At 45.0% G+C, this 60177-nt stretch overlaps 5 protein-coding genes across 6 annotated transcripts in view; all 5 read right to left on the bottom strand.

Annotated features, from left to right (window-relative positions):
- Positions 1 to 10870, bottom strand: part of pld1b (phospholipase D1b) — a 32385-nt gene extending 21515 nt beyond the window's left edge. Inside the window, 8 exon segments of the mRNA XM_079754701.1 lie at positions 198 to 284; positions 286 to 344; positions 571 to 636; positions 765 to 876; positions 1425 to 1567; positions 3115 to 3278; positions 4427 to 4597; positions 10633 to 10870. Of these exon segments, the coding sequence (XP_079610827.1) occupies positions 198 to 284; positions 286 to 344; positions 571 to 636; positions 765 to 876; positions 1425 to 1567; positions 3115 to 3278; positions 4427 to 4565 (770 nt within the window). The 5' untranslated portion in view covers positions 4566 to 4597; positions 10633 to 10870.
- A 13705-nt stretch (positions 10871 to 24575) lies between these two features.
- On the bottom strand, positions 24576 to 34830 carry LOC307089056 (uncharacterized protein). 2 transcript variants are annotated; one of them, XM_079755149.1, is made up of 10 exons: positions 34728 to 34830; positions 33522 to 33671; positions 33280 to 33351; positions 30950 to 31000; positions 30374 to 30516; positions 30003 to 30103; positions 29761 to 29918; positions 28678 to 28989; positions 27297 to 27579; positions 24576 to 24963 (listed from the first exon to the last, which is right to left on the bottom strand). In XM_079755149.1, the coding sequence occupies exons 1-10, from the start codon at positions 34816 to 34818 to the stop codon at positions 24960 to 24962; spliced, it is 1365 nt and encodes a 454-aa protein (XP_079611275.1). In that variant the 5' UTR covers positions 34819 to 34830; the 3' UTR covers positions 24576 to 24959. The 2 variants fall into 2 exon arrangements, with proteins under 2 accessions (XP_079611275.1, XP_079611274.1); XM_079755148.1 differs by lacking the exon at positions 24576 to 24963 and having other exon boundaries at positions 26150 to 27579.
- A 2051-nt stretch (positions 34831 to 36881) lies between these two features.
- Positions 36882 to 42184, bottom strand: LOC307088910 (bile acid-CoA:amino acid N-acyltransferase-like). Its single transcript, XM_079754969.1, has 10 exons — positions 40462 to 42184; positions 40190 to 40289; positions 39801 to 39991; positions 39553 to 39704; positions 39298 to 39417; positions 39135 to 39217; positions 38851 to 38938; positions 38690 to 38770; positions 37978 to 38119; positions 36882 to 37813 (listed from the first exon to the last, which is right to left on the bottom strand). Exons 1-10 carry the CDS (start codon positions 40655 to 40657, stop codon positions 37683 to 37685), a joined length of 1284 nt encoding a protein of 427 aa, XP_079611095.1. The 5' UTR covers positions 40658 to 42184; the 3' UTR covers positions 36882 to 37682.
- Positions 42185 to 42553: 369 nt separating this feature from the next.
- LOC307088602 (uncharacterized protein) lies at positions 42554 to 51230 on the bottom strand. Its single transcript, XM_079754539.1, has 9 exons — positions 51128 to 51230; positions 49922 to 50071; positions 49680 to 49751; positions 47350 to 47400; positions 46774 to 46916; positions 46407 to 46507; positions 46165 to 46322; positions 45082 to 45393; positions 42554 to 43983 (listed from the first exon to the last, which is right to left on the bottom strand). Exons 1-9 carry the CDS (start codon positions 51216 to 51218, stop codon positions 43433 to 43435), a joined length of 1629 nt encoding a protein of 542 aa, XP_079610665.1. The 5' UTR covers positions 51219 to 51230; the 3' UTR covers positions 42554 to 43432.
- Positions 51231 to 53327: 2097 nt separating this feature from the next.
- Positions 53328 to 58617, bottom strand: LOC307089055 (bile acid-CoA:amino acid N-acyltransferase-like). The gene is made up of 10 exons (XM_079755147.1): positions 56910 to 58617; positions 56638 to 56737; positions 56249 to 56439; positions 56001 to 56152; positions 55746 to 55865; positions 55583 to 55665; positions 55299 to 55386; positions 55138 to 55218; positions 54426 to 54567; positions 53328 to 54259 (listed from the first exon to the last, which is right to left on the bottom strand). The coding sequence occupies exons 1-10, from the start codon at positions 57103 to 57105 to the stop codon at positions 54129 to 54131; spliced, it is 1284 nt and encodes a 427-aa protein (XP_079611273.1). The 5' UTR covers positions 57106 to 58617; the 3' UTR covers positions 53328 to 54128.
- Positions 58618 to 60177: the final 1560 nt, after the last annotated feature.

Below are 60177 nucleotides of genomic sequence, written 5' to 3'. Positions count from 1 at the left end.
ACACACAGTCTCTCATGCACACAAACAGTCTCTCAAACACACAGTCTTTCACGCACAGTCAGAAAGTCTCTCAAACAACCCCCCCCCCCCCCCCCCCACACACACACACTCTCTCACACACACCCCTACCTGTAAAATACCCAGTAAAATAAAATCATTTCTCAAACGATTCCCTTGTTAAGAAGTGCAGCCCCAGCCCATCAGAATGAGAGACCCATGCAGACACGGGACAGAGACGCAGGTTGGGGATGTGTAGACGTCGGTGGTGTTTGAGGCGGTTCTTACAGGCCTTTGGGCCCCAGGTCGTGGATGAAGGACAACTGGCTCACATCGATGAACTCCATCTGAAACAGAGGCAAAGAAAACTTAACGCCACCAACCATAAACTTTAACACAGCTTGACGTTTTTCACATGGGACATTTATTTTCGAGCCAATATCATCTCAGTAATATCGGTGTTGATTCTGCGTCACCATTGTCCAATATTTTACATTAAAATGGCTGACCATTTCAAAGTCATATTTCCCTCTTCCCGTTTTACTCTCTCATCAGTAACTGTAATTTTCTCACCGTCGCATGATAGTTCCTGTAAACCGTCATGTTCAGCAGCTTGTTCAAATAGTCTTCCAGTTGTCTCTGAAAAACAAAAGTATATCATAACACACATGAAATATCGAACGATGTAGTCAAACAAAAAAAAAGCCAAATATTGACATAAAGATGATCGGGCCGGTGATTGACAGCTCCACCGTCCAATGGCGTACCCTTCTGCTGGAGACTTGCTCCTCCCTGCCCAGCTCGTCCCGGCCCCCTCTGGGCAGGCTGGGGATCTGACTGGCCTCCGTCCGCCTCACGCTCTGTCTCTTGATGGTGTGGCTAGACAGGAAGTGACATCACAGAGACAGGTTTTTCCAAGAGTTCAGCGGAGGGGGGCTGGATAGGTAAACGGCTTCATTGGTAACCCCGTCACACAGTATCAGAGCCATTGAAGTTTTTAGCGACGTTTGGCAGTTTGCGAGCTGGAATTCCCTCGCGTTTCTTTGGGTTGGCATTAGGCCACAGACAAACATTTTCCTTTTTATTTTCTCCTGGGAATGTGGTAGTTATCCTTCAATGATCCCAGTGGGATAGAGCGTCCTCTACATTAACTAACCAAGGCGAGAACTTTAAACTGAAGTTCGGAATACAATTGATAATTGGGAAGTATTGAATAGATCTGCCTAATCTTTTAGAATTGCCTTTTGGAAAATGTTACCCCTCCCATAAAGGGTTTGGAAGAACCTTTCAGTCAAAACCATTGTTACTTCCAACAGGTGTAACCGTTTTCTACGGTTAGCCGATGTGAGATCCACGCTAAAAACAAAGCGGCCATTTTGTCGTGCCAACCTGTGCGTGGGCAGAGGTGGCCATCTTGTGGTGCCTACCTGCGTGTGGGCAGCGGTATCCTCATGAAGGTCTTGTAAGTCTTCAGCTCCCTGTGGAGGTCCATGAAGTGCTTCTCCTTCCTCTTCACCAGCCACGTGAACTCGCCGTGCTTCAGTTCGATCTTAAACACCGCTGGCATTGACTGAACGCACAAACACACACACAGACACAAACACATACACACACATAACAGACACACAGAGGACCTCGTCAACCTCTTACTAACACATATATATATTTCACACTGTAATTATGAAAGGCGCAGAGGTGGTGGAGAGACATAGAGCATTAATGAAGGGAAGAGGGTGAAAGAGAGAGGTGACGCCATTGCAATTCCCAGGAGAATGGTACGAAACTCAACTTTTATTGAACAGACAACAACTACAAAAGTAGAATAACCACTAAAGCTTAGGAAGTTTGAGATTGGACCTCAACATTTTAAGTAAGGACACGAGCATCGCAGATAAAAGTCTATCTTGGACCTCATGTGACAGAAAAGAAAAAGATAAGGTTTCCTTGACATTTCTTCATGCGTTAACAACACATTTGGCGTCCACAGGTGTTCTCGTTTGGCACACGTTTTTTTCGCAAAACCAAATTCTGGCAGCTAAAATAGGACCGGTCCAACTAGTTCCACGAGAAACCGAGCGCAGACAAGCACAGCCATTGATGAGACATGAGGAACAGAGAGTGAAAGAGGAGGGTGAAAGGTGAAAGCCTTCGCAAAGACAATCCCCATGAATCCTGCTGAGTCATGGCTGAACTGATCTATATGTGATGATGGGGGACATCGACTCAAAGTGTACAAATTATGACTATATGCAGACGATACAAGCCTGTAACGTGAAAACTCTTTCAGACAGACTCTTTCTGTCTGTCTGGCTTTCTGTGTGTGTGGGCGCGCGTGTGTGGGCGCGCGGGCGTCTGTCTGTCTGTCTGTCTCTATGCGTGTGTGTGTGTGTGCGTCTGTCTGTCTGTCTGTCTGTCTCTGTGTGTGTGTGTGTTTGTCTGTCTCTCTATCTGTGTGTGTCTGTCTGTCTGTCTCTGTGTGTGTGTTCATCTGTCTGTCTTTCTCTGTGTGTGTGTGTGTCTGTCTGTCTCTGTTCGTCTGTCTCTCTCTCTCTGTGTGTCTGTCTGTGTGTCTGTCTGTGTGTCTGTCTGTGTGTCTGTCTGTGTGTCTGTCTGTCTGTCTGTCTGTCTGTCTGTCTGTCTGTCTGTCTGTCTGTCTGTCTGTGTGGGCGCGCGTGCGTCTGTCTGTCTGTCTGTCTCTATGCGTGTGTGTGTGTGTGTGCGTCTGTCTGGCTGTCTCTGTGTGTGTCTGTCTGTCTGTCTCTGTGTGTGTGTGTGTGTGTGTGTGTTCGTCTATCTGCCTCTATGCGTGTGTGTGTGTGTGCGTCTGTCTGTCTGTCTGTCTGTCTGTCTGTGTGTGTGTCTGTCTGTCTGTCTCTGTGTGTGTGTGTGTGTGCCTGTCTCTCTGTGTGTGTGTGTGTGTCTGTCTGGCTGTCTCTGTGTGTGTCTGTCTGTCTGTCTCTGTGTGTGTGTGTGTGTGTGTGTTCGTCTATCTGTCTCTATGCGTGTGTGTGTGTGTGCGTCCGTCTGTCTGTCTGTGTGTGTGTCTGTCTGTCTGTCTCTGTGTGTGTGTGTCTGTCTGTCTGTCCGTCCGCGCTGTGTGCATGGCTGCGTGCCTACCTTGTTGACGCTCCTCTGCGTGGTGAGGTTGAAGCGGTCCTGGGCCGAGGTGAAGCGCTCCACCTCCAGGATCTTGGCGGTGATGGGGGAGGACAGGTATACCCGGGCCTCCGCCTCCTTGAAGCCCACCGTGTTGTAGATCGCCGGGAAGGGGATTCGCTTCTCTGGAGAGCCGGAACACAAACACACGCATCAGAGAAACACACAGCTTTTTCTGTGATATTATTTTTAGCCATATTTATGGAAAACATATCTCTAGAAAAACTGATGTATAGAAGCGACAGACAGACAGGCAGGCAGACAGACAGATTTTCATAGATATTTTAAACGGTTGCTCCCATTATAATTTATTTCCTATTATTTAGATATTATCATTACAATTACTATTCTGCAGATTCAGTGTGCAGAATTTAGTAGCATCTACAGGTGAGGTTGCAGATTGGAACATACTTAATCCCCCCCCCCCCGCTCACCCCTCCTCTTCCAACCCCCATAAAGAACTGCCCGGTACTATGTAAGGTGCCAGTAGGAAGTTCAGTTAGGTAAAAAAGAAACATTCATTTTCATTGCACCAAGCTGTCGATTTATGACAGCTTTAACCTGCAAATAAATCACTCGAACCAATCGTGATGGAGTATCTTTGTCACGGTCACCATGGAAACTGACATGTGGAAGTAAATGGCGGAGTTAACGCTCTGTTTATGAGAGCAGTCGTCGCTGCAAGCCAACGTCTACATGAACACAGGTTTCTACCTTAACAGTGGGCAGTTGTGTTGCTATAGTGTCGTTTTGGACACCAACATTCTCCCAAAGAGGGATGGCCTACTTTGAGTTGTCAAACATGTAAACTAAGTGAACAACCAACGTCTCTATAACATGGCTGTATTAAAGAATGCAAACCCACCTAATCCCATTCGCTGAGCTAGTTTACACAAATATATACAAAAGTCTGCTCCGCTAGATGCTAATCCATTCTACACTGTTACTGTAAGCAAATCTTATGTTTTGTGTTTGTGAATGTCCTCTCGCACATACACAAACACACAAAAACACACGCACACACACAGACAGAGAAAGAGAAGGACACAGATTTAAAAAAATTATACTAACAAAAAAACACACACTAACAAGCACACACACACACACACACACTCACAAACACACAGACACACACAGAAAGAGAGAGGAACAGTCAACATAAATAAAAATACAACAAAAGAACACAAACCGAATAATAATACAACTAAATAACACACACACACACACACACACACACACACACACACACACACACACACACACAAACACACACCTGGGACGCTGCCGTCCTTGGAGTCGTACTCCCCGTCCACCAGGTCCAGCTCGCGGGTGTCCAGTGTCTCCATGATGTCGCCCATCTCCGTGGCGACCAGGTGCAGCGTGCTCGAGGTGGGCTCGGACTGACGCAACATGGCTAGCACTCAGTCGGGAGCCCGGGGCTCACCTGGGGACACAGGTGTGCACAGGTAAGTTAGGACAGGTGTGCACAGGTGAGCTCTGACTGGTGTGTACAGGTGAGCTGGGACAGGTGTGTACAGGTGAGAAGGGGGGACTGGGGTGTACAGGTGAGTTGGGACTGGCCCAGCATAGCTAGCACTCAATCTGGAGGGAGTCAGGTGAGTACAGGAGACTACAGGTGAGGACAGTATTTCGCAACACTTTCCAACCTCTACAATCTATTCGACGTGTTGCTGTATTGATCTGAATCGATCAGCTCACAGCCCCTGCACAATCACAATCATAACTTCAACAGTGCAGGGCAACTTCAACAAACCCCCAGTGTGTAAAGGGACGAGGATTCCAACACAGACAGGTTCATGACGGCGGTCGATTTCTTTACTGTGTGTGCATACTCCATGTATCCCCGGGTGTGTATGTTTGCACGCCTGTGCGTGTTCACGGGGTATGTAGGTCATGAGTGTGTACCTGAGAGAATGAGTAAGCGTACAGGCCACATGTTGTGACACTGTGACACAGATTGACAGCCAGCCCTACGGCTGCCAGACAAGACACCAGGCAACGCACACATATGTAAACGTGGACGTTGTGGTCGTGTTCCGTGTTAACCGCTCACTACCTGGTCACCAAGCACTTCCCTCAAAGGTCAGTCGCTGTAAGGATCACGCAAGTCAAAGATCGCTCAACTCTCTGTTTAAGTGCAGCCACCGGGACAATTTACATCCATGATCATTTCTGTATGTCTTTTTCAGTGCATGCATTATTCATATCCAAACCTAGCATTCAGTAACCAGTAGCAGTAACTAGTAGTGATCGGTAACAAGACAACTACACCGCTCATGCTCACCGCAGTTCCCCTGCGACAGATGTGTACGACATGTGGGTTATTGCTGACCTAATATCAATAAAATACATTTGTTTTCTAGTAACTATATAGCATATGTCAGCTTTTTCTGTTTAAATATGTTATTATTATTATTATTATTATTATTATTATTATTATTATTATTATTATTACTACTATTATTATTATTAGATCTTTATGGGATTTTGTTTAAGCTTAAGGGTGTGTGTAGACATAAACCTCTGGTAAGGGGAAAAGTCCAGAGGGATTTCAGAAAGTTTGGATAAACATAGCATTGAACCCAAAACGTCCGCACCCACGCACGATATGAGAGAGTACAGAAGCAGAGTCTCTCTCTTGCTCTCTCTCTCAGCACAGCTGTTTTCCAGCTCTGTCAACTCCCTCCCTCCCTCCCTCCATTACTTATTTTCTCCCCTCCTGTTCCACTCCACGGTGCTCGTCTTCGCTTTTCTTCTTCTTCATTAAATAAAAAAAACACTTCCCTCAGTCTTCCTTCCCCCCCGGACTCTTAATCTCCATCCCTCCTCCTTCCCTTTCTTCGAACTAACTGCAGTGAGTTATCAGAGCGATTTCTGTTTATTTGTTCCAGCTCGGTCTCAGGCTACGTCCGACATCAATCTGAGCAGGATTGTTCAACAGAGGGAAGAGTTAGACGGCCGTCTTTAAGACACATTAACCCACGTGTATGTATGGATTACCAGTGACATTCAGAGAGACACAGCGTCAGAGAGACAGGACGACAGAGAGACAGAGAAGAGAGGGACACAACATCAGAGAGACAGAACGTCAGAGAGACAGAACGTCTGTGTGGGTGTAAAACGACAAAACAGGTTAAAGTTATTGAGCAGAAGAAGAGCGAGCGAGCGTGGGAGAGAGAGAGAATTTGAGACGGGCCGAATAGGTGAGGTTGAACATCAAATAAACGCATACTCTAGCGTGGGTTTGTGTATGTGTATATTTTTATGCGTATGTGGCTGTGTGTGTGTGTCTGTGTGTGTCTGTGTGTGTGTGTGTGTGTGTGTATTTGTATGTGGCTGTGTGTATATCTGTGTGTATATGTGTGTGTGTGTGGCTATGTGTGTGTGTGTGTGTGGCTTGTAAGAGATAAGAGATGACAGGGTGATTAGGGGGGACACAGTGAGACGTGCTATTACACTATACATACATATACACTATTGTGTCTCAACCATCAGACGAGAGGCATGTTTTTGTCTTTGTGTGTTGGCATGTACAATCACGGCATCCACGGCTATGGTCTGGCGTCTCCAAGACGGCCGGCACGCAGCGTACAGAGGAAGAGGGTCGCACCGTGATGCAATGGCTGAGCCAGTCGGGCTGCTCATTCCGGAATGTTCTGTTTTTTTTTAACACCTGAAAGGGTTGGTAGGTTGACTCACGCCTCCATCGGCCATCGGCCAACGCACAAGATCTCTCTCTCTCTCTCTCTCTCTCTCTCTCTCTCTCTCTCTCTCTCTCTCTCTCTCTCTCTCTCTCTCTCTCTCTCTCTCTCTCTCTCTCTCTCTCTCTCTCTCTCTCTCTCTCTCTCTCTCTCTCTCAGACCTATACTTCATCCCCAAGACAAACTCCAGATGTAATGTCATACGGCGCTGCGTCAAACAGCTTCTAAATGTCTAACGCCGCGAGCCTCAACTCTAAATGACTGATGACTTCCACTTCCTCTCTGACCTGACACTCAGGCCTTGAACCCGGCCTCCCTAACGCCTCCCAGAGTTGCAGCATAGGATGACCAATCACAGATCATCTCGTCTGTCGTTGTGTGAGGCGGCCCAACGTCACAGAGGTCACTTCCTGTCTCAGCCCTGCCCCTTCCTCCTCCAGTCCGCGGTCTAAACACGCCCGCTGCCCGGAGAAGAGAGTGAGATGTGTCGGTGTCTGACAGAAATAGACGTCTTGCCTGTATTGGCTCACTTCCTCTCAGATGAACAGGAAGTGTCCAGCGTTCACTGTTAACCCAGCGGAAGAAAGGCGTGAGGAAACCCTCCATCTCCTGTCCCCACATCGCGCCCGCCATCGGCACTCTGAAAGAGGGGGCGTGGCCTCAGTGTGTGCAGCGCCATGTTCGTTATAGCGGTGACCGCGGTGAGGGCGTTTGACCCCCAGCCGGTAGGTCAAACGGTAAATGGACTGCATTTATACAGCGCATTCCTAACCAGGGGCAGCTCAAAGCTCTTCACAACATTGCCTAACATTCACCCATTCATACACACATCCACACACCGACGGCGGAGTCGACCACACAGGGCGACAGCCGGCTCGTCGGGAGCACCTGAACACTCGGCTAGGAGGAGGAGCCGGGGATCGAACCGGCAACCTTCCGTTTTACCAGCCGACCCGCTCTGCCGCCTGAGCCGCGCGCCGCCCGTTCTGGGCTCGCACCCCGTGCCGTCCCCCCCGGTGCAGACTGACCCGCGGGCCTCCGCGAGGAGCAGGAGAACCACCGACCTCCGCCCGCCGCTCGGGGACATGTGTCTGAAGTATCCAGCGCCGTGTTGGACGGACGCCTCTGCTAAATGATTCAACGGCGGCCGAGCGCTCCGCGGCGTGCCCCAATGGCCTCGCTGCCAGGCGGCACGAGGGCAGCTGGCAACGCAGCCACCCGCCACAGGGGGTGCCGTTGAGCAAGGCATGAGCGGAGGGGAGATTCCCCATGAGCACAGACTCTTCTTATGTTGCATAACAAACGTGGGTGGGCAAGAGTAATTTAATATGATTCAAATCGGTCTATCAGTATTGGCTCAGTAGAGCAGGGAGCCGGATCTAAGAATGTAAAACGCCCTCACCGGGAACATGAAAGGCTCCTAAGAAGACAGCTTTGATAGCTACAATCTTCCATGGCCCTGTGCTTTTTAAATCCACATTATAAAAGGTATTTTAAGACGACAGACCATTGTGACAGGGCCTCAAGCCGCTACTGTTACATCATTGAGATTACATTTACATTCAGCAGTTGCTTTTATCCAAAGCGACTTACATACACATACACACAAACACATTCGTACACACAATACACACAACGACGGCGGTGTCCGCCTTTCAAGGTGACAGCCAGCTCGTCGGGAGCAGTCAGGGATTGAACTAGCAACCTCCCGGTCACAAGTCCACCTGATCTACCTTCTGGGGCACCCCACCAGCAACACACATGCCATGGGGTCAAGGGTAAGGGTTTGGGCTGAGGCATGCCTCATGTGCTGATCTAGGTGGGGGTAAAGGACCTCCACCTTTGACCCCGTCACCAGTCAAAGTCTGTCGCCTCTTCTGCCCGTCACACAGGTACGTGTGTGTGTGTGTGTGTGTGTGCGTCTCATATTCATCTGTCGAAAGACTTCCTCTTGCTGTCTCAGTATGTAAATCAGAGGTATTTTGATGCAAATGCAGTCATGAACTGACCAGTTTCACCGTATTGCCGACCGACCGACCGACCACACACACACACACACAGAAACAAACATATACACACACACACACAAACACACACACATACACACAAACATAGAAACACACACAGACACAAACACACACACAAACAGAAACACACACACACACAAACATAGAAACACACACACACACACACACACACTTCTCTCTACCACAGAGCCTTTGTTCATTCATCGTGTGTACGTGCGTGTGTACGTGTGTGTGTACGCATGTGTTTACGTGTGCGTATGTGCGTACGTGCACACGTGTGCATCTATATATGTGCAACTCTGGTGCAAGGGGCGTTTTTTTTTCTGAAAAGATGAGATGGAGGAGAAGAATTTGAAGAGGAATGAAAACGAGAAGGAAACGGTCCACGGCCGGGGCTACAAAGAGGGATGAAAAGAAAGCCTGAGAGCAAAGCATGCTGGGAGGCAGAACGCAAACTCAACTTCCCTTTAATAAAGAATCCCTCTTTAATAAAACTTGAGGAATTTCCTGTTCCCGAGGGCTATTGCAGGCCGGGGAGACGTCTGGCAGCACAAGAGAAAGAAAACTTCAAGACATTAAAACTAGACCTCACACCACAGCACTGCCTCCCAGTCCACCATAACCAGAACCCAGCCCTCCCAGTCCACCCATAACCAGAACCCAGCCCTCCCAGTCCACCCATAACCAGAACCCAGCCCTCCCAGTCCACCCATAACCAGAACCAGAAGGTTACCCCCAGCTTTCCCTGACCGCCGTAGACCCACTACATCGTCAGTCTACCTTTCAGTGCCAGCTACGGCTGAAGAACTCTACTGCCAATCCATAAACACACACACACACATTCTCTCTCTCACACACACACACACACACACACACACACACACACACAGGTCTTCACCCCCAGGTGAAGCCACTGCACCCGTGGGTGCTACTCGCCCGCTCCCTGGAGGCCTGCTGTCCAAGGGGTGGCTGGTGGTGGTGGTGGTGGGGGTGGTTCACTGCAGGTCTAACCCAGTCAGCACTCACCCTAATTGGGCACTGCATGGCCCCAGCACCTGTCACCCCCCCCCCCCCCCCCCCCCCCCCCACCTTCAACTCCTCCTCTCACCTGCCAGGTGGCAAGGTGGTGAGTTTCCTCTCCCTGCCCCCCCCCCTCTCCCTATGAACACACACACACTTAGTCAATTAAACGACTGTGAGGGCTGGTTAACGGACAAATGACACACACACACACACACACACACATACACACCTGCACTCACACACACACACACACACACACACACACGCGCACTCACACACGCAGTCAATTTAACGATTGTTAGTGCTGTTTAAGGAACCAATGACACACACACACCCACACAGATAGACACACACACACACGCGCAAAACACACACTTAGTCAGTGCTGCAAATCGAACAAATAAGAGACACGCACACAGTCGCACATGATCTTTTATATAGTGCAATTTGCCACTTTATACCAAACTAAGGAGAGAGTGCAGTACTACTGTTAGGGTTTCACAACAGGCTCAGCGCACACACAAAACACACACGGACACACACCTGCATACCTTCCAATATGAGCGGTTTTACTAGTCAGTCCAGTTAACGCCAGCCTAAGTAATGTATCACAATCACCGCTATCCCTCCAGACAACACGGCAGGATGAGGCAACTGAACACACACACACACACACACACACACAAGTTTGATTGACAGTCGTTTACCTGAGCCCAGGACGCCGGAGGAAAGCCCATAATGTCCTCTGACTTGCTTTTGTCTGTCCAATTAAATCCACAGTCCACAGACTACAGGAGACCAGTACAGCCCTCTCTCTCTCTCTCTTCTCCCCTCTCCCTGTCCCTCTAAAATACTCTCTCTGTCTCTGTATATATCTCTCTCTGTCTCTCTCTCACTCTCTCCTGTCTCTGTTTATCTAGTTGCAGGCAGCGCTGGGACCAGGGGAGAGCGTGAGACTGACTGAACCGCTGACACACGAGGCGGGAGGAGACAACTCCACTGTCAGGGGCGGTGAACTGATCTTCGATTGGTCGGAGCGGCCTGTCCGTCAAAGAGGGGGTTGACTGGGAAAGGGGTTTGTCTCTCTATGGGAGGGAACTGTCAGTTGCGGGAGGTGTGTGCGGAACAAGAGAACTGTCGAAAATGTTGAATAAAAGTTTGTTCTTAGTTGAAAGAGTTAGAAAAAGGGATACGATTTTAAAGGGGGTGCGGTTCTAGGAAAATAACCAATGTGCAACTTTCCAGCAAAATCCCTCAGAATAGAAACACCTTGCGTAAGAGCCAGGCCATGTCATTGTCATGTGTAAGGTGTGATTGAGATCTATCGATGTGTCAATCGACCACCTGTTCTGTTAGCTGCTCCGCGCCGGAGATGTGAGTCACATGACCGGTTGTTGACATTCCGGAGAGAGCATTCTGCACCCCACCCACACAAGGGGAGGTAATGCAAACACACACACAATCTGACGCGCGCACACGCACACACGCACACACACACACACACACACACACACACACACACACACCTGGATGCAGGAGAAATGTAAGCATGTCACATTGGAAAACACAAACTTGGCCAGAAGTAGCTAACGGTAAAAAAGTATCTTCAAGGTTTCAACCCAACACCGTGTAGACAGGCCACCGTAACTCTGCCACTGGCTTTTATGGGTTTCTGGCACTAGCTCAGTCATATTTTCTGCTAATATATAGTAGTAACTGTTTGAGATGAGATTACCCATAATGCAACTTGATGAACTGTCTGCGCCCGCTGGGGTCGGCTCTGAGGTTCTGATTATCCTCCTCAAATATCCTCCTCTGTCCTGATGTATAATTCGTACGATATCAGATGCTTTACATAAAGGGCCGCAGAAGCTGCGTCCATTTAGGATTCAATTACTTAGCCCAACACAAAGAGATCCGTCGCGTGCATCACAGAGGGCATTGTTGGATAAGGAATGGCGTTCTACCGTCTTGAGGACGCAAGCCTGCCAAGAAGACCGATCGATTGGTGTCCGGCATTCTTGTCTCTCAACCCGTTACTCATCTAAGAGATCAATCATAGATCAATCATCAATCGCGTTGACAAGGCGTTCTCGCTCGGCCGCTTAATCATTGTCCCGGCCATGCTCGGTGTTCTGCTGGGTGAGGCCGGGCAGAGCGGGCGAGAGGCGGTCGTACTCGGACCACGGTTGCACTCCGCCACGTCAAATGAAGCAACTGAACTCATAGGGAGATAGTGATAATTTAGTGCTCATTATTTAGTCAGGCTTTTTCCAAATGTAGTGCTAAGTGTTTGGTATAATGGCGCATTTTTACCGGAGGGTGCGGGTCGGTTCAGTCTGCAAAATTGCGGCACGGGTCGCGTTTCCACCGCCCAAAAGTGGGCGTGACCCGGACCGAGCCGTATTGAGCCGTATTGAGCCGTATTCGTCTCGCAGTACTCCTCCGTTGCGATACACCTGAAAGGGTGCCGGCAAGTTCGAGCTACACACGCTGTCTGCTGATTGGTCGACAGAATAGTCAGTTTCGTGTGACAGGGGGATAACAACAGACAAACGCAGTACCCGCAACGGCGAAAGCTTCTTTTATTGAAGGAAATGTCGCAACAAAAGATTGACGTCCTTCTTGGACGTTCTGCATTGTTGCTCTTTTATTGTGTCGCGTTCTTTTTCCCCCTTGGATTTATTAGCAGGCTACACTGTGTCGGACTGCTGAGGCCACGATGCTTACGTAGCTTCCGCGGCTATCGCCATCCGGCTTAAACCCTGGGAGCGTACCTATGTTCCCCGGCTCCTATGTTCCCGGCTTTGTATCTGACCGGGGAACATAGGACCCTGTGAGCGAATCTTTTTTTCGTAGGACGGTAGGGGCAAGAACCGCCTTTTTCGCCTCTGATTCGCCTGTGATCGGTTAGAATGGCTCTCCTCCGATTGGTTATGGTTAGGGTTAGGTTTAGGGTTAACCCTCACCCTAACCCTAACCATAACCCTAAACCTGACCCTCACCCTTTGCACCCGGGGAACATAGGACCTGGGGAACATAGGGATGACCCCTAAACCCCGACCTACCATTAGGGTACTGTCGGCGGTGGAAACGCGAGCCGTAACTGAGCTGGGCTATACCGCACCCTGGCTACTGGGATGAGGCGTGCTGTAGATTCAGATTCAGATCCTGAAGGAGCTGTGGAGGCCTACAGGTCTGGCTGGTCGTCCAACTTCCAAGCCACTAGACTAGCATGTACAGATCAGCGTATTACGACACCAACAGGTTGTTGCCTAGTCATTATGTTTCCGAAGTGAGATCATAAATGTATCTAACGTGTTGTGAAACATTTTAGACTTTCTAATATGCTGGAGGCACCGCGTCTCGATTTCTTCTCAATGATGTCCTTCAATGAGCCATAATGATAATAAATACCCCAAAGGAATCATACCTGATCAATGGAAGTAGGGCGGTAACTTAACAGCTGTGAAATAATTAACCGAGTGGAACTTTTATTTTGACATCTTTGACCTCTGCCCTGCCTAACTGATGCAGAGCGGGTCAGAGGCTATTAGAGGTCACATGACATGCCACCAGGTGTGAGTGTGATAAGCCGTTACAAGCCACACTCACACCTGGTGGCATGTCATGGGACCTTAGAGAATTTAAATGTGTTGGCTGGCTCGGTTGTGACTCAGATTCTCGCCAATGAGGGCTTTGTTGAAATAGCTCTGCCTGAGCAGAGTGCATGAACGCACACAGGCACGCCCACACACACACACACAGGCAGGGGAACCGAAACCCCCCTACGAATAAGGAGCCTCCAAAAAATCCCATTCAGGTCATGCGCACAAATCATGGGACTTTTATTTTGATAACGAAACTTGGGAAAGAGTGGAGTTGAATCAGAAAAACCGAGACAACAATGGATGTGGGGTGAGTGCCAAACCAACCCAAGCAGCTCTGGAAAACACTCGGGCCGCGTTCCAACACACAAGTCCTACACCCTCTGTCCTACTAGCGGTTCACTGGCCTCTTGTCGGGAACGAAAAGGGGAGGAAAACATCTGGAGGATAAGGAAGCCAGGGTGAGGTGAGAGTTGCTGTGTGCTACTGTTGGAACGCAGCCGATGACACACAAGCAAACAGCCACGCCCGGCTCCTCGGGCCCTCCCGATTGGTCGGTTAGGAGAGACCTCATGCATCACAGCAAGGAATTAATGACATCACTGCTGATAAGGGCTCACATGAAAAAATGACAATTAACTCTTTGCAATTCATATTGCCATATCGACCATATCGCTCATGGAAAGGTACTTAATTGTGTAGCATCTACAGTAGCTGCTATCATTGCTTTACACAGGGAATGGGTTAGCCTAGCGATTGTAATACTTGCACTTGGTTCTAGGAACATCTTTACTGTACCGACAGCGATATATTGTTTCACTTCTTATGACAAATGTACTTATTGTAACAAATGCACTTATTGTATCCGTATTGAGCCGTATTGAGCCGTATTCGTCTCGCAGTACTCCTCCGTTGCGATATACCTGAAAGGGTGCCGGCAAGTTCGAGCTACACACGCTGTCTGCTGATTGGTCGACAGAATAGTCAGTTTCGTGTGACAGGGGGATAACAACAGACAAACGCAGTACCCGCAACGGCGAAAGCTTCTTTTATTGAAGGAAATGTCGCAACAAAAGATTGACGTCCTTCTTGGACGTTCTGCATTGTTGCTCTTTTATTGTGTCGCGTTCTTTTTCCCCCTTGGATTTATTAGCAGGCTACACTGTGTCGGACTGCTGAGGCCACGATGCTTACGTAGCTTCCGCGGCTATCGCCATCCGGCTTAAACCCTGGGAGCGTACCTATGTTCCCCGGCTCCTATGTTCCCGGCTTTGTATCTGACCGGGGAACATAGGACCCTGTGAGCGAATCTTTTTTTCGTAGGACGGTAGGGGCAAGAACCGCCTTTTTCGCCTCTGATTCGCCTGTGATCGGTTAGAATGGCTCTCCTCCGATTGGTTATGGTTAGGGTTAGGTTTAGGGTTAACCCTCACCCTAACCCTAACCATAACCCTAAACCTGACCCTCACCCTTTGCACCCGGGGAACATAGGACCTGGGGAACATAGGGATGACCCCTAAACCCCGACCTACCATTAGGGTACTGTCGGCGGTGGAAACGCGAGCCGTAACTGAGCTGGGCTATACCGCACCCTGGCTACTGGGATGAGGCGTGCTGTAGATTCAGATTCAGATCCTGAAGGAGCTGTGGAGGCCTACAGGTCTGGCTGGTCGTCCAACTTCCAAGCCACTAGACTAGCATGTACAGATCAGCGTATTACGACACCAACAGGTTGTTGCCTAGTCATTATGTTTCCGAAGTGAGATCATAAATGTATCTAACGTGTTGTGAAACATTTTAGACTTTCTAATATGCTGGAGGCACCGCGTCTCGATTTCTTCTCAATGATGTCCTTCAATGAGCCATAATGATAATAAATACCCCAAAGGAATCATACCTGATCAATGGAAGTAGGGCGGTAACTTAACAGCTGTGAAATAATTAACCGAGTGGAACTTTTATTTTGACATCTTTGACCTCTGCCCTGCCTAACTGATGCAGAGCGGGTCAGAGGCTATTAGAGGTCACATGACATGCCACCAGGTGTGAGTGTGATAAGCCGTTACAAGCCACACTCACACCTGGTGGCATGTCATGGGACCTTAGAGAATTTAAATGTGTTGGCTGGCTCGGTTGTGACTCAGATTCTCGCCAATGAGGGCTTTGTTGAAATAGCTCTGCCTGAGCAGAGTGCATGAACGCACACAGGCACGCCCACACACACACACACAGGCAGGGGAACCGAAACCCCCCTACGAATAAGGAGCCTCCAAAAAATCCCATTCAGGTCATGCGCACAAATCATGGGACTTTTATTTTGATAACGAAACTTGGGAAAGAGTGGAGTTGAATCAGAAAAACCGAGACAACAATGGATGTGGGGTGAGTGCCAAACCAACCCAAGCAGCTCTGGAAAACACTCGGGCCGCGTTCCAACACACAAGTCCTACACCCTCTGTCCTACTAGCGGTTCACTGGCCTCTTGTCGGGAACGAAAAGGGGAGGAAAACATCTGGAGGATAAGGAAGCCAGGGTGAGGTGAGAGTTGCTGTGTGCTACTGTTGGAACGCAGCCGATGACACACAAGCAAACAGCCACGCCCGGCTCCTCGGGCCCTCCCGATTGGTCGGTTAGGAGAGACCTCATGCATCACAGCAAGGAATTAATGACATCACTGCTGATAAGGGCTCACATGAAAAAATGACAATTAACTCTTTGCAATTCATATTGCCATATCGACCATATCGCTCATGGAAAGGTACTTAATTGTGTAGCATCTACAGTAGCTGCTATCATTGCTTTACACAGGGAATGGGTTAGCCTAGCGATTGTAATACTTGCACTTGGTTCTAGGAACATCTTTACTGTACCGACAGCGATATATTGTTTCACTTCTTATGACAAATGTACTTATTGTAACAAATGCACTTATTGTAAGTCGCTTTGGATAAAAGCATCTGCTAAATGCCCTAAATGTAAATGGAAATGGAAAGTCATCATATTTTCCAACTGAAAACACAAAATAGCTTTTAATTTAAAAAAAAAGGTAGTTTGTTGTTTCACAAACCGGATTTGATTAAACGTCATAAAGATTTCTTACCCGGGCCTGACAACACCAGACCAATTTGCATATTAGTCCGGAACCTTGCATTTCATATTTGATTTCTAATGTGAGTTATCACAAACCCAGACTACCTGCAACCAATCAGAGCAACAAATCATGTGACACGTCTGTGGCAGCCATCTTGTTTGTTTATATAAATGCTTCCACGGCGGTCGCCTCTACGGTCATCTTCTCAAACCCACCCCCTGCCAGATCAAGACTTCTGATTGGCCCGACCCGGACCTGGTCTGCTGGAGGTCTGTCTGAACAGCAGGTGGGCGGAGCAGTTAAACATGATCTCAGAGTCGTATGGTTGTGAGGCAAAAAAAAACAAACATTTGATGCAATTAGATAATTGCTTTCCCAACTTCTACCTTACGGAAAATGACCCAAGACAACAAAGCATCGATTTTTAAACACTGCAGGGAAATATTAATTGCATGTCTTGACTGCCTTTCGGGATAATTGCCATAGCTCCACCGTTACATGTGCCCTACTGCCCCCACGTGGTAAATTGAACGCACTACATTTCCTAAGGAGGTTACCTAGTAAATCAACAATCGCCTTTGGATTTAGGATCCAATAACAGGATGTGTGTGCGTGTGTGTGTTTGCTTTGGGCAATATGTGGTGTGTGTGTGTGTGTGTGTGTGTGTGTGTGTGTGTGTGTGTGTGTGTGTGTGTGTGTGTGTGTGTGTGTGTGTGTACCGTTGTGCAACCCGCCCTGACTGACCATTCTCTTCCTCTTTTTGACACGGCGGTGAGCCTATCTAATCCCTTAACTTTCTCCATTTCCATAGTGATACCAGCGCACAAAAAAACAGATAACCGATCAACACAACAACACATTGTTTGCCACTCCTTGAGACGACAGCTGTGTTACCAAACAGTGGATGTGATTGTCGTTAATGATTTCCTCCTCCTCCAGTGTTTTGCGAACATTTCCTAAACGCATCCCCCTGATTCAGGGCACATGCGCCTGCATGAGTGAGTGAATGAGTGAGCGATTGAGTGGATAGGTGAGTGACTGTCTGACTGACAGACCAATAAAAACTTCCCCTCTGCAGAGTCTTATGAGGGCTTTTGAAACCTGAAACTCGTTTGTGTCTCAATCAGTGTTATTTTTATACATTTTGTTCCTGTTCTTGTAAGTTGACCGTCTCCTTCAAACCCTGTGGCTCCCTATCAGCGCAGTGTGTGTGTGTGTGTGTGTGTGTGTGTGTGTGTGTGTGTGTGTGTGTGTGTGTGTGTGTTACATGCACGCCCACAAAGTCAATTAAGCACTCCCCGGTAATAAGCAATTGTGTCAGCAAACAAGGAAACACACCCACTCCCACCCGAACTGGTTTATAGTGAGACTAAGCTTGGACTCTGCCCTGTTTAATCGACGGTGATTCAAACCTATAGGACTATAGGCGATGCAGGATGGGAACCAGCAACCCGACATTACTAACAGAGTCCAACTCCCACTCCGCGTCCTACGCTCTTGCACGCGCGCGCACACACACGCACACAAGCACACGCATAAGACCTGGTTTTATACAGTGTTAACCTCCAAGGGGTTCAACTGAGACGGCGAGGCGATGAAAACAACGAGGTGTTATGTAGCTGTGCGATCGTACAGTGTCACGCTCCTTCCGCAGCTCAACCGCGGCGCTCCTCGGCAGCAACGCTCGTCTGTGTACGTGATGCCACCGCATGGTTCGCATCCCCCCCAAGGTCCCAACAACAGAGCATCAGCGACCGCCGTCATCATCAACTCTTTAGCGATCCGTCGATCCACACACACCGACATATGGCCATGAGGTGGCGGGCTGTCCTATACCATCGCCTCACCCATCAGAACTTTACCCAACACACCGGCCGCGCTTTTACACCGGCCCGCTGGCGTCACGCACACACTCACGGAATGGATAGACGCGTGACCGTTGTCCTTACCTCGTTTTCTGGGGTTAGAAATGCTCTGTTGTTGCCCGCAGTGGTCGGTTCGCATCGGCGACGCCTGGCTGTCACTGGGACACGTCGTGGCGTGAAACCTTCCCCCGGACGGAGGGGCGGGGCCCTGTATGAGGCCACGCCCACACAGCCCTCATCAGTCTCCACGCTGCTGAGATCGACACGGTAACACTGATCAGGACATGGTTGACTGTTGACTTTCCTCGGTCTGATGAGATCGCGGTGGTTGTGTTAAATCATCACCGGTAACAGAAATGGACAAAACCCGCCTACGGTGAAGCTAAAACCCCGCATTCACAGCGATGGTTTTGCTGTCTCTTCATCTCTTCCCCATTTTCTCTCTCTCTCTCTCTCTCTCTCTCTCTCTACTTCAATCGAAAAAGACCTTTAACCACCTGTCAGAGCAGGGGACTGGAGAGAGTGAGAGGCAGAGAGAGAGACAGAGAGAGAGAGAGAGAGTAAACAAGTAAACATTGCAGTTCATTGCTTTACCACACATTATGATTATCAATTTTGGTTTACCGTCCTTCTGCTTACACATGGGAAAGGTTTATCCCCCATGCTGATTTAGATCCTAGTGAAAGGGAAATTCAATTTACCGCATGGAGGCATGGAGAGAGTGAGTGCCAAGAGTGAGAGAGAGAGAAAGAGTGAGAGTGAGAGAGTGTTCAACAGAGAGAGTGTGCAAGAAAGAGAGAGAGAGAGAGAGAGAGAGAGAGAGAAAGAGATAACACCAGTGAGTAAATCTCCCCTTGTGACTACTGAGTCTGCGGGCCGGGGACTGCAGTGGGGAGAAAAATCAGGCGAGCCCCTTGACGTGCATCAGCAGCCACTAGGACTGACTCAGAACCAGCTCAGCCCCCCACCTGGTGCAGAGCCCACCTCAACCGCCCACACACACGGACACACACGCACAGACACACACACACACACACACACACACACGCATGCATGCACACAGACACACACGCAAGTACACACTCGCACGCGTACGCACACATACGTATGCACACACACCATCCATGCATGCGCTCACATACACACACAGATACACACACAAACACACACACACTCACACACACAGGCATTCACACACAATCAATAACACTTGCACGTGCACACACACACACACACATGCACTCACATACACACACATGCGTGCACACACGCCATATACATAGATACAGATCTGCACAAAGAGCACATTGCGAAAAGGGGCCATTCATGCATACACACACACACACACACACACACGCACACACACACACACACACACACACACACACACATAGACAGCTTTGTCTGTTGACAGCAACGTGATCTCCAGGCAATGCACACTCATACACACTTCCTCATCTTTATTACGGCACTCTTTCTCGCTCTCTCCCTGTTTCTCTGTGTCTCTCCTTATCTTGCTCTCTATTTGCCTTTGTCTCTCTCCCTTTCCCTCTCTGTTTCCCTCAGTCTCTCTCTCCCTTTCCCTCTCTCTGTTTTCCCTCAGTCTCTCTCCCTCTCTCTCTCTCTCTCTGTTTCCCTATGTCTCTCTCTCCCTTTCTCTCTCTCTGTTTCCCTCTGTCTCTCTCCCTTTCTCTCTCTCTGTTTCCCTCTGTCTCTCTACCTTTCTCTCTCTCTGTTTCCCTAAGTCCCTCTTCCTTTCTCTCTCTCTGTTTCCCTATGTCTCTCTACCTTTGACTGTTTCTCTGTGGCCTGCGGGTGAGGAGAAGGAGATACCACGGCTAGCTGTAGCCTTTTATGAATTTTATTAGCTATTATGTAAATCACACACACACACACACACACACACACACACACACACACACACACACACACACACACACACACATTTTTAAGGGTCCAAAGATTTGACACGGATACGAGATCCTCCTCGTTGACAATGCAAGAAACATAAACACAAAGGTCTGACTGCTTTTAAAAACCCGCTCATGTTGGGATGTTTGCGGTACAGCGAATGTCAGTCCTCCAGAAATACTTAAGCACTCACACAAAGCCACAAACACACAGACACACACACACACACACACACACACACAGCCACACACACACACACACACACACACACACACACACACCCACACACACACACACCGGCAAGTCTGTGCATTGGACAGGTTGCATTCCAGAGGAGGACAGAAGATTTCCATGACCTGAACGGGGAGGAGGGCGGAGGGAGGGATGTTGATAATGGGGCCAAGATGAGAGTGAGTGGGGTGACGTTTCATTTCCAGTCAAACAGCATTTTGAAATGAAGACGCATCTCTCCGAAGCCGCTGCAGTGAGAGTGTCTGTCGAAGCGCTTCCGCGGGATTATGAAACGCAAGCCCAACGTGAGTGTGCGGGAGTTTGGCAACAGGTCTGTCGCGTATCTGCATTCACGTATTGAAGCATTCGTGTTCCAGTCATGGATGGCTGAGGGCTGCGTTTAAATTGCAGCATGGTTTATTACGTTTGCAATCACAAGGAGCGACACCTTGCAGGAGGATCAATTAAATCAACTGCCGAGAGAGGGAGAGAGAGAAAGAGGGAGAGAGAAAGAGGAAGGGGGGGCAAGAGATAGAAAGGGGAGCGATAGAAAGGGGGGAGAGAGAGAGCGAGAGAGAGAGAATACAAGAGAAGCTTGACAAGTTTATCAACATGTAAAGCTCAACAGTTTTTCTACTCCACCCTCTCAACTCGATACAAAAGACGACCGGTGATTGTAATCACAGACTTAATTCTGAACCTTTTCCCTAACGTACGTTCAGTGTGTCATGAAACTTTTACTTTGAAAGCCCCAGGCCTTGCAGGGAAACTCAATGGGTTCCTAGAACCATTGACTGCTTCAGAAAGCCTGTGGTAATAATCAAATAAATAATTGAAAACAACCACAAACAACAGCATAGTTGTGGAATCGTAAAAATAAGTCAAAATGTATTTGTGATTGACTTTTGGTTTTTACTCGTTTGTAACACATTATTTCTGTAAAACAGCAGTGTGTTGTGATAGCATCACAAAGACAATCAGAGGAAACCTACCGAATTAACTTAGAAGCTTTTTCCATATCCATTTCCTACAATATTCCATGAAATAAAATGTCTACGCTTTTCCATCCCACCTCAGAAACCAAGTCATTCAGGAAGCAGACAGCCTGATCCCAATAATGACTCATATCTTGTATACCAGCCCTCACTTATCTCGTGTAATAAGATATGATCACCATGCCATTACTCCGAAAGGTACGACCGTGTTAGTGTAGGTAGAGGGTCCATTCACGCCAATTTGTAATGCAAATGGATGGCCTTTTTCTGAAGACTTCTAAAATTCACCACCAATCACCTCGTTCTGGTGCAAACCAACCCAAACTTGGAGCTCATGTTCAATTTGATAACTCACACGCATGTGCTAATTGTTCTGGTGATGCTAGGCTAGCATTTTGCTACCTGTTGCTGCTTGTTGAATTTGTGCTGAAATAAGTATTCACATCTGGGGAGCGATTGAGTGAAACGTAGGAGCCACTACAGACAAATCACAGCCAGGCTTTCCATTTCCTTCCCGGGGAGGGAAGTGTGGTGTTTGAATGGAAAACATGTTATATACTGTTATGCCTTTAGGGGGCGCGGTATAATCTAAGTAACTGTGTAACCATGAGTTGCCAGACAAGATAAGTCTGTAAGAGGAACAGACATGTTCATGTTGCTGTACGCCTGCTATTAAAGTAGCCACGTTTCTATGCATATTCCTCCCTGTCGTTTTTCATCATAAGTATCCACACAGAGTCTGTAGAGACACAACAGGAAGGAATTAGCATAGGGAGTTATCGCTGAACTCTAGGGTGATTGACCCTGTGCCAACTAAACCAGAGCTGTCGGTTCCACCGCACCGGTAATGCATTAGTTCAATCAACACGGGGTTGGTTAACACAGGGTTGGTTAACACAAGGTTGTGCGCGTCCACGGCAAACCCACAAAGACGTGATGTATGGATCATGGAAACCCTGATCAAAATGGCGAAACGGGCCGCTTTTTTCAATGAAATGGAACTCCAGGTTCTCTTGGAGAGCTATGACGAGGAGAAGGACATCATCACAAGAAAAGGGAACGCTAAAGCGTCTGCAACCCAGAGAACCAAATCCTGGCAGCGGATCGCTGACCGCGTAAATGCGTAAGTTACTTTTATGTCAAAAGCATGAGTATAAAGTATAAAAACATCATACAAACTGGTAGGCTTTTCCCACCATTGCATTGGCCTACATAGGCTATATTTTGTCAGTCCAGCATTTAAATTGTCATACCATATTTGTCACGCCTGCATTTAAATAAGCCTTTTTTTTTAAGCCAATCGTAAGAAGGCAGACAGTCAGCAGACTGGAGCTGGCCCTCAAATTGTCTTGACCCCGGTGGAGGAGCTGGCAATAGACATAAATTCAAGTCAGGGGCCATGTGAGGGTACCCCACTGGTTGAATGTAGGTTTTTCTGTTTTTCTTGTAATTTAGATTTTGTTTGTCTTCGACGTAACACATGCAAATCGTGTGCGTGCCACAGCGCAAATGTTCCAAATGGGTTTTTTTGGGTAGAAAACCTAAAAGCGACAATTCATCAACTTCACAGATCAAGATGAATTAGTGCTTGTAATGGAGCCGCCGGCTATGATCGAACATTATCCAGCGGATGTAAGTCCGTAAGGACTATTTTATACGTTCTGTTGTAAGCGCCTCTCAGCATAGTACTCAGCCAATATTGCTCTTCGTATGATAGGAGGCAGGTGAAAATCTTGGTCCGGACGTGGATGGGTCATCTGAAAGGACTGAGATGTGCTCAGCATCTCCAACATTATAGAGAAAACTACCATTTGCAAAAAACGGAGGGCTAAGCAAATAGAACGGAGTGAACTGAGGCCAGGTCCTCGATTGGTAGTGTTGGCTATGTAAGGCTGGAGAAGGCTATTTAAATATATTAAAGATTTGTGCGAGAATCTATATCTCTCCACGAAAAAGTCATCCGGATATGCCAAGATGTCGAGCTGTGGTTTTATTAATCGCTCCCGGTGGATTGCACGAATAATCTGCGCTCCGATATCAACAGGCCTCTCATCAAAAGGGCATGCCATCGTGAACACATGAAATCTGCGGTGAACGCGGGTTTAAATACCCAAAACCGGGTTATGTTCCAAACTCGACCTGCGCAAAACCTGCTCCGACCAGGTTTGATTCAGAGCGTATGTTTCTATAGTAACTAACATACAGTGTTCATTTTGGAACGGAAAACCTAGGGTTACCGCAAACCCTGGGTTAACTTACCCGGTTATGTGATAAAACGGGCTTTGTGGAATACCCCTCTGCTCTACACTACAAGATACAAGTGCTGAACGTAAACTACAACCTCGTTCCTCCGAACCCCGGAGTCCCAAAATCAACGGTCAACTGAACGAGCTGCACTATATATATTAGTTTCATTTAATGTAAATGCATTCATCTCAAAGCAACCTTTTTACTTGAAAACAAACTTTTTTTTCTTAATGTTTATTGAAGATATTGATAAATGTATTGCACTGTGTATAAAACAGTACGTAAACTGTATTTAATCACTCATACTACTTAATTAATTAATACTATTTGACATGTTGTAACGTGCGATGGTGCAGGTCAAGGTTAGCAATAGCTCCGGTTAGCATAAAGTCACAGGTAGGAAACAGGTAGGAGTAACCTCCGGTACTTTTATTATATAACTGGGACCACATTACGCCAGGTCTCAACGACACTACTTCAAATCAAGTATACACGCTTTTAAATACATAAATCCAAGACCCCTGCCTACAAGGACTAGCTACAAACTAAAATACATATAAAAGAAGGGAGACTAAACTGAAGACGGCAGTTACTCGTAGTAGAGGGGAGGAGCATGCGCACTTGTTCAGACTCCACGTTATCTGGCATAACAAACAAAGAGGGAGGGCGCCACCTGGTGGCGCTACGTGTTATAGACCTGACTGTTACAATAAGCAATGCCTTTTTATAAAGTAGGCAGTATTGAACCATATAATATGTATAAAAAAAAGACTAACCATTGACTTCTATAAAAAGGAGGATATCTCTAAAGAAGATAACATGGGTGATGTTGCTAACAGTAATTATATCAGTGCTGCCATGAACCCAGTGTGCTGGCCATTTGGGTCTGGGTATTGGTCACGTATCCTGAAAACGCCTGCTGATGCCGTCCATCTTCCTCTCAGACTGGTCTTCCTCTCCCCGCACCAATTGCTCTTCCTGTCCTTTTCCCTGTGGCCGTCGCACTCATGTTTCCCTGTGATGGGTCTTGCCCCCTGCTATAGGTCTCATCAACAGTTGACGTCGGTACAATGAGGAGCTATCAGTCTACCTGCAACGTACAGTATTCACATGTCAACAGAAGCACTTGCAAAAAACTTGAGATACAGAGGACAAGATCAGCTGACAATATTTATGTGGCTACATTCAAAGAGCTGTCATGTGCTTTAGCAAACGTTAGTACTTATGCCAAGCAGTGGCGTCACTAGGCTGTTTTATTCGGGGCTAAAGCCCCGGATATTATTTAATTAGCCCCGAATGTAATTTTTGGGTAAAATAAATATATATATATATATAAGTAGCCTAGTCCTTCTCGATAGTCCTTTTGGCAAGAGAGTGACAGCTGGTTCAACCTGTTGACCACCGATTGGTCAACGAGCAACAGGTGTGCAGCCTCCGCCAGCCCCAGAGTCCAATCAGACTGGCTCTGGGGCTGGTGAGGCTGCTCTCTCTAGCTGTTTTCGAAAGCGTTCCCTATCACGGATATAGTGCACTATATAGGGTGCTCGCCATTTTGTAGTGGTGTTCGAATTCCCAGTGGTTCATTTCATGCACTTTCATGGACTTAAAATTCCCAAAATTTGAGTGAACATACGACGTTCCCTACATGTTACTCCCGTATACCACAATGCAATGCGGTCGTGTTGTCGGCCGCATCGGGTCAGTCGAGTCTCCGGCTTTCATTTAGAAATGTCAACATTTATTTGGGATTTAACATAGAAAATGTAACATTCAAAATTACTAAAAAAAAACATTCAACATCAATACAACCTCCAGCTTTCCTCGTGAGTGCCCGGTTTGTTTACATGATGTGGGCGCATCTGTCTGCGTCACACAAATACCCGGCGCATTTACTGAAGCAAATGACGTTTAGAAATGTTCAGCGTAGGGTCCGAATTCTCGTTCCCTATATTGTCTTCAATCATCCCCTTGAACTTCTCAATTGAAACTCAAAACATAATATATTTAATATATATACCAAACATATATGTATTCATTACATTTTTCTATCTAAACTGAAGTCCCTGTTCTGTACTGTCGCCCCCTAGGGGCCTGGAGGACTTCCAGACGGTAACCACACAGGGGAGCGGGGGGGCCTGCTCCCCTGTGTGGGGCCCTCACCCTGAGGGCCCGGGCAAAGGCCAGGGCCCTCAGGGCGAAGGCCCGCTGGTTGGAGGTCCTCCACACCCCCGCTGAGAAGAGTGAGACCCCCCCCCCCACCCGTCTACGAGGCTAGACACACTCACGAATGAACTTACATAGACACACACACAAACACACACACACACACACACACACACCGAACACACGCACATACACACACACACACACAGACACACACACACACACACAGACACACACACACACGCACACGCACACACACCGAACACACACGCACACACACACACACCGAACACACGCACACACACACACACACACCGAACACACATGCACACACACACCGAACACACGCACACACACCGAACACACACGCACACACACACACACACACACACGCACACACAAAACATCAAGATTCATTTTAAAGTAATTTACAACATGCAACATTATCCCACAGACCTCTTGGTTATTAGTTAATTAGGTGTTATTCAGGATTATGACAAAAATGATGACATTATGAGATCTTAAAAGTCTTTTCATGATTTATCATGCTATACTTTCCAGAAGAGAGTGAGGGAAAGAAAGAGAGAGAGAGAGAGAGAGAGAGAGACAGAGAGAGAGACACACGGTGAGAGAGAAAGAAAAGAGAGGGAAAGAGCGAGAGAGGGAGAGAGAGAGAGAGAAATTGAGAGATAGATAGAGAGAAACAAAGAGAGACAGACAGCGTGAAAGAGAAAGAAAGAGAGAGAGAAAGAGAGCGAGAAGGATGGAGAGAGAAAGAGAGGGAGCGACCGACTACAACTGCCACAGAGACACAGAGTCATCAGTCCTCTCAGGCCTCCAAAGCCCCTTTGTCAAAAGATACTCATCCTCTAACTAGTGTGTGTGTGTGTGTGTGTGTTTTTTGCGTGTGCGTGTGCGTGTTCTGTGTGTGTCGGTGTATGTGTATGTGTGTGTGTTTGTGTGCGCGTGCGCATCCGCCCGTTTTTTTTTTTCTACAACCGACACAAAGTCGCTGATTCACCGTGAAATACCGCAAACCCCGGGAGGAGGTCCTCCTGGGTGAAGGAGGCCTGGAAGGTGTGGAGGTGTGTCAGTGTGTCTGAGGACCCTCCTCCACCTGGGGACACTCTGTAGAAGGACAGAGAGCCAGCAGGCCGGTCCAGATACACTCCTACTCTGGTGGAGCCAGCGGGGCGCAGAGGTAGGGCTTGTCCAATACCGTTGTAGGAGAAAAAGTAAATATTATTAAAAAAATCAAACCTCCAGGACTTGTTGTTCAGTCCAAGCCCGCTGTCAGCACCCCCTCCTCTCCTTGTGATTCCTCTGTATGTCACTCCTATATGAACAACTCCTTTCCTCTCTACCTCCCAGTAACAGCGGCCAGTCAGAGCCTCTCTACCCAACACCTGGTACTGGGAGTCAAATCTCTCTGGGTGATCCGGATACGACTGGTCCTCTTCAACCCCCGTCACCTTTCTGTTGTCCTCAGACAGAGAGAGTCGTCTGTAGGCCGTGTTGGGGTCCAGTGTGAGTTCACAGGCATCTGACGGGAGAACAAGACATGATGAGCTGCTGAATCATTCTTCATCGTCACCATCCTCGTCATCGTCACCATCCTCGTCATCATCATCGTCATCATCATCATCATCATTGTCATCACTTGTACTGTTCTCCTGTGTTCTTCTTTTTATTCTCTTTCAGACTCTTATTTTGGTCGCTCTCTCTTCTTCAAACATGCAAACAAATATTATGTACACATACATAAACATACGTACACATACGTAAACATATGTTTAAATATGTACACATACATAAACATACATAAACAAACATACTAATATACACACACATAAGAGTGTAATGGTAGTACAAGTACAATTTCTTCAATGATTGTACGATTTCTAGTTCCTATTCCTGTGCTATTTCGCTTTCCTTACACTTGTTTTACTTCTTATGACAAATGTACTTATTGTAACAAATGCACTTCTTGTAAGTCGCTTTGGATAAAAGCGCCTAAATGTAAATGTAAATGTAAAGTTTGCACGTCTGAGTGATAGTTTGTTTTGTTTTCGAGAACGAGTCCGTGGTTTGAGGCTAGGTTCAATTGGACAACATACGTGGCTGGTTATCTGCTTCCGGTAGTAGCTAAACGTCAATGGACTTAAAAAACACTTCTTTCAGGCCATGACATCCACAAAAACTAGGAAACGGTTCACAGAGTTCGTGGTTCGGTTCATATCACAGTTTTGGGTTCGCTACGTTTTAGGTAAAGCAGGGGATGACACAAGTGACTACAAAAAAAAGTACACATCTAAACATATAGTGACACACACACACACACACACACACACATATATATATATATACACACATATATATATATATATATACACACACCTCAACAACAACGTTATGAAAACATCAACAACAATGTTCTGAATATATCAACAACAATGCTATGAATAAATCAACAACAATGCTATGAATATATCAACAACAATGTTCTGAATAAATCAACAACAATGTTCTGAATATATCAACAACAATGCTATGAATATATCAACAACAATGCTATGAATATATCAACAACAATGTTATTAACAACAAACAACAAACATCTCTCCTTGGATCCAGAACTTACCAAAGACAAGCAGCTCAGCGGTGTGATTGGCCGTTCCAGCGCTGTTGGTCGCCATGCAGCAGACCGTGTTCACGCCATACCCCACCCCTCTGACGAAGAGGAAGCCCCTCTCCACCCAGGCCTCTGATTGGTCGTCTGTGCCGTCCCTCTCCAGGGGCCTGCCGTTGTGGAGCCACTCTACTGTGGGCTCCGGCGTGCCGCCGGTGTGGCAGGTATAGCGGGCCGTTTGGCCCACGGGCAACACGTATGTAGAGGAGTGGAACTCTGTGATGCTGGGGGCCTCCTCCTCCTCCTCCGTGGGCATCACTGAACCTGAAGAAAGCAGGAGGAGAGGAGTGAACGTTTGCAACACGGATCTAGAGATGCAGCGTCAGACACTCCCTTCACTCTGTCCTAACACCTGTCCACTAGAGGGCGACCCAGGGGATTCACCCCCAGTATTCTCGCCTGCAGTGTCTACAAAGTCACAGCAGTGTCTACAAAGATCTCCCAGGGAGGGGAAGTCACTCCAGCGCAGAGATTAACGAGTCGGGGGCGGAGCTTGCAGAGAAGAACGCAAAACCGTTCAGCAGCTCAAATAGAAACTAGTGCAAGTGAACCCAGAAAGGGTTGACCCTTGTGACCTGACCTGATGAGACCACAATAGAAACATGACCTCAGTAGACCACAATAGAGACATGGCCTTAGTAGACCACAATAGAAACATGACCTCAGTAGACCACAATAGAGACATGGCCTTAGTAGACCACAATAGAGACATGGCCTTAGTAGACCACAATAGAGACATGGCCTTAGTAGACCATAATAGAGACATGGCTTTAGTAGACCACAATAGAGACATGGCTTTAGTAGACCACAATAGAGACATGGCTTTAGTAGACCGTAATAGACATGACCTTAGTAGACCACAATAGAAACATGACCTCAGTAGACCACAATAGAACCCTTACCTTAGTAGACCTAAACACAACCAAACACCTTTCAACTCTTAAAGAGTATATTTACTGTATCCACGGCACAGAGAACAGAAAGGAGGAACCGTTCATGCGTCTCCACTCATGAACACAAACAAAGTCTGCGGACCCTCTTTGTTCCGCTCAGCCTCCAGATGATCCAGGCGTAGGACCTTCTCACAGATCCAGTGGTGCAGTCTGTCACACGGTTCTTCGGACCAGCCGTCCTCCCCTGCTACGACACAGTCTCTTGCTCCGCCGTCATCGCGTGGTTTACCGTGTCTCCAACTGAGAACCACGAGGAGGAGACAGAGGAGGTCACTCTGTCACTCTCAGAGAAGAGATGCTGCTGAATAGAGTCTTCAGCCTTACCTTGAGGTCATGGGGGTACCATCCACCCACTTGAAGGTCCCCTCTGTCTCTCGATCACTCAGTCCAAGCCAGGAAGGACCCATCAATCTGCTGACAAACCCCTGTTTCCAAAGGTAATAGCATCTGTTGTTATGACAACACAGATGAACACACACACACACACACACACACACACACACACACTCAGTCACACAGTCACACTCACACACACACACACAGTCTCTCTCTCTTTCTCACACTCACTGACACTCACACAATGTCTCTCTCTCTCACACAATGTCACTCACTCACACACACACACACACACACACACACACACACACACACACACACACACACACACACACACACACACACACACACACACACACCTGTTCTTCTCTGCTGTTGATGACCACCAGGTCTGCCTTTCTCTGCAGACAGTCTTCTCTACTGGCCGTCCAGCTCTTCTTAGTAGTAGAAATAAGGTAGACACTCTGTTCGTGAAACATCCAGCCATGAAGGGAAAATTCATCTGTTGAATGTAAAAGAAAATCCTGAACAAACACAGAACTGCTTATCTTACTGTCTTCGTTACGGACACACAAGCCTGAGACCTGACCTTAACCGACCACAAAAGAGGCATGACCTTAATAGACGACAATAGAAACCTGACCTTAGTAGGCCGCGATAGAAATCGGTCTATGTTTGTTGAAGTGCCTTATAATTGTAAACCCAGCTTAATGGAGCGCAGAGCAAAGAGCTATTGAAGAGGAGACTAACAACACCTGCAGTACCACCATGCTGCCAGAAGACATCCTTAATTTATTTTATTTTGTGGTATGCTCTGTTAGCCTGAAGTTATAATGAAGAGGGGATGTTCAAACATAAAATCACAAAAGCAGAGGGTGTTTTTGAAATAAATGTTACTAACGTGTTTGATTTAATAACTTGGATAAAACCCTCACCGAGTTCACCCAGTAAGTGCTCTCTCCCCTCCCTCCAGGGTGACGGTGAGTCTAGTACAGGACAGAGGAGTACAGGAGATACGAGCTGTAAAACAGAACGACATCGTCTCTAAACATCACAGGACCCACAGCCAACCAAACACAAATGTAACCCCAACATTTATATAGTAACCTTAAATAATAATTACACTTCCAGCGCCAGGAAGGGGTTACACAAAGTCCATAATATTAATACTAATTCAAATAGCAATAACTATAATTATCAATATCATTATCGTTGCTATTGTTAGAAATTACATATTATTAACACGAATTCTAACAAAAACAATAATGATCATTATAATTGCTATTATTACAACTAGAGTTTCCGTGCGCGCGTTGCGTGCGCTCAACCTCTAGTTGTACTTAAACCCATAGCAATAATGTGGAAACCCCGGTCGGTAATGTATCAAATTTCTGAGCGCATAATAAAATAACATTTTGCCTATAATGTTACAACTTATAACATATTGGTTCACCTATTGCGTAATGAAGCAAGCATAATAATTTTCTCCTTACTTTATGAAGCAGGTGTAACAATTTTAAGTTCGCCGCATTTGTATATCAGAAGATTCGACCCTGAGGGTGATTCACACTTGATGCTTTATATGCGGACATCGATGTCGTTCAGACATCAGTAGAATCAAGGGGGGTGGGCTTGCAAGGGGCGGGATATGAAGTACGGCCTAAGTTTGCAAGAGGCGAGATAAGTGCGGCCGCTGACACTGAAGTTTGTTTTGGTTTGACCGGAGGCCGACCGGGCAGAACTCATCGTGATCATCTTAAATGTTGCTGCAACGATGCATCATATATTCCGTTGCATTCACAACATCCGAAGCATCGATCAATGAAAGATTGGAGCACGAGTTAGAGACATATTGAAGAAAAGACGAAGAAGAAAGGCGTCGCGAACGTCTGTGTCACCGGAGAAGGAGAGTGTATTTTATTGCTTAATTTCCCATATAACAAACACTGGGACAAATGCAGTTGATTTCTTGCTGAAACAGGGTGAGAAAAGAGGGAGTGGAAGGACGGGACCATATAATGTTCAGCTAACTCGGGTTACAGGGGTTATTGTTCAATAGATGATACTTGTGTTCATGTAACAACAGCTAAGGCAGCAACCTACCTAACTGTAGTGAACTAAAGCACGGGCTTGTGTGGGGGAGGGCGAGGGTGGGGGGGGGCAAGATTGCAGATTGTACATTGGCTACCTGACGTGAGAGTTAAAGATGTGTTTTTTTTTAATTGACAGAAGAATGCGTCATTGAGAACAAAAGTCTCTTCAAGTGATCTGGCCAAGACAGGCAGCAGTAGCCTACAGTCACACATAGCCTACACACAAAACATAAGAAAAATAAAAGAACTAAAATCGTTGGCAGGGGGGAGGGAGGGATATCAATATCGCAAGACATTTCGCCCGACATTTCGGGAGCAACAAAGTGTAAAGACATTTCGGGAGGCTCAAGGAGGGGAGTAATATTCACTTTTTTACACGTTTTGTATGTAATGTTACATACACAAAGTGTAGTCTTGTGGTGGACTCTATAGACATAATTCACCATACTGTGTTAGTGACATGCTTTCGTTCTGTGTTATAGGGAAGCTGTCTCTTTAAGATCGTGCGACTCATGTGTTATCTGCCGGTCGGCGCGATGTTTGAATTTAACTGTCTTTATATGATAAAATAAACGACCTGCCGTTGCATTGTTGATGTGAGAAATTGTCTCTTCACTTCTTTTATCAATTTCTACAGTCCATAGGCAGAACATCTTACCTGGGAGAGTTAAAACAGACGGAAAGGGGGAGGGGGGGATATCAATATCACAAGACGTTGCAGGATGCTCAAGGAGGTGGGTAATATTTATAAAATAAAGAAAGTTTTGCGAAAAAGTGTAGTCCATTATAGACATAATGTCTCAGCTGGGAGCGTGTGTCGATGGCGGGGCTCTCTCGATCTTGCCGTTGTCTTGAAACGTCTGCATCCGCGTGTGTGCAGTGTGTGTATGCGTGTGCATGTGTGTGCGTGCGTGTGTGCATGTGTGTGCGTGGTGTGTGTGTATGCGGTGTCCTGCGCTGCCTTTGTCTTGAAACGTCTGCGCACGCGTGTGTGCAGTGTGTGTGTGTGCGTGCGTGCAGTGTGTGCGTTCGCGCGTGCTGTGTGTGTGTGTGTGTGAGCTGCAGGCTGCTTAACAAAAACAATATTTATCATTATCATTGCTGTTATTACAATCATTAATATGATATAAATGTATTGTAATTATATTCAGGATGATATGATTTAGACTCACTGAAGCGCAGGGAGATGAGGAGAATACTCAGCAGTCCGATGCTCACAATGACAGTGATGTGAAACCATAGAGCTGTTCAGGAGTAGGACACACACACACACACACACACACACACACACGGTCACTTTGGCTAAAGGTTTTCTAAACATAAATCTTAAATGTATTTCGAGGAAAACATACTTTTTGTATCATTTTTTTGGACTGGGTTATTTCTTTTAAATTCTCTAAAAAGGGGCATCTACCAAATCTCCTCTTCCTGGTCTCCTCCCGGTCCAAAGACGTTTCCTCAGGTTCCTCAGAGAGTCCGGGGTCCGGTTCAGAGATGGTGACCATGGTTACTCTCTGACGGCTTCCACGGCTTCGGAACTTAGCCTTCTTCTTTGCTCTATCAGCTGAAAAAACGACGTCACGTGTTTTAATTCTGACCAATTATCAGAGTGCAGTCTGATACCATCAGTGTCAGGAAATGTTTTTCTTCTACTCTTATCAGATGCCTTCATTTGCCACACAGACTCAGGGACGCACTCAAGCACACACACACACACGGACACACAGAGTAATGTACACACAGATATATTCATACTGCGTGGCTGTCATTCACAGTCCAGACTCCCTACGGTCTGCAGAATCCCCCACCCGTCTTGAAGAAACACCTGAAGACATCCACTGAGAACACCTCAGTAAGTGATGACTGGTACTGTGGCTCTCGTGTTGAGTTTAGAACACACTTAAGCAGAGCAAGTACTGGTCTCTAGCATGCATGTTATTATTCCCTCATTATTGACATCTACGCACACATAGTTATACAGTAATACACACAGAAATACATACGTACACACACAGTAATCGAGGGGGGACAACATGTGGCCTGCGTGTCACCAGGGTCTTTCACATTGGCCCACGCAGAAAATATGTTTTTTTTATAAGTATTGTGGGATGATTTGAGATATGTTCATATTAATGACAAACTTTATCTAATTATGTTAAATTCATAAGTACACCTGATATCACTTCAGTTAAATGAGCAGCCATTATTAAAACACAAAATTGTTGATTAAATAAACCATTGTCACTCTAATGTCACGTTGCACTACCATTAATAATAAGTAATGAAAAAACTAAACTTGTGTTCTGCTCCCTAAAGTTACTCTGTACTCTGTTCCACGTATAACGAACATATATCATGAAACACACAACTACTTGAGATGCCTATCAATAGTCCGTAACTCATGGACGTAATCACACGTCAAGTAAGGTTAATGTGAGCTTTTTGTCTCAAACACACACACGTCGTTATTTAGGAGAATAAATCTGTCTACGGTGGCTAGTTCATCAGGTTGGTCCCTTAGGCTAAAAACATTTTCTAAAAGTACATTGTAAATGTATGCAGATGAAAACATTTTTTTGGCTGGATTATTTATTTTAAATCCTCTCAAAAGGGCACCTACCAAATCTTCTCTTCCTGGTCTCCCTCCGGTCCAAAGACATGCGCTCAGGTTCCTCAGAGAGTCCAGGGTCCGGTTCAGAGATGGTGACCATGGTTCCTCCCTGACAGCTTCCAATCCTTCTGCTCTCAGGAGTCAGCTCTGCTATATCAGCTGGAAAAAACACGTCACATGTTTTAGTTCTGACCAATCATCAGCCTGCAATCTGATATCATCATTGTCAGGAAGTGACAGTTTTTCTTCTACTCTTATCAGATGTCTTCATTTGATACACAGACTCACGGATGCAACACAAACACACACACAAGATTATTTTTTATTGAATATAAAAATACAACATACATTGGTATAATATAGCAGATAGCGTAGTGGACATGTCTCAGAGTCCACAACAGATTTGTATTCATATTTTAATACAACTTACAGTTTTTCTCAGTCGCTTTGGTACATTTCTCAAATCATCCTCAACATTTGCAAAACAGTAAATGCATTTCTCAAAACAATTCGTACAAATAGCAAAACACCATGGATTACCTGCAAAAGCCAGTCCCTTGCTCAAAATCCTTAGTTCATCTCTCAAAAGTAAATATCTGTGTCAATGAACATGTTAGTGCCATCAGAATGATAAGTCCTTGTGTCATTGTGTACGGATAAGACTAAATTGTTTAGTGATGTTGTCAATATAACGGTGTACTCTGCAGGGATATTCTGATGTTAAATATGGCTAAAGTTTAGAAGACAGTTATTGTACATTGTAAGTTACACCTTAGTGTATGTGGGAGATTGCTTGCAAAGGACTGGACAAGATTCACATTTACGCTTTGACTGTTTGTACTTTAATTTGTTGACGACCATGTCATTGCTAGCAATATGAACATAGGACAATCTCCTTAGGGTAAACTGTACATTCATTGCTGTAGGAATTACAGTGCAGTCTTCCTACACCTCGTGACATTCCTGTCTTTTGGGCCACACATTCTAGTTCTCACACAGCCTCACTCCTCTTCCTCTTCTTATTCTCTCTGGCTGTTGACCCCGTCCAATTCCTTGTCCTTCCATTGTCAGACAATGTAACATTGTGTTGTGCTCCAGCTATATATACTTGCCAGTTTATGGTTCATGAGAGGCACCTTTGAGCTATTTCAGTAAACTGGTTGATCGTTGGTTGATCTAACACTTCACACATTTCACTTCTTTAGAGAAAGTCAAGAATCACCTGGTAGCAATTTACCAATTCAGGACAGATTTAGAAAAAAGTTGAATGGAAATGTATAGAACTATGCTTGACATATTATGACAACTTGTTCAACCATTTTGCATGTAAAGACTTATGCAATGAACTAATGCCTAAATGTTGTGGGGGTGAGACTAGTCAATAGAGACCCATTACAATACATTTTTGTGTGTGTGAGTGACTGAGTGAGTGAGTGAGTGTAAGAGAGAGAGAGACATATTGTGTGTGTGTGAGTGAGTGAGTGAGTGAGTGAGTGAGTGAGTGAGTGAGTGAGTGAGTGAGTGAGTGAGTGAGTGAGAGAGAGAGAGAGAGACATTGTGTGTGCTCTAAAAGCAGTGTGGGTTGTTCCAGTAGTAGCACAAACCACTTTTATGAACCTCAATCATTCACTCGTGTGTGTGTGTGCGTGTGTGTGTGTGTGTTTGTGTGTGTGTGTGTGTGTGTGTGTGTGTGTGTGTGTGTGTGTGTGTGTGTGTGTGTGTGTGTGTGTGTGTGTGTGTGTGTGTGTGTGTGTGTGGGTAACACTTTACATTAAGGTACGCAAAAACGTGGGTACTTACTGAGTTATAAATGAGTAACGAATGAAGAATGAACAGGGCCCTAACTGGGGCCCTAAGTGACAGTTATTCAGTAACTACTGAGGAGTTACTGGTAAACAGACTAGGGGATACTGTATTATGGTTCAAAAAGCTTAACTACTGGTGAACGAATGATTAAAAAAGCTTCACTACTGGTAAACAACTACTACAACCACTACTGGGACCAAGCAGCTTCCATGCTCTGACCCCTAATGATGAGCAAATGTACACATACACACACTCCCCTGTGTGTGTGTGTACATACACATTATGTGCACATACACGTTCGTTTCTCCTTTTAAGTTCCATAACGACTACGTAGTCAACGTTGAACATTTATTAAGGAAGAAGAGAACAAGAACATAATACAGAAACACGTCACAGGAGCCGGCTCCACCTCCCAACCCCCCTGATGGCGTTCAACATCACTTCGCTGTCCACCCCAAACAGAATAAACCCCAACCCTTATAGACAACTCCCCCACGATGCCCCACACCTGAGACAGGGGACAGAGAAAACCATCACCTAGAATATAAAATACATATAAAGAATGCACCTATGGAACATGACCTCACAAAAATATTGACTATTTAAATACCCAGACATAATAGAATATATATAATTACCCAGACATAACAGAATATATAGATAATTACACACAATAGCATATAAGAAATTAAATACCCAGCTACAGAATATACTTAGCTACAAATTATAATTGGCTACAGGCTGGTCTAGAGATAATAATCTAATAATTTGAAGTTGGTGAAGTACCCTGCAGCTTTTGTATTTGTGATTGTGAAAGGAGTGGAGCTAAATATTACACCATACATCTAATCATTGGTTAGATTTATTTTTTCAGATCGATTGTCTCATCTTTCATTGTCTCCTTGGGGACTAAAATAGTTTAACCCTTTGCCTATTTCAATGTTTCCCCTCTCAGCGTACATAGGCCGAGGGTGGATTGACTACTGACCATTTATGTCCTTTGCCCAGCATATCCCCAACCTGAACAAGAACACTTAACACATCCCACCCCTGAGATCTGCGACACTTTAGGAGAAGAAATATCACACATTCACAGCAAAACCTGGTAGTCTCGGTCAGACGTACTGTCCCCAAAGGCCATAGCTGCTGTCTGTACATTCACAGCGCTGCATCGGGGACACTTTGAGGATCAGTGTACAGATGTTGCTTGAGGAAGATCAAGATCTTGTCCCAACTGTCTTCCTCAGCAAATGCATGAGGTTTTGTGTGTCCTCCCCACATTGTCATTTCTGCAACACACACACACACACACACACACGCACACACGCACACACACACACACACACACACACACACACACACACACACACACACACACACACACATTACCAATAATCCCTAATTAACAACTACATTTTTAACCATTCTAAATTAACTACAAACTATTTTTCACCTTGCTGGTCGTAGAATGGAAAGCGGAAATAGGCGGTCCGGATAAGGTTGTTATAGGGCAAATTGATGATGTGTCCAGCACCTGGATAGCTCAGTATGGTCAACAGGTGCTCTTTGCCCGCCTTGTGCATCCTCTTTGCCATCTGTGAGGGAAATGTGAGGTTCTGTTCAGTCCTGTGTTCCAATCCGCATCTCTTACAAAGATGTCTGTTTTGTTCCAGCCCAAAAAACAAAACAGTTTAAGACCATTTATATCATAGTGTGTGGTCTGTCAGCAAGCCTCCCTTACCTAGCTACAATGTATGTACAATATACAGAGTCAGATATGATGGTTGGATTTGAATCAATTATCAATAAATTATGTGTAGGTAGAAGGATTTTATAGGTTTAAAATCTCGATGGACCACTTATAAAAACGGAGCTTGGCAAATCAGGTTTTAAGTAGTATGCAGCATACAAGAACATTTAGAATCCCTGATTTAGTCCCTCTCATCAGATCATTTACTTTAAGTCAGCTTCTCTGTACGATGTATGTAACTTTCTGCTCATCCGTTTCTGCTTAACTTTGGATACACGGTTTGTATTGACAGTTGTGCTCGTCTTGTCAAACTTGTGTATATGTGCTTATTTGTATACAGGTCTCTTTTGAACCAGATCTTGATCTCGATTCGACTTCCTGTTTAATAAATGAAGACTCTAGTCTGTCCACTTACCATCTCAGCACATTCTGCAGATGCGAAATTAAGATCGTCTTCCCCAACAACCAGCAACAGTGGACAATTTATATTTTCCATCTAGCAAAGATATGACAAACCATATTATTGAATGCATTTTGTATGCGTGCGTGCATGTGCATGTGCATTCATGTACCTACATTTATAGTTGCATCATTTGGGAGAGGTAGCGTCGCGTTGCGTATTATTAAATGGTTTTGCTCATTTCGCTGAATGGTGTGTTTCTTCCTGATGGAAAAAGATATTTAATCATGTGATTCCAATAAAGCAATATCCATATTTGTATTAGGGACGTAAATAGGCATTAGTCGACTATTGTAGCAATCTAGAAAAGCATACTTTTATCCTGTTTTGCCGTTGGAATTTCTATGGCATTTGATAGCAATCAATTTCGACAACAATCAACATCTAAAACGAGACTTACACTTTAAAGTTATGGTTCATCATTTTGTCTACCGACTCTTCCACCAATAAGTGGCTGCCACTGACAGAGACACAACAGCGAGGCTGGAACACAAAATGGTTAGGACACATCGTACAGTTGAAAGAAGACAACGCATATCCGCCTTGTTCGTGGAAGTACTTACACTGATAGCTTCGGTGCGGCACACCATATTGAGAGCCACGACTGCACCCTGAGACATGCCAATGAGTCCAACTCTGTTGCTGATCACTAGGGGATGCTCCTGGAGAAATTCAAACGCCCTCTGTACGGACAAAGATGGCCCAGAACACTCCCATTAGATCCCATAACAAATCCACTGATCAACACCTGCACAAGACCGAGAGGAACTACAGCCATCGACAGAAACAAGGTGGGGACGGACGAAAACATCACAGACCAGAAAATAGTCCATTGTGAATTCTCTTCCAGGAATGACGTAGTTGACCACAAAGGCTACGAAACCTTGAGACGCAAGCAATGCGGGACGGCACTCTGACGCATTCTCTCTATAGCCCCACAAATCAATCACTCCCGGAAAGGGTCCAGGACCTGGGGAGTACAACAGTTTAGGTCCAGAGAACGCTTGGCTAACGGATCACCTCAGGATTGCACAGAACTGGGGGGGAAGAGGCTATTGGAACATACCCGGAGGGATGAAGAGGATGCCGTCAATCTCCTTCTCTTGCACTCTGATCCTCTTCTGCCCCGGTGCCATGTACCACCTCTGGGCCACCACTGAGGCCAGGGGAGGCTTCTGCCTGAAGCCTGCAGAGAGGTGGCCCTGAAACACCGAGATGAGCACCTCCTGTGGTGTCACCACGTCAGCCCTTAACAAACTGAGGAACAGGAGGACAATCGTGTGTTCAAACGAACCCTGCCTTACTCGCAATGTATTTCAACATGTTTTAAATGTATGAAGAGAATCCACCCCATCCCCATTATCACAAGAGAAGGTCAAAGAACGTAAGTGTCAAGGAGGACCATCACAGGGTTAAGCTTTGACCCTCATCAGACCTGATGAGATAGTACCTTACACTGTGTACTCCATAGATCCTGGAACGGAGATCATACTCCACAGCAAACCCATCTGTTCCTTTCCTGTGTATGTTCCCCCCAGACTAGCATCTTTCGAAACTGTGGAGTCAATCCAGATACCAGTTGGAATGGCAAACATGTCATCAATCGTTGTGCATTAGTTGAGGGAACATGAATGAACCGTCATTGATTATTTTAACATCAGGCAGTAAACCCTGCAATTGAATTGAAGTAATGCTTGAGGTCAAATAGCCATCGGAACAATATCTACCATCAACAGTCCCTTTATTGTCAGCGACATAGTGTCCGAACGCCTCCCAATATTCTTCTTTCTCAGAGCAGTGAAGAGAGTGCAAAGTGACTGAGAGACCAGGAGGCAGATTCTCCACCAGCACCCGGAACTTCTCGGTAAAGAATGCCCGTGAGGGACAAACTGAGAGAATTGGGTGGACAGCCCCAGCCATCATTTATAATCTCTGTAGCAGAAAAGAAAAGTCACAATGATCAGTCCAAATAAGTTATTGTGTAAACATTTGGATAACAAATGGAACACTAATTAGTTGTTTTTAGGTTGTACAATAACACAAGCCATTTCATGGATTATGTTCTACATTTGCATTTAGCAGATGCTTTTATCCAAATCGATTTACGATGAGTACATTTGTCAAAAGAAAGATAAACAATATATCTCCGTCTGTACAGTAAGGATGTTCATAGAACCAAGTGCCAAGCACTAACAATTGTTCCCCGTATCCAACAACGCTATCTGGGATAAGATGCTACACAATGCTAAGTACAATTATTAAGTGAATGTACTATACCTGGTATGCACGGATCCTTCAATATATCTATTCCACAAGGATTAAATCCACTATGTGCGAAGAGTCTGCACCGTGACTGGTTAGTGATCACCTGAGGACCCATTTATTGCCTACGCCTTCATGAGCCCACTTAACAGTTCCTGAACAGGTCTCCATGTCCTGAGGGTGAGCTATGGGACTGTTACCAGTGTGCACACAAGACCTAGCACAGTATTTGTCTTTAGTGATGTTTCAATATTTTTTGTGTGTTTAATTCTTTGTCTGTATTGATCCAATACCTCGAGGTGTGTAAACACAGGACTCTTGGAGCGAAACACAAATAAGCGTTACACATACTTTGATGTTCAGACATATAGAACAGAACGTTTAATGGTTGGATTGATTGGAATTAGCTATCATGGTTCAGAAAATACCACTGTCCAAAGTTAGCATTTTCTGTTCATTGCTTTAGCGCCTCCTGTTGCAAGATCTGGATACAATTGGGAGAAATTGATCTTGCCCCATGTGCCTTTAACTACACCAAGTTTGATGATTGACAGAAGTTAATCCCACCTTTTTGCCCCTTCAAATTTGTTTGGACCATTTTTGGCCTCTGGCAGCCATGTTGTTTGGTCTATTGACTTCCTCTTATTTGAGCAGTTAGAACATTCAACAGTCCCAAAGTTGGTCCCGCTCAAGTCAAACATAGCGCCAAGGAACTTGAGTGACAGTCCACACACATTTTGATGCCTCGCCTTAATATAAAACGTGTGGATGTCATTTTTTCAATCGTCATTTCTTTTATGCAGTATTTTATGCTGTTTCAGGCAGTTCAGGAGAGATGTTTTTTTTGTGGGAAAGAGGACTCCCCCTGGCATGATATTTGAGCTTTGCAGCTTAGCAGAGCTTATAAATGGATACAAAGTTATATAACGCACTAAATAAAGGGGGAAAAAATCTTCACAGTGTTACTCTCTCCCTCTTTCAAGATGTTCTCTCTTGTTTTAACTCCTATTCTTCCAGCATCGAGTGCCAAGGCAGTTGGGTGATGGTATGTGAAAATGAAGCATATTTCGAAGGTGACTGATCAATTAGAACTGAAGCCAGTGTTGTGTTATGTGGTATGGGCTGCGCAGGCCGTCACAAGCATAGCACTTGCATCCTCCAATCGTAGCGACCAGGCTTATCGTAACCCTGATTTTCTCAGCCAGACAGAGACGAATTCTCGTTCCCTATATTGTCTTCAATCATCCCCTTGAACTTCTCAATTGAAACTCAAAACATAATATATTTAATATATATACCAAACATATATGTATTCATTACATTTTTCTATCTAAACTGAAGTCCCTGTTCTGTACTGTCGCCCCCTAGGGGCCTGGAGGACTTCCAGACGGTAACCACACAGGGGAGCGGGGGGGCCTGCTCCCCTGTGTGGGGCCCTCACCCTGAGGGCCCGGGCAAAGGCCAGGGCCCTCAGGGCGAAGGCCCGCTGGTTGGAGGTCCTCCACACCCCCGCTGAGAAGAGTGAGACCCCCCCCCCCACCCGTCTACGAGGCTAGACACACTCACGAATGAACTTACATAGACACACACACAAACACACACACACACACACACACACACCGAACACACGCACATACACACACACACACACAGACACACACACACACACACAGACACACACACACACGCACACGCACACACACCGAACACACACGCACACACACACACACCGAACACACGCACACACACACACACACACCGAACACACATGCACACACACACCGAACACACGCACACACACCGAACACACACGCACACACACACACACACACACACGCACACACAAAACATCAAGATTCATTTTAAAGTAATTTACAACATGCAACATTATCCCACAGACCTCTTGGTTATTAGTTAATTAGGTGTTATTCAGGATTATGACAAAAATGATGACATTATGAGATCTTAAAAGTCTTTTCATGATTTATCATGCTATACTTTCCAGAAGAGAGTGAGGGAAAGAAAGAGAGAGAGAGAGAGAGAGAGAGAGACAGAGAGAGAGACACACGGTGAGAGAGAAAGAAAAGAGAGGGAAAGAGCGAGAGAGGGAGAGAGAGAGAGAGAAATTGAGAGATAGATAGAGAGAAACAAAGAGAGACAGACAGCGTGAAAGAGAAAGAAAGAGAGAGAGAAAGAGAGCGAGAAGGATGGAGAGAGAAAGAGAGGGAGCGACCGACTACAACTGCCACAGAGACACAGAGTCATCAGTCCTCTCAGGCCTCCAAAGCCCCTTTGTCAAAAGATACTCATCCTCTAACTAGTGTGTGTGTGTGTGTGTGTGTTTTTTGCGTGTGCGTGTGCGTGTTCTGTGTGTGTCGGTGTATGTGTATGTGTGTGTGTTTGTGTGCGCGTGCGCATCCGCCCGTTTTTTTTTTTCTACAACCGACACAAAGTCGCTGATTCACCGTGAAATACCGCAAACCCCGGGAGGAGGTCCTCCTGGGTGAAGGAGGCCTGGAAGGTGTGGAGGTGTGTCAGTGTGTCTGAGGACCCTCCTCCACCTGGGGACACTCTGTAGAAGGACAGAGAGCCAGCAGGCCGGTCCAGATACACTCCTACTCTGGTGGAGCCAGCGGGGCGCAGAGGTAGGGCTTGTCCAATACCGTTGTAGGAGAAAAAGTAAATATTATTAAAAAAATCAAACCTCCAGGACTTGTTGTTCAGTCCAAGCCCGCTGTCAGCACCCCCTCCTCTCCTTGTGATTCCTCTGTATGTCACTCCTATATGAACAACTCCTTTCCTCTCTACCTCCCAGTAACAGCGGCCAGTCAGAGCCTCTCTACCCAACACCTGGTACTGGGAGTCAAATCTCTCTGGGTGATCCGGATACGACTGGTCCTCTTCAACCCCCGTCACCTTTCTGTTGTCCTCAGACAGAGAGAGTCGTCTGTAGGCCGTGTTGGGGTCCAGTGTGAGTTCACAGGCATCTGACGGGAGAACAAGACATGATGAGCTGCTGAATCATTCTTCATCGTCACCATCCTCGTCATCGTCACCATCCTCGTCATCATCATCGTCATCATCATCATCATCATTGTCATCACTTGTACTGTTCTCCTGTGTTCTTCTTTTTATTCTCTTTCAGACTCTTATTTTGGTCGCTCTCTCTTCTTCAAACATGCAAACAAATATTATGTACACATACATAAACATACGTACACATACGTAAACATATGTTTAAATATGTACACATACATAAACATACATAAACAAACATACTAATATACACACACATAAGAGTGTAATGGTAGTACAAGTACAATTTCTTCAATGATTGTACGATTTCTAGTTCCTATTCCTGTGCTATTTCGCTTTCCTTACACTTGTTTTACTTCTTATGACAAATGTACTTATTGTAACAAATGCACTTCTTGTAAGTCGCTTTGGATAAAAGCGCCTAAATGTAAATGTAAATGTAAAGTTTGCACGTCTGAGTGATAGTTTGTTTTGTTTTCGAGAACGAGTCCGTGGTTTGAGGCTAGGTTCAATTGGACAACATACGTGGCTGGTTATCTGCTTCCGGTAGTAGCTAAACGTCAATGGACTTAAAAAACACTTCTTTCAGGCCATGACATCCACAAAAACTAGGAAACGGTTCACAGAGTTCGTGGTTCGGTTCATATCACAGTTTTGGGTTCGCTACGTTTTAGGTAAAGCAGGGGATGACACAAGTGACTACAAAAAAAAGTACACATCTAAACATATAGTGACACACACACACACACACACACACACATATATATATATATACACACATATATATATATATATATACACACACCTCAACAACAACGTTATGAAAACATCAACAACAATGTTCTGAATATATCAACAACAATGCTATGAATAAATCAACAACAATGCTATGAATATATCAACAACAATGTTCTGAATAAATCAACAACAATGTTCTGAATATATCAACAACAATGCTATGAATATATCAACAACAATGCTATGAATATATCAACAACAATGTTATTAACAACAAACAACAAACATCTCTCCTTGGATCCAGAACTTACCAAAGACAAGCAGCTCAGCGGTGTGATTGGCCGTTCCAGCGCTGTTGGTCGCCATGCAGCAGACCGTGTTCACGCCATACCCCACCCCTCTGACGAAGAGGAAGCCCCTCTCCACCCAGGCCTCTGATTGGTCGTCTGTGCCGTCCCTCTCCAGGGGCCTGCCGTTGTGGAGCCACTCTACTGTGGGCTCCGGCGTGCCGCCGGTGTGGCAGGTATAGCGGGCCGTTTGGCCCACGGGCAACACGTATGTAGAGGAGTGGAACTCTGTGATGCTGGGGGCCTCCTCCTCCTCCTCCGTGGGCATCACTGAACCTGAAGAAAGCAGGAGGAGAGGAGTGAACGTTTGCAACACGGATCTAGAGATGCAGCGTCAGACACTCCCTTCACTCTGTCCTAACACCTGTCCACTAGAGGGCGACCCAGGGGATTCACCCCCAGTATTCTCGCCTGCAGTGTCTACAAAGTCACAGCAGTGTCTACAAAGATCTCCCAGGGAGGGGAAGTCACTCCAGCGCAGAGATTAACGAGTCGGGGGCGGAGCTTGCAGAGAAGAACGCAAAACCGTTCAGCAGCTCAAATAGAAACTAGTGCAAGTGAACCCAGAAAGGGTTGACCCTTGTGACCTGACCTGATGAGACCACAATAGAAACATGACCTCAGTAGACCACAATAGAGACATGGCCTTAGTAGACCACAATAGAAACATGACCTCAGTAGACCACAATAGAGACATGGCCTTAGTAGACCACAATAGAGACATGGCCTTAGTAGACCACAATAGAGACATGGCCTTAGTAGACCATAATAGAGACATGGCTTTAGTAGACCACAATAGAGACATGGCTTTAGTAGACCACAATAGAGACATGGCTTTAGTAGACCGTAATAGACATGACCTTAGTAGACCACAATAGAAACATGACCTCAGTAGACCACAATAGAACCCTTACCTTAGTAGACCTAAACACAACCAAACACCTTTCAACTCTTAAAGAGTATATTTACTGTATCCACGGCACAGAGAACAGAAAGGAGGAACCGTTCATGCGTCTCCACTCATGAACACAAACAAAGTCTGCGGACCCTCTTTGTTCCGCTCAGCCTCCAGATGATCCAGGCGTAGGACCTTCTCACAGATCCAGTGGTGCAGTCTGTCACACGGTTCTTCGGACCAGCCGTCCTCCCCTGCTACGACACAGTCTCTTGCTCCGCCGTCATCGCGTGGTTTACCGTGTCTCCAACTGAGAACCACGAGGAGGAGACAGAGGAGGTCACTCTGTCACTCTCAGAGAAGAGATGCTGCTGAATAGAGTCTTCAGCCTTACCTTGAGGTCATGGGGGTACCATCCACCCACTTGAAGGTCCCCTCTGTCTCTCGATCACTCAGTCCAAGCCAGGAAGGACCCATCAATCTGCTGACAAACCCCTGTTTCCAAAGGTAATAGCATCTGTTGTTATGACAACACAGATGAACACACACACACACACACACACACACACACACACACTCAGTCACACAGTCACACTCACACACACACACACAGTCTCTCTCTCTTTCTCACACTCACTGACACTCACACAATGTCTCTCTCTCTCACACAATGTCACTCACTCACACACACACACACACACACACACACACACACACACACACACACACACACACACACACACACACACACACACACACACCTGTTCTTCTCTGCTGTTGATGACCACCAGGTCTGCCTTTCTCTGCAGACAGTCTTCTCTACTGGCCGTCCAGCTCTTCTTAGTAGTAGAAATAAGGTAGACACTCTGTTCGTGAAACATCCAGCCATGAAGGGAAAATTCATCTGTTGAATGTAAAAGAAAATCCTGAACAAACACAGAACTGCTTATCTTACTGTCTTCGTTACGGACACACAAGCCTGAGACCTGACCTTAACCGACCACAAAAGAGGCATGACCTTAATAGACGACAATAGAAACCTGACCTTAGTAGGCCGCGATAGAAATCGGTCTATGTTTGTTGAAGTGCCTTATAATTGTAAACCCAGCTTAATGGAGCGCAGAGCAAAGAGCTATTGAAGAGGAGACTAACAACACCTGCAGTACCACCATGCTGCCAGAAGACATCCTTAATTTATTTTATTTTGTGGTATGCTCTGTTAGCCTGAAGTTATAATGAAGAGGGGATGTTCAAACATAAAATCACAAAAGCAGAGGGTGTTTTTGAAATAAATGTTACTAACGTGTTTGATTTAATAACTTGGATAAAACCCTCACCGAGTTCACCCAGTAAGTGCTCTCTCCCCTCCCTCCAGGGTGACGGTGAGTCTAGTACAGGACAGAGGAGTACAGAAGATACGAGCTGTAAAACAGAACGACATCGTCTCTAAACATCACAGGACCCACAGCCAACCAAACACAAATGTAACCCCAACATTTATATAGTAACCTTAAATAATAATTACACTTCCAGCGCCAGGAAGGGGTTACACAAAGTCCATAATATTAATACTAATTCAAATAGCAATAACTATAATTATCAATATCATTATCGTTGCTATTGTTAGAAATTACATATTATTAACACGAATTCTAACAAAAACAATAATGATCATTATAATTGCTATTATTACAACTAGAGTTTCCGTGCGCGCGTTGCGTGCGCTCAACCTCTAGTTGTACTTAAACCCATAGCAATAATGTGGAAACCCCGGTCGGTAATGTATCAAATTTCTGAGCGCATAATAAAATAACATTTTGCCTATAATGTTACAACTTATAACATATTGGTTCACCTATTGCGTAATGAAGCAAGCATAATAATTTTCTCCTTACTTTATGAAGCAGGTGTAACAATTTTAAGTTCGCCGCATTTGTATATCAGAAGATTCGACCCTGAGGGTGATTCACACTTGATGCTTTATATGCGGACATCGATGTCGTTCAGACATCAGTAGAATCAAGGGGGGTGGGCTTGCAAGGGGCGGGATATGAAGTACGGCCTAAGTTTGCAAGAGGCGAGATAAGTGCGGCCGCTGACACTGAAGTTTGTTTTGGTTTGACCGGAGGCCGACCGGGCAGAACTCATCGTGATCATCTTAAATGTTGCTGCAACGATGCATCATATATTCCGTTGCATTCACAACATCCGAAGCATCGATCAATGAAAGATTGGAGCACGAGTTAGAGACATATTGAAGAAAAGACGAAGAAGAAAGGCGTCGCGAACGTCTGTGTCACCGGAGAAGGAGAGTGTATTTTATTGCTTAATTTCCCATATAACAAACACTGGGACAAATGCAGTTGATTTCTTGCTGAAACAGGGTGAGAAAAGAGGGAGTGGAAGGACGGGACCATATAATGTTCAGCTAACTCGGGTTACAGGGGTTATTGTTCAATAGATGATACTTGTGTTCATGTAACAACAGCTAAGGCAGCAACCTACCTAACTGTAGTGAACTAAAGCACGGGCTTGTGTGGGGGAGGGCGAGGGTGGGGGGGGGCAAGATTGCAGATTGTACATTGGCTACCTGACGTGAGAGTTAAAGATGTGTTTTTTTTTAATTGACAGAAGAATGCGTCATTGAGAACAAAAGTCTCTTCAAGTGATCTGGCCAAGACAGGCAGCAGTAGCCTACAGTCACACATAGCCTACACACAAAACATAAGAAAAATAAAAGAACTAAAATCGTTGGCAGGGGGGAGGGAGGGATATCAATATCGCAAGACATTTCGCCCGACATTTCGGGAGCAACAAAGTGTAAAGACATTTCGGGAGGCTCAAGGAGGGGAGTAATATTCACTTTTTTACACGTTTTGTATGTAATGTTACATACACAAAGTGTAGTCTTGTGGTGGACTCTATAGACATAATTCACCATACTGTGTTAGTGACATGCTTTCGTTCTGTGTTATAGGGAAGCTGTCTCTTTAAGATCGTGCGACTCATGTGTTATCTGCCGGTCGGCGCGATGTTTGAATTTAACTGTCTTTATATGATAAAATAAACGACCTGCCGTTGCATTGTTGATGTGAGAAATTGTCTCTTCACTTCTTTTATCAATTTCTACAGTCCATAGGCAGAACATCTTACCTGGGAGAGTTAAAACAGACGGAAAGGGGGAGGGGGGGATATCAATATCACAAGACGTTGCAGGATGCTCAAGGAGGTGGGTAATATTTATAAAATAAAGAAAGTTTTGCGAAAAAGTGTAGTCCATTATAGACATAATGTCTCAGCTGGGAGCGTGTGTCGATGGCGGGGCTCTCTCGATCTTGCCGTTGTCTTGAAACGTCTGCATCCGCGTGTGTGCAGTGTGTGTATGCGTGTGCATGTGTGTGCGTGCGTGTGTGCATGTGTGTGCGTGGTGTGTGTGTATGCGGTGTCCTGCGCTGCCTTTGTCTTGAAACGTCTGCGCACGCGTGTGTGCAGTGTGTGTGTGTGCGTGCGTGCAGTGTGTGCGTTCGCGCGTGCTGTGTGTGTGTGTGTGTGAGCTGCAGGCTGCTTAACAAAAACAATATTTATCATTATCATTGCTGTTATTACAATCATTAATATGATATAAATGTATTGTAATTATATTCAGGATGATATGATTTAGACTCACTGAAGCGCAGGGAGATGAGGAGAATACTCAGCAGTCCGATGCTCACAATGACAGTGATGTGAAACCATAGAGCTGTTCAGGAGTAGGACACACACACACACACACACACACACACACACGGTCACTTTGGCTAAAGGTTTTCTAAACATAAATCTTAAATGTATTTCGAGGAAAACATACTTTTTGTATCATTTTTTTGGACTGGGTTATTTCTTTTAAATTCTCTAAAAAGGGGCATCTACCAAATCTCCTCTTCCTGGTCTCCTCCCGGTCCAAAGACGTTTCCTCAGGTTCCTCAGAGAGTCCGGGGTCCGGTTCAGAGATGGTGACCATGGTTACTCTCTGACGGCTTCCACGGCTTCGGAACTTAGCCTTCTTCTTTGCTCTATCAGCTGAAAAAACGACGTCACGTGTTTTAATTCTGACCAATTATCAGAGTGCAGTCTGATACCATCAGTGTCAGGAAATGTTTTTCTTCTACTCTTATCAGATGCCTTCATTTGCCACACAGACTCAGGGACGCACTCAAGCACACACACACACACGGACACACAGAGTAATGTACACACAGATATATTCATACTGCGTGGCTGTCATTCACAGTCCAGACTCCCTACGGTCTGCAGAATCCCCCACCCGTCTTGAAGAAACACCTGAAGACATCCACTGAGAACACCTCAGTAAGTGATGACTGGTACTGTGGCTCTCGTGTTGAGTTTAGAACACACTTAAGCAGAGCAAGTACTGGTCTCTAGCATGCATGTTATTATTCCCTCATTATTGACATCTACGCACACATAGTTATACAGTAATACACACAGAAATACATACGTACACACACAGTAATCGAGGGGGGACAACATGTGGCCTGCGTGTCACCAGGGTCTTTCACATTGGCCCACGCAGAAAATATGTTTTTTTTATAAGTATTGTGGGATGATTTGAGATATGTTCATATTAATGACAAACTTTATCTAATTATGTTAAATTCATAAGTACACCTGATATCACTTCAGTTAAATGAGCAGCCATTATTAAAACACAAAATTGTTGATTAAATAAACCATTGTCACTCTAATGTCACGTTGCACTACCATTAATAATAAGTAATGAAAAAACTAAACTTGTGTTCTGCTCCCTAAAGTTACTCTGTACTCTGTTCCACGTATAACGAACATATATCATGAAACACACAACTACTTGAGATGCCTATCAATAGTCCGTAACTCATGGACGTAATCACACGTCAAGTAAGGTTAATGTGAGCTTTTTGTCTCAAACACACACACGTCGTTATTTAGGAGAATAAATCTGTCTACGGTGGCTAGTTCATCAGGTTGGTCCCTTAGGCTAAAAACATTTTCTAAAAGTACATTGTAAATGTATGCAGATGAAAACATTTTTTTGGCTGGATTATTTATTTTAAATCCTCTCAAAAGGGCACCTACCAAATCTTCTCTTCCTGGTCTCCCTCCGGTCCAAAGACATGCGCTCAGGTTCCTCAGAGAGTCCAGGGTCCGGTTCAGAGATGGTGACCATGGTTCCTCCCTGACAGCTTCCAATCCTTCTGCTCTCAGGAGTCAGCTCTGCTATATCAGCTGGAAAAAACACGTCACATGTTTTAGTTCTGACCAATCATCAGCCTGCAATCTGATATCATCATTGTCAGGAAGTGACAGTTTTTCTTCTACTCTTATCAGATGTCTTCATTTGATACACAGACTCACGGATGCAACACAAACACACACACAAGATTATTTTTTATTGAATATAAAAATACAACATACATTGGTATAATATAGCAGATAGCGTAGTGGACATGTCTCAGAGTCCACAACAGATTTGTATTCATATTTTAATACAACTTACAGTTTTTCTCAGTCGCTTTGGTACATTTCTCAAATCATCCTCAACATTTGCAAAACAGTAAATGCATTTCTCAAAACAATTCGTACAAATAGCAAAACACCATGGATTACCTGCAAAAGCCAGTCCCTTGCTCAAAATCCTTAGTTCATCTCTCAAAAGTAAATATCTGTGTCAATGAACATGTTAGTGCCATCAGAATGATAAGTCCTTGTGTCATTGTGTACGGATAAGACTAAATTGTTTAGTGATGTTGTCAATATAACGGTGTACTCTGCAGGGATATTCTGATGTTAAATATGGCTAAAGTTTAGAAGACAGTTATTGTACATTGTAAGTTACACCTTAGTGTATGTGGGAGATTGCTTGCAAAGGACTGGACAAGATTCACATTTACGCTTTGACTGTTTGTACTTTAATTTGTTGACGACCATGTCATTGCTAGCAATATGAACATAGGACAATCTCCTTAGGGTAAACTGTACATTCATTGCTGTAGGAATTACAGTGCAGTCTTCCTACACCTCGTGACATTCCTGTCTTTTGGGCCACACATTCTAGTTCTCACACAGCCTCACTCCTCTTCCTCTTCTTATTCTCTCTGGCTGTTGACCCCGTCCAATTCCTTGTCCTTCCATTGTCAGACAATGTAACATTGTGTTGTGCTCCAGCTATATATACTTGCCAGTTTATGGTTCATGAGAGGCACCTTTGAGCTATTTCAGTAAACTGGTTGATCGTTGGTTGATCTAACACTTCACACATTTCACTTCTTTAGAGAAAGTCAAGAATCACCTGGTAGCAATTTACCAATTCAGGACAGATTTAGAAAAAAGTTGAATGGAAATGTATAGAACTATGCTTGACATATTATGACAACTTGTTCAACCATTTTGCATGTAAAGACTTATGCAATGAACTAATGCCTAAATGTTGTGGGGGTGAGACTAGTCAATAGAGACCCATTACAATACATTTTTGTGTGTGTGAGTGACTGAGTGAGTGAGTGAGTGTAAGAGAGAGAGAGACATATTGTGTGTGTGTGAGTGAGTGAGTGAGTGAGTGAGTGAGTGAGTGAGTGAGTGAGTGAGTGAGTGAGTGAGTGAGTGAGAGAGAGAGAGAGAGACATTGTGTGTGCTCTAAAAGCAGTGTGGGTTGTTCCAGTAGTAGCACAAACCACTTTTATGAACCTCAATCATTCACTCGTGTGTGTGTGTGCGTGTGTGTGTGTGTGTTTGTGTGTGTGTGTGTGTGTGTGTGTGTGTGTGTGTGTGTGTGTGTGTGTGTGTGTGTGTGTGTGTGTGTGTGTGTGTGTGTGTGTGTGTGTGTGTGTGTGTGTGTGTGTGTGTGTGTGTGTGTGTGTGTGTGTGTGTGTGGGTAACACTTTACATTAAGGTACGCAAAAACGTGGGTACTTACTGAGTTATAAATGAGTAACGAATGAAGAATGAACAGGGCCCTAACTGGGGCCCTAAGTGACAGTTATTCAGTAACTACTGAGGAGTTACTGGTAAACAGACTAGGGGATACTGTATTATGGTTCAAAAAGCTTAACTACTGGTGAACGAATGATTAAAAAAGCTTCACTACTGGTAAACAACTACTACAACCACTACTGGGACCAAGCAGCTTCCATGCTCTGACCCCTAATGATGAGCAAATGTACACATACACACACTCCCCTGTGTGTGTGTGTACATACACATTATGTGCACATACACGTTCGTTTCTCCTTTTAAGTTCCATAACGACTACGTAGTCAACGTTGAACATTTATTAAGGAAGAAGAGAACAAGAACATAATACAGAAACACGTCACAGGAGCCGGCTCCACCTCCCAACCCCCCTGATGGCGTTCAACATCACTTCGCTGTCCACCCCAAACAGAATAAACCCCAACCCTTATAGACAACTCCCCCACGATGCCCCACACCTGAGACAGGGGACAGAGAAAACCATCACCTAGAATATAAAATACATATAAAGAATGCACCTATGGAACATGACCTCACAAAAATATTGACTATTTAAATACCCAGACATAATAGAATATATATAATTACCCAGACATAACAGAATATATAGATAATTACACACAATAGCATATAAGAAATTAAATACCCAGCTACAGAATATACTTAGCTACAAATTATAATTGGCTACAGGCTGGTCTAGAGATAATAATCTAATAATTTGAAGTTGGTGAAGTACCCTGCAGCTTTTGTATTTGTGATTGTGAAAGGAGTGGAGCTAAATATTACACCATACATCTAATCATTGGTTAGATTTATTTTTTCAGATCGATTGTCTCATCTTTCATTGTCTCCTTGGGGACTAAAATAGTTTAACCCTTTGCCTATTTCAATGTTTCCCCTCTCAGCGTACATAGGCCGAGGGTGGATTGACTACTGACCATTTATGTCCTTTGCCCAGCATATCCCCAACCTGAACAAGAACACTTAACACATCCCACCCCTGAGATCTGCGACACTTTAGGAGAAGAAATATCACACATTCACAGCAAAACCTGGTAGTCTCGGTCAGACGTACTGTCCCCAAAGGCCATAGCTGCTGTCTGTACATTCACAGCGCTGCATCGGGGACACTTTGAGGATCAGTGTACAGATGTTGCTTGAGGAAGATCAAGATCTTGTCCCAACTGTCTTCCTCAGCAAATGCATGAGGTTTTGTGTGTCCTCCCCACATTGTCATTTCTGCAACACACACACACACACACACACACACGCACACACGCACACACACACACACACACACACACACACACACACACACACACACACACACACACACATTACCAATAATCCCTAATTAACAACTACATTTTTAACCATTCTAAATTAACTACAAACTATTTTTCACCTTGCTGGTCGTAGAATGGAAAGCGGAAATAGGCGGTCCGGATAAGGTTGTTATAGGGCAAATTGATGATGTGTCCAGCACCTGGATAGCTCAGTATGGTCAACAGGTGCTCTTTGCCCGCCTTGTGCATCCTCTTTGCCATCTGTGAGGGAAATGTGAGGTTCTGTTCAGTCCTGTGTTCCAATCCGCATCTCTTACAAAGATGTCTGTTTTGTTCCAGCCCAAAAAACAAAACAGTTTAAGACCATTTATATCATAGTGTGTGGTCTGTCAGCAAGCCTCCCTTACCTAGCTACAATGTATGTACAATATACAGAGTCAGATATGATGGTTGGATTTGAATCAATTATCAATAAATTATGTGTAGGTAGAAGGATTTTATAGGTTTAAAATCTCGATGGACCACTTATAAAAACGGAGCTTGGCAAATCAGGTTTTAAGTAGTATGCAGCATACAAGAACATTTAGAATCCCTGATTTAGTCCCTCTCATCAGATCATTTACTTTAAGTCAGCTTCTCTGTACGATGTATGTAACTTTCTGCTCATCCGTTTCTGCTTAACTTTGGATACACGGTTTGTATTGACAGTTGTGCTCGTCTTGTCAAACTTGTGTATATGTGCTTATTTGTATACAGGTCTCTTTTGAACCAGATCTTGATCTCGATTCGACTTCCTGTTTAATAAATGAAGACTCTAGTCTGTCCACTTACCATCTCAGCACATTCTGCAGATGCGAAATTAAGATCGTCTTCCCCAACAACCAGCAACAGTGGACAATTTATATTTTCCATCTAGCAAAGATATGACAAACCATATTATTGAATGCATTTTGTATGCGTGCGTGCATGTGCATGTGCATTCATGTACCTACATTTATAGTTGCATCATTTGGGAGAGGTAGCGTCGCGTTGCGTATTATTAAATGGTTTTGCTCATTTCGCTGAATGGTGTGTTTCTTCCTGATGGAAAAAGATATTTAATCATGTGATTCCAATAAAGCAATATCCATATTTGTATTAGGGACGTAAATAGGCATTAGTCGACTATTGTAGCAATCTAGAAAAGCATACTTTTATCCTGTTTTGCCGTTGGAATTTCTATGGCATTTGATAGCAATCAATTTCGACAACAATCAACATCTAAAACGAGACTTACACTTTAAAGTTATGGTTCATCATTTTGTCTACCGACTCTTCCACCAATAAGTGGCTGCCACTGACAGAGACACAACAGCGAGGCTGGAACACAAAATGGTTAGGACACATCGTACAGTTGAAAGAAGACAACGCATATCCGCCTTGTTCGTGGAAGTACTTACACTGATAGCTTCGGTGCGGCACACCATATTGAGAGCCACGACTGCACCCTGAGACATGCCAATGAGTCCAACTCTGTTGCTGATCACTAGGGGATGCTCCTGGAGAAATTCAAACGCCCTCTGTACGGACAAAGATGGCCCAGAACACTCCCATTAGATCCCATAACAAATCCACTGATCAACACCTGCACAAGACCGAGAGGAACTACAGCCATCGACAGAAACAAGGTGGGGACGGACGAAAACATCACAGACCAGAAAATAGTCCATTGTGAATTCTCTTCCAGGAATGACGTAGTTGACCACAAAGGCTACGAAACCTTGAGACGCAAGCAATGCGGGACGGCACTCTGACGCATTCTCTCTATAGCCCCACAAATCAATCACTCCCGGAAAGGGTCCAGGACCTGGGGAGTACAACAGTTTAGGTCCAGAGAACGCTTGGCTAACGGATCACCTCAGGATTGCACAGAACTGGGGGGGAAGAGGCTATTGGAACATACCCGGAGGGATGAAGAGGATGCCGTCAATCTCCTTCTCTTGCACTCTGATCCTCTTCTGCCCCGGTGCCATGTACCACCTCTGGGCCACCACTGAGGCCAGGGGAGGCTTCTGCCTGAAGCCTGCAGAGAGGTGGCCCTGAAACACCGAGATGAGCACCTCCTGTGGTGTCACCACGTCAGCCCTTAACAAACTGAGGAACAGGAGGACAATCGTGTGTTCAAACGAACCCTGCCTTACTCGCAATGTATTTCAACATGTTTTAAATGTATGAAGAGAATCCACCCCATCCCCATTATCACAAGAGAAGGTCAAAGAACGTAAGTGTCAAGGAGGACCATCACAGGGTTAAGCTTTGACCCTCATCAGACCTGATGAGATAGTACCTTACACTGTGTACTCCATAGATCCTGGAACGGAGATCATACTCCACAGCAAACCCATCTGTTCCTTTCCTGTGTATGTTCCCCCCAGACTAGCATCTTTCGAAACTGTGGAGTCAATCCAGATACCAGTTGGAATGGCAAACATGTCATCAATCGTTGTGCATTAGTTGAGGGAACATGAATGAACCGTCATTGATTATTTTAACATCAGGCAGTAAACCCTGCAATTGAATTGAAGTAATGCTTGAGGTCAAATAGCCATCGGAACAATATCTACCATCAACAGTCCCTTTATTGTCAGCGACATAGTGTCCGAACGCATCCCAATATTCTTCTTTCTCAGAGCAGTGAAGAGAGTGCAAAGTGACTGAGAGACCAGGAGGCAGATTCTCCACCAGCACCCGGAACTTCTCGGTAAAGAATGCCCGTGAGGGACAAACTGAGAGAATTGGGTGGACAGCCCCAGCCATCATTTATAATCTCTGTAGCAGAAAAGAAAAGTCACAATGATCAGTCCAAATAAGTTATTGTGTAAACATTTGGATAACAAATGGAACACTAATTAGTTGTTTTTAGGTTGTACAATAACACAAGCCATTTCATGGATTATGTTCTACATTTGCATTTAGCAGATGCTTTTATCCAAATCGATTTACGATGAGTACATTTGTCAAAAGAAAGATAAACAATATATCTCCGTCTGTACAGTAAGGATGTTCATAGAACCAAGTGCCAAGCACTAACAATTGTTCCCCGTATCCAACAACGCTATCTGGGATAAGATGCTACACAATGCTAAGTACAATTATTAAGTGAATGTACTATACCTGGTATGCACGGATCCTTCAATATATCTATTCCACAAGGATTAAATCCACTATGTGCGAAGAGTCTGCACCGTGACTGGTTAGTGATCACCTGAGGACCCATTTATTGCCTACGCCTTCATGAGCCCACTTAACAGTTCCTGAACAGGTCTCCATGTCCTGAGGGTGAGCTATGGGACTGTTACCAGTGTGCACACAAGACCTAGCACAGTATTTGTCTTTAGTGATGTTTCAATATTTTTTGTGTGTTTAATTCTTTGTCTGTATTGATCCAATACCTCGAGGTGTGTAAACACAGGACTCTTGGAGCGAAACACAAATAAGCGTTACACATACTTTGATGTTCAGACATATAGAACAGAACGTTTAATGGTTGGATTGATTGGAATTAGCTATCATGGTTCAGAAAATACCACTGTCCAAAGTTAGCATTTTCTGTTCATTGCTTTAGCGCCTCCTGTTGCAAGATCTGGATACAATTGGGAGAAATTGATCTTGCCCCATGTGCCTTTAACTACACCAAGTTTGATGATTGACAGAAGTTAATCCCACCTTTTTGCCCCTTCAAATTTGTTTGGACCATTTTTGGCCTCTGGCAGCCATGTTGTTTGGTCTATTGACTTCCTCTTATTTGAGCAGTTAGAACATTCAACAGTCCCAAAGTTGGTCCCGCTCAAGTCAAACATAGCGCCAAGGAACTTGAGTGACAGTCCACACACATTTTGATGCCTCGCCTTAATATAAAACGTGTGGATGTCATTTTTTCAATCGTCATTTCTTTTATGCAGTATTTTATGCTGTTTCAGGCAGTTCAGGAGAGATGTTTTTTTTGTGGGAAAGAGGACTCCCCCTGGCATGATATTTGAGCTTTGCAGCTTAGCAGAGCTTATAAATGGATACAAAGTTATATAACGCACTAAATAAAGGGGGAAAAAATCTTCACAGTGTTACTCTCTCCCTCTTTCAAGATGTTCTCTCTTGTTTTAACTCCTATTCTTCCAGCATCGAGTGCCAAGGCAGTTGGGTGATGGTATGTGAAAATGAAGCATATTTCGAAGGTGACTGATCAATTAGAACTGAAGCCAGTGTTGTGTTATGTGGTATGGGCTGCGCAGGCCGTCACAAGCATAGCACTTGCATCCTCCAATCGTAGCGACCAGGCTTATCGTAACCCTGATTTTCTCAGCCAGACAGAGACATTACATATCTTTATCTGTTGCTTTGATAATTGACCTACCAATCTCTTTAAGAATGTTTTTGACTGCCTAGCAATAGACATATTGCAAATAGTTAACAACTCTCCAATCAGGAAATTTCCTAAAAGCCTTGAAAACTGCAGTTAATAAACCCCTTTTAAAAAAGAGGAGCCTAGATGACTCTAATATTAACAACTACAGACCAATATCAAATCTATCCTTCATAAAATTCAGGAAAATTGAGAAAGACAACTTAATCACTTCCTGGCATCAACTGGTTGCTATGACACCTTCAAAACAGGATTTCGACCTCTTCACAGCACCGAGACCACCCTTATTAAAGGTATAAACTATTTATTAACATAGACTCAATACTCATGCTACTAGAAATCAGTGCTCCATTCAACACTGTACACCATAAAATACTTTGACAGATTAGAAAACTGTGTTGGGCTTTCAGGCACAGTCTTAGATTGGTTTAGGTCCTACCTAAAAGATAGGAACTGCTTTGTTTCCATCTGGGACTGTGCATCAGAACCAACCAACGTGACATGTGGAGTCCCACAAGGTTCGATCTTAGGACCCTCTTTATTCAACACCTACATGCTCCCACTAAGGAAAATCATGCAAAGTAACACTATTGACCATCATGGCTATGCTAATGACACGCAAATCTATGTATCGCTATCACCAAATTACAAATTATCAAATTATCGGCCCATAGATCTGCTCTGCCAGTGCATCGAGCAAGAAAAAACTGGATGTGTCAAAATTTCCTTCAACTAAATGAGGACAAACTCTCTGTCCCTGAAAACCTCAAAGCCAGACCTCAAAACCTCAAAGCCTTAAAAACGTAGCAAGACTTAAAGGGCTCATGTACACCCAAGACTTAAAGAAAAAGGTCTCCTTACAGGTCTCCCAAAAAAACCTCTAAGGCAACTATGGCTTGTTCAGAGCCCTGTTGCTAGAGTTCTAACAAAGATCAAACAATTTTAACATATAACACCAATTCTTAAATCATTCCATTGGCTCCCTATGTCAGAGGATTTATTTTAAAATCATGCTGCTCACCCTCCATGGTTAGGGCCAAAGCATATAACTGATATGCTTCCACTACATAAACCTTCTAGACCACTAAGATGCTCTGAGACAAATCTATTAATTATCCCCAGAGTAAACACGAAACATGGGAAATCAGGATTTAGTTGCTGTGCAACAAATAGCTGGAATAAACTCCCTGAGGATTTAAAACTCGCCCCAACTCTGACCACCTTTAAAACAGACTAAAAGACTTTTGTTTGCTTTAGCTTTCTGCTAAATCTTAAATACATTGCACTTTCTACAATGCATTTCATAACTTTGCCTTTGTTTTCATTTACTTATCCATTTTATTATTTATCTTATTTTATGACGATGTTTCTATGTGAAACACTTTGAGTCTGCCTTGTGTATGTATGTAAAGTGCTATAAATAAAGTTCCCTTGCCTATTAACCCAAACAAAACGGAGGCGATAAGCGTTAT

This window comes from Pollachius pollachius (assembly GCF_949987615.1).
Source record: "Pollachius pollachius genome assembly, chromosome: 17".
NCBI classification, from domain to species: Eukaryota; Metazoa; Chordata; class Actinopteri; order Gadiformes; family Gadidae; genus Pollachius; species Pollachius pollachius.
This window is presented reverse-complemented; position numbering and strand designations above follow the sequence as displayed.

Bases quoted from the DNA above. Each gene is read 5' to 3' on its own strand.
- LOC307089056 (XM_079755148.1), bottom strand. From the start codon at position 34,818: ATGGTCACCATCTCTGAACCGGACCCTGGACTCTCTGAGGAACCTGAG. The intron at 33,672-34,727 runs GTAGGTGCCCTT...TCGTTTTTTCAG, and splicing joins GACCAGGAAGAGAAGATTTG to CTGATAGAGCAAAGAAGAAG. The intron at 29,919-30,002 runs GTAAGGCTGAAG...CGTGGTTCTCAG, and splicing joins GGTACCCCCATGACCTCAAG to TTGGAGACACGGTAAACCAC.
- LOC307088910 (XM_079754969.1), bottom strand. From the start codon at position 40,657: ATGATGGCTGGGGCTGTCCACCCAATTCTCTCAGTTTGTCCCTCACGG. The intron at 39,418-39,552 runs GTCTGTGATGTT...TTGTCCGTACAG, and splicing joins TCACAATGGACTATTTTCTG to AGGGCGTTTGAATTTCTCCA. The intron at 38,120-38,689 runs GTAAGTGGACAG...TTTCCCTCACAG, and splicing joins CTGCAGAATGTGCTGAGATG to ATGGCAAAGAGGATGCACAA.
- LOC307088602 (XM_079754539.1), bottom strand. From the start codon at position 51,218: ATGGTCACCATCTCTGAACCGGACCCTGGACTCTCTGAGGAACCTGAG. The intron at 46,917-47,349 runs GTGAGGGTTTTA...TACATTCAACAG, and splicing joins GCACTTACTGGGTGAACTCG to ATGAATTTTCCCTTCATGGC. The intron at 46,508-46,773 runs GTGTGTGTGTGT...CTTTGGAAACAG, and splicing joins TCAACAGCAGAGAAGAACAG to GGGTTTGTCAGCAGATTGAT.
- LOC307089055 (XM_079755147.1), bottom strand. From the start codon at position 57,105: ATGATGGCTGGGGCTGTCCACCCAATTCTCTCAGTTTGTCCCTCACGG. The intron at 55,387-55,582 runs GTAAGTCTCGTT...TTTTTCCATCAG, and splicing joins ATGAACCATAACTTTAAAGT to GAAGAAACACACCATTCAGC. The intron at 54,260-54,425 runs GTGAAAAATAGT...TGTGTGTTGCAG, and splicing joins TCCATTCTACGACCAGCAAG to AAATGACAATGTGGGGAGGA.